Here is a 72,089-nt window from a genome sequence, read left to right as displayed (position 1 = left end):
ATAATATTTTAATTTTCTGTTTATATATATATATATATACATATATATATAACAAAAAGGTTGGAAATCCAGAAACTTGTTATAGGTTACCCCAGCGAAAAAAGCACTCTAAACACAGATTTTGTTGAACACCAATTGCAACACTTCCAAATACAGATGATGCAAGAGGTTAATCCCTTTACTATCAGAGGATCCAGATATCATTCCCTTTTGTAACCAAAGGGATTTCTGGGGTTTAAGATAAAGGAATGAGCAGGTTCAAAAATGTACATAAGCCCTGACAGGACAGACAGTCTTTTGCAGCATTTCACTTTATCCTCTATTATTAAATTAACATCACTTTAGAGTTTAAAAAGAAAAGGCCAGAAAAAATAAACAATGAGCATGTTAGTGTTAATATCTGACCTGGAAAATATCTCCATGTTCTGCAGAGGTCTGTCATTTTTAATTTTAAAGCATACGGAAATATAATTAGGCTGGATTTCTCATTAATAATAGAATATTTGAAATGAGAAAAAAATTAGGCCACTTTCAAGACTCTATAATACAGCATGCTTAATTTGAAAATTGAAATATTTCTTTCCACAAAAATGTAGTAGAAATATACAGGAAGAGACAGAATGAGATCTAAAAGTGCGGAAAGACCTTAATTTGAGTTAAACTGATTCCAACTGTTCAGGAAATTGGTTGGGGTCTGAGAAAGCCCCATTTGTATTCATACTTCTAAACTAAACTTATATAATATATTTTGCACTTCTATAGTGAATTCATTCCTTTTATAACAGAGGCATCCAGAACCATCACTGAAAGTGAGATCACAATAGATACTCAAGAACTGTAACAAAAAGGCCAGTGTTCTCCAAAGAGGTTACATCAAAAGAGAGGAGTGCACACTTGAGAAAAAAAAGATTAAGAGCAGGTGATTTCCACCAGTGACCCATCTCAGTCTAGTTCCTGCTTGGGTGTTGTTTCTCACTGGACTGACTGCTGCTCAATAAGATGAGTGTGTGAAATTCCTCTGCAAACAAAAAAGTTTTCCCAAAGTGCTCTGCAAGGCTGGAGTCACTGCTACTGGCAAACAATGATGCAGAGGGTTTTTGTTAGACCCTCTGTGCCTGGTCAATGTTATTAATTAATGAATTGAACTGGAGAGATCCCACTGTGCTGAGCAAAAAAATAAGTGTAATTCATGAAATTTTGTAATAGCAAGAATTCCGGACAGAAAGGAATAATCACCCACAGCTCTAAAGTTCTGAACAGTATAGCTGATTTGCTGTTGTTTCTTAGGAGGCATAATTGGAGGTCTGCAACTTCCCAAAGAAATTAAATGCAGGATTAAGTCTCATATTTAGTTTTTCTTTTATGAATGAGCAGTTCCCTGTTCTATTATTGTTAAGTATTGAAAACATTTTTCTGCTATATAATATTTTCTTGTCAGCCTCATCATTCAATGTTGACGAGTATGAGTCAATCACAATGCACTCTTAAAACTGAATTTTTTGTTCAAGATTTCTACTTAATAGCAGTGGCACTCATGTCTTCTCTGAACCATATTCTTTTCTGACATTCTCCATCCATGGCATTTAAAATCTTTGCTGGAATCACAGTTTTTTTAATGTGAGGTTTGTGTTTTATTTTTAACAATTATAATTTAAAAGCAACTCGTATGCACACACATCGGTTTTGATTATCTAACAAGGACATCTATCATCTGTAAGAGGACATCTATCATCTGTAAGAGGAAAGTATTTTCCTCCTCTGAAACAGAATTCCAAAATGTATTTACAAATTTCATTTCAGCCTCCTTACTTGTCCCTATTGAAGGAGGACCAGTTCTAAAAATAAAAATTCAGAGCTAGTTCTGCTGTAATTTGTGTGAAATGTTAGAGCTGGAACTGAAGTCTGAAATCCCTTCTCCAACTGCTGTAATTTATTCACCAGTCCAGGTTCAATTTCCTCTTTAACTGGCTGATGTAAAAGGATAATATTTAAGAAAAAGTTTTTAAAGTTCCACCAAAATGTTCCTGTTATTAATTCATGAAGAAAATTGAGATAATGGGAAGATTGTTGAGGGATTTTTTTTTCTTCATTTAAGACATTCTGCAATCTCTAGTCCAAGCAATTTACAAGGAATAATCCATCCATAATAATTTCCTAAGGAAATAAGTCTTACTGAATAACCCTCTGTGTATGTGTTTGTATATATTTGAACCCCCTTATTAGCTATTGGACCCTTTGTCCAATCTTAATTTTATTAAATGGAAGAGTTGAAGACCTTGTTTCTATCTCAAAATCAGATTCTTGGATTTGGCAGATAAACTGTATTAGAGAAAGGTTAGAGAGTGAGACCCTTATATTTCAGAGAGAACCTAACCCAGGAGCTCACACTCCATATATAAATCAGTAGGAAACTGAGCTTAGTTGTTTCTTCTGCTCACATCTAGTATATTTCATTGTGCAGTACTTATTTTGAGAAAGAGAACTTTTGACTTTTGTGTTCATTAGTGATGAGTCCACAAATCACTCCATACCCTTGGCTTTGTTCATTAAAAGATGAGGGGGGCTTATACATCCATCTTCTACCATGATCTAAGTTCCAGCATTCTTTTCTTTTCATTTTTCTCTCATTGTCAAAATTACAATTTCTCCACATAAGTCAAATCCAAAAAGGGAAAAAAAAGAGCACTGTATCATATGAAACAAAACCCATGGAAAGACACTGAACATGAGGCAGTACTGTTGGTTTTAAGCTACAAAGGAAAAGCAGCTAAAACCATGTGGTTCATAAGATTCAGGACTGACCAGTCTTTTATAATTATATATAATTATTATAACTGGAATGCAGGGTCCTGTTTGATTAAAGCATCTCTTTCCGTCCTTTTATGCAAAGATAGGATTATTTTTTCTATAAGCTTCCCAGTGTTTTCTAGATTTTACATTAATCTTTCACTTTTTAATGCGAGTTCTTTTCTCTCTCTCTCCACCAGCTGTCTAGAAACTTAGTTCAAATGCTCTATAATCATTTTCCATTGCTGTTTTGTAGATAAGAGACTAAACCCAGCATATAGCCTGAATTCATTAACATCTCTCCTCATACTGTAACCAGTGATTACCACTAATGCTGTCAGAATGGTTTCTCAAGAGAGGTTTCCCAAGAGAGGATAGTTTAAGGATTATAGCACGCAATTTTCTAGATCTGATTTCAACTCACTGCTGTACCACAAATATATTATGTGATATTGAGACCATACCTGCAGCAGGATTTAGGCTGACAAGGTAAGGTTTACATAACATTTAGAAGCCTAAACATTAATTAGAGCAATCTGCATAATCCAATAGTTCTGTTTGCTCCAATAAATTTTCTACAGTGCTTGAAATGCTGTATTGGAAAATTCTGCACAGAATAGAAACTTTATGAACAGAAAATCTATCAAAGAGAAAAAAAAAAACACTAAAACTTTATTCTCTAAGGTATTGAGTAGAATAAAGTTTTTTAATTGATGTCCTTTAAGGGTGAGCTCTTTTAAAAAAGATTTACTGTATCTGACATTTTGACACTTTCAGAACCGTAAGCATTCTGATAACTTAACAAACATCTTTATCTCTTTTGCAGCAAGATACACATGCAGTGTCAAGTAATTTTCCAACAAAGATTTCCAATATAAGCAACTTAATTGTACTATTTATCTTGAACTAGTCATACTTTTGAATAATAGTTTGTGTAGCTGGCAAATGATTATATACCAGGTCTGAGAAACAGGGACTGGAAACTGCAGGAGATAAAATCAGTAGTAAAAACCAAACATTAAAACTTCAACAGATAAGAAAACTAAACCCTATAACATAATTCCCTTTGCAACCATTTTAGAGATTGTTGCTTGTGGTTCCTTTGAATGTTTTGTCATCTCTTTGGTCTATGTTGGAGAATGCACTGTATACTTTTCGGAGGAAAAAATAAAAAAAAAAGATTTAAAGAGTACCTTTTAACCATAGTTCAGACTAATTCCAAGTTTAAACCTCTTTTTTTTATATTTTTTTACCTTACCTGAAGAAAATGCAGATCCAACAGGATTTGTAACTTATTTATGAATGGTCAAATATTTCAGGTCTGCTTCAGTGTTAAAAATTAATTTCTGGTGATTCTCATGCATAAATAATTGTAGCCTTAATATTTCAAAATTCGTGAAACTTCTTCCTTCTCATGGAGGCTCTATATAAATTGAACTGAACTAGTAAAGTTGCTCATAAAATACAGGGATTAGTATATGAAAAAACACTCCCATTTTAAATGAATGACTTGGAAATCAGGGCTAAGTTGTGTACTAATAAGGTGACACTTTATTTACTTACAGAAATGGAGTACATTGAAAAATTGATGTATATTAGCCTACAGCAGAGTTAGACACATGGAACAAAAGGTCTTTTGGAGAATATCTGCCATGGGAACTGCATACAAAGATTGTCCAGTTCATTTTGTTCTGGATATCCCCCAAGCTTTGTAAGAAGAGGAGGAAAAACAAACAAACAAACAAACAAAACTGTAAGTGGCTTCAAAAAAATGTTAGCTATCATACTGAGCAAAAGCTCTTCTAGACACATAATCTGGAGGGTGCATCAGTATCAGTACTTAGATTACAGAAAAAAATCTAAAACAAGTGTTGCTATTATCTAGACTCTCTGGGGCATCGGACAGGAGGACAATTATATCTTTAAGGTTGCTAAATATATTTTTAAACATTAAATCTTGGTGATTTTCTGCACCATACTGTAGTGCAGGCCAAGAATCTTCTAACTGAAGAATTCTTTTTTAAATAACATGAATAATAGCTTTGTTGTCCAACATTTTTTAATTTGTTCAGGACTATTTCTCTTAAAAAGTATATTTATTTACTACTCCCCTAGAAATTTTTGTTTAGACAGCTTGCTCTTTAACAGAGGTTCTTGGATGATTTATGAGGGAAAAAAAAAGTTAAAAGTGGCTTAATAAAATTATTTATATATCTCATAACAATACATATCAATGTGTTGTTGTGATATTGCTGTGGGAATCACTTATTCAATGGAGACAAAAGTATATTAGGATGAAATAAAAGTTAAATATTACGAGAGCAGAAACACAAAGCCAGATTGACTTTTAACATCAGAATGAAGTAATGACCTTCACTGGATTTTCTTGTAATTTATGTCAGTGTAAAAGGAGAAAACTAAACCAAGTCAGAAGCATTTAAGGCTTTAGAACTTTGAGTTTGTGTAACATAAATGTGTAGAGTTTGGAAGTTTCAACCCCTTTTTATTTTCAAACTTTCACAATTAAAAAAGCTGAAAAGTTGCACTAAAAACAGAGTTGCTATATTTTCTAGTTTTAACTGGTCAAGTTCCACATGCTCACTCTTTCTTGACTCAGGAACAGCTTCTGGTATGTGGAGGGGGTTACTCCGACGTTCAAAGGCCGAACCTGTTTTCCACTATACAGATTGTCTCAGAAAGACGTACTTATCCACTGCATAGCTAGATTGAATATACAGCACATACCTTGTATTCCAAGGTCTCTATTAAAAATGTATCTTGAAATAATGTTCTGCTCTATATTCTGTTTGTTAAAGATACAGTTAACTAAAAACAATCTTTGCAAATCACAATTTGTGACCGGAGTGCTAGGGAATTAATATACATCTCTTTTTACTGTGCTCCTATCTTCCTTGTGCTGTTCCAAAACATAGCACTGCTTTCATTCACATAAAACTTACTACACTGACAGTCAGTCCTTTACACTCCAGGCTGCCGCATAGAGATCTTTAATCCCTTTAGATAGCTGCAATAATTTATTTTATTGTAGCCCAAAATGTTTGAAAAACAGAGCTTTTAATCAGGTTAGTCTGTATATATAAAAATCACTTCTGTGCAGAACCACATTTATATTGAGGTATTAATCCAGTTTAGCTGAGGCTTGCTTTTGTCTCTCACTTATTGAGTATAAGAAAAAAAAACACAACAAACCCACAACAAAACCCCCCAGTACTTAACAAGCCCTAGATGTCTAGTCTTGTGAGTGCTAGCATAAATCAGATGTAAATAATAATAGCTTTGCCTCCAGGCTGCACAGGTTGAGACTGAGGAGAAGAGGCTTCTACTGAATGCATAGGTTTTATGAAACTGAAACTTCTAAGAATCTCTGACAGTTGCTGGACCACTCATCTCATGCAGAATCAGCAGTTCTGGAAAAAATACTTCTACTCAATACTTAACAGATGGTGCTGCTTAAGGTAGGCTGACTCAGCACTGGAGCTACAAATATTTCAAAAGAGGTTGGAAGATTTTGTTAGTTTTGACTTTCTCAGCTCAGAATGCATTTTGACAAAAGTCATGGAAGAGAATGATTTCTGTTTCCTGAATTGGACTTAAAACCATTTATGTGGCATCCTTGAAAGAGATTTGTTCCTCTCATTGTCAATGATTGCCATTTCCTTTCTTATACAATGACGTCTGCATCATTCCCCAACAATATTCTACAAATAAGAATGACCATGCCCCATGAAAGAGTCAATTTATGTTCAGCACATAATTAATCCTGACAGCAATTAATGACAACCAGGTGTAGCAGAGCCACAAAACTGGGACTGGCACATTATCATGACCTACACCCATGAAGGAAATAGTCTCCACCTGAATAGTGGGGACTAGAAAAGGGTTAAAGGGTTATACTTTCAAAACAGCGCAATAAGCATCATATGACACTGGACATTATCATAAATTCCAGTCCTGCCCTCTTCCTCGATGCTAACTTGCAGGCAAGCCAAATTATCTCTGTTTCATTCTCTACACTGTGTGTTTTTAAAGAGAAAATTCTGTGGGTTTGAGATTGTACCTCAATGCATACACAGTGGAGACCTAATTGTGTCAGAATTTCTTATATGTTTCTGCAATAAAAAATAATATCGATGAATGATGAAATTGATAACTGACAAATATTAAGCTATCTTTTATTATGATTTTTTGTTTTAACAGCTAGCTTGATAAAGTGAAAGATGTACATTCATTATAGTGCTGGCTCAACCTCAAGATCATTTTTCCTCATTTCTACTCTTGCAATGTGGAACATGTCTTACAGAAATCCCATGTTCCAGATCTCTTCTGTGCCTGCAAACTCCTTCACTTGAAGGCAGATAATACAAGTGTGCCTTCTGTCACATTAACACATTGGATAAGTTTTCAGTTTATTAGAGTGGAACACAAATAATTCTGGCCTTGGGGACAATGTTAGGAAACTTGTTGATGAGACTTATTTTCCTGTTATCTCCCTTGACTGTGTTCATCTGCTGTCTTTTGCTCATAAATTCTGGGTTACATGATCCCAGCATCTTATCGCATATTTATAGGCCATAACAAGCACCTTATTCAAATTCCTATTCACCTAATTTCATTCAAACAGGCATTTATTTTATGATGAATCTTAAATAAATGAAAGGATAAGAAAATGATATATTATCTTTCTGGGTTTGAGAATAAACTTACAATGTAGAAACAAAATACATCTAAAGCATATTACAGAAGTCAAACAGTTCCAAACAAAAACTGAAAGCTGTGGTCATGGTTAAGAATGCCCCAGGTGCATATATAAGGTGCATATATAAGGGAGCATAAATATATGTATATATATATTTCAAACTACTAGTGATATGTCCAACTAGGTACTACTCATCTCACTTCACTAGTCCCCATCTACCCTATCAAAAAATTAATTTCTTATGATTGATGTCAGATGAGGAAGATAATGTTAGAATCTCTTATGTTTGCTGTCAGATAAAATTATTTAACCTTTATGGCTGTAAAGTTATCGTTATTTCTCAAGCCCTTGCTATATAATAGAATGTATTTGTTTAGTTTTCTATGCAGCCAGTAAAATTTCTGAAAATGTCCATTCCTAGCAAAATTAATTTAGCATCTACTGAATGTCAATTATGTGAACCTAAATGCTTGTTTGAAGCAAGTAGAGTTGGTCACTACTAGGCTGTGGATTACTCATTGACCTTTTCTTCTACTGTTTTAAAAATTTTCAAATTTATAAAATGCAATCATATCTCAACATATAGCAATCTCTCTATCAGAATTTAGAGAGAGTGAAAGAAGCTCAGTGATGACATTTTAATTTTAGACATTCTTTAAAATCCATCCTTAGAGATGATAAAAAATAAAAGTCAAAATAGAATTTTAGTTTTCAATAATAATCTTTTAGAGACCTGCTAATTGCAAAAAATATCTTTCTTCAGGGAATGACGGAATTTAGTAATTTTATTTAGTTTAATCAATCCCAATTATCTATCACAGTATACAATAACATTAAATTCTGTATCTTCCGCAACTGTTACATACATGGAAAAATTGTACATGGAAAGCTGTTCATATGATTAATCTCTTGTTTCAGTATCTAAGTACAATTTCTAAAACAGGGGCAAACTCTGGAGCATGTGAATCTACCTTAAAGGCAATAAGTGTCTGTGACCAGTCACAGGGACTCAGTTGTTCATTCTCCTACATGTGTTTCTTCTGGAAGAATCTACATACAACAGTATGTCCAGCACTGTTTGGACCATGAAGTCCTAAGCATATGGTTGCCACTGCTATTACTGCAACTTAAGAAAGACATTACTATCTATTATTAATATACTATTATTATTTAATTTAGTTTAGCTTGTAGTGACTGGAGTAGTCTCAGAAATTAGTAAAAGTATCTAGGAACATTTTATACTCCATGTTTAGATCTGTCATTTATATTAGACATATACCAGAACATGTCCCTGTTTTGTCAATAAAACTGCAAAGATCTGTTTCCAAGTTTCACCTATCTATGAATTCACATGCTTTCAGACACTTCAGATATCATTTCCAGATAAAATATTATGAACTGAAATAGTTAAAGTAGTTTAATTTCAGAGGTATGCAGATTCTTAAGTTTCTTCGTTTGAACGCATGTGTCCGAGGTTTAGCAGTAGCAGTCAATTTTTCTCTTTCTTAGTAGCTGGTGCAGTGCTGTGTTTTGACTTTCGGCCTGGGACCAGAGCTGATAACAAGGATGTTTTAGTCTGACCAAGGACTTTGTGAGCCTCATGCTCTGCCAGGGAGGAGGGGAAGCCAGGAGGAAGCAGAGAGAGGACACCTGACCCAAACTAGCCAAAGAGGTATTCCATACCACAGCACGTCATGGCCGGGGAGGTAACTGGTTGCTGCCCAGAAGGGCACTCTCTCTTCTTGGTTGGGCTCATTTTGGCAGGTGGTATTGTATTCTATTCCTTTGTTATTTCTTTTATCATTATTATCATTGGTGGTAGCAGTAGTGATTTGTGTTATACCTTAGTTACTGGACTGTTCTTATTTCAGCCCGTGGGAGTTACATTCTTTCAATTCTCCTCCCCATCCTTCTGGGAGAGGGGGGCGGGGAGGGGGGGTGGGGGGGGGGTAGGAAAGAAAGGGGAGGGGGGAGTAGAGACTGTGTGGCTGACTGGGTTTAAACCTCAACAGTTCTTTTTGGCCCCCAACGTGGGGCACAAGGGGTTGAGATAACGACAGATCTGACTGGAGTGTGCCTAATCGTATTTGTGATAAGTATTCATTGTTTTAGATTAATAGTCACTCTTCACAATGTTGATTTATTGGCTCTCAAAGTTGTTTCTCTTGATCTTACTGTTTCAGTATATCGCACCTTACTTAGAGCTGGTAATTGCCGTGTTAGAGTTTTTCAAGTGTGGTGCTTGGGCTAAGGTTCTTGTCTCATTGTGCTTTATGGTAATGACTTGTAATACAATGGAATCATTGATCATGAAACTGATCTGGCTTATGTTCCCAGTGTGGTCACCACCTTTATACTTTTTTCTCTTTCTTTTCTTGCCTTCCCTGTCTGGCCCGTCCCCTCTGTCCCCCCCCCACCCAAGAGGGATGGGGAGGAGAATTGACAGGGTTGAAATAAGAACAGTCCAGTAACTAAGGTCTAACACAAATCACTACTGCTACCACCAATTATAATAATGATAAAAGAAATAACAAAGGAAGAGAATACAATACCACCTGCCAAAATGAGCCCAACCTAGAAGAGAGTGCCCTTCTGCGCAACAACCAGTTACCTCCCCGGCCATGACGTGCTGTGGTATGGAATACCTCTTTGGCTAGTTTGGGTCAGGTGTCCTGTCTCTGCTTCCTCCTGGACTCCCCTCCTCCCTGGCAGAACATGAGACTCACAAAGTCCTTGGTCAGACTAAAACATCCTTGTTATCAGCTCTGGTCCTAGGCCGAAAGTCAAAACACAGCGTTGCACCAGCTACCAAGAAGGAGAAAAATTGACTGCTACTGCTGAACCCAGGACAAAATGGGTACAACTTTCCAATTCTTAAGTAAAAAGGCAGTGCATCTAGACTAGAAAAGTACAGCATCTTTCTCCTGTAAATCAATTCCTGACCTTTCTGCTTGAGACAGACTATATCTTACTTATCTCCTGTAACTGAACTCTCTTAAATGATGTTAAGTTTTCAAGGGCGTGACTTCAAGCTTTGGGTCACACCTCTCAGTTCCTCACAGGACAGCCTTCTATTCATTATAACTCCAAATATATCATTAAAGAGCTACAACAAATGGGAAGGGAACACACTTTTTGTTAAGGCTAAGTGAAGATCAGCTGCTCCCTGAGGGACAGGCAGCCAGGAGCTGGTGGTGAACCACTGACAGGGCACTTTACCCTAAGGTCTAAGCAGGGGAACAGAAATAAAGGCTGGTAACAGCATCAGCCCATAGACAGGGCAAGGGACAACAGGCTTAACATGGACCAGAAGCTAGCTGGGGCACCCATCAGGGTCACAAGAAGACAGGGCTGAAGAAGGCTGGAGACAAGCTACAAGATACATAGGGGACTCATCCAGAAGATCAGTCTGATGTCTGTTTGGGGGACAGGGCTGCAGACAGATAATCCTACATCTAAACTCAGAGGGGGAGTGATGGCAACAGCCCTACACAGAGCCCTGAGTCAGAGAGTGTTGGTAGATGTCGCAGAGGAGGCTGATCAAAGCTGCTAGGGTATACCATTGCCTTTAGTGTCCTGACACTAGGAAGGGAGAAAAGGAAAGATGTGTACACAGGTGTGCCATAGGAAATTTTATCATGGATGATGATGAAGACAGTCCAAATAGCCAATGTGAACAGCTACTTTTAATACAGTCATCAGCATTTCCCCCCACCTCATCTGAAGGAACTGAAGTTTTCCACTGACACGCAATGCTTCTTGTCCACTGACCACAGCAAAAATGGTAAGCATCTTTCAGGACCATGTTGTGTGAAATAATGCTGACAATATTTTGGTTATGTATAAAATACACGGTTGCATAAGCTAAAATGCTAACTTATTTAGGAGTTTATTTTCTTTATCAGCTCTTTCCTGAAAGCAGCACTGATACCAGCCATCTCAGCTGCAGTCTCCAAATGCCTAGTCCTAATTATTCTGCTATTTGATTTAACCTACATATGAAAAAAACAGATGTTTCTTCTACCCACCATTTCACAATTGCCCCCTTATTATTTCAGTCTCAAACAATCAAATTATGCTAGCATTATTTATGCAATGCCAGACCACATTTCTCCCAAAATGGCTTAATTTAGTCCACAGCTGATAAAGAGGTGCAAAGTCACTACAAACTATGCTGAATTTTCTGCTATCAGAAAACACATCTACCTATCAAAGCTTTCACTGCTAACAGCAAATCCAAACAGGTTGTGGCCTTCAAGCATGTGAAAAAAAAGGACTGATAAACCCCTTGTCCCCCAAACTGGCACTGTTGTGCACCCTTAAGACAAGGAGACAGAAGATACAGGCTGCCACTGCTCAGCCACAGCTGCTGAGCATCCTTCCATCACCATGTGTGCCTACCAAGGTCATGGATCTGGAGCCAAGGAAACTGGGAAATAGCAGGAATGTTGGGTAGAGAGATAAGGTGGAAGAGGAGGCTGATAACAACCTGTCTGTAATTCGTCTTACACAATCACCCTTGTAAAGTTAGGAATGCAAGTGGTCATGTTATTAATACACTCTAAAATGGAATGAAGGTTTACTTATCTGTGATGCCTGAAATGTTCACAAGGGTAACAAACATTTATTTTTTGCTCTTTTCTTAATGTACACATAATTTAAGATATTGATACTGACCAATTTCTTATTTCTGTGTTATTGCCATTTATAGAAAAAATTGTAGACCTTATAGATTTTCTCCTGTTCAGCTATATTAGATGTTTTAATAAAATATATAAAATCTCCCAACTAACTGCCTCCATTTTGTCCTTTGACAATCAGAGCTACAATACTGTTTCATGTATTGTGAATACTGCTACTTATTTATTCATTTATTTAGTTTTTAAGAAATTCAGCAGGTGTTATCAAGAGAGCTTTCCAGAGAGAGAATATGCATTGGTTCTTCTCCAAGCAAGTTAAAAACTAGGGTTTGTGGTAGGATGTGTCTTTCAGTTTAATATCCTGCTTATATGATATCAGATCACTGGCAAGATTAACATGGGAAAAGATAAATTTCTCAAGCCAGTCCTCACAAGCAAACTATGATTGCATTCCATGTAACACATACCAAGTTCAGGACAGCTAAGAAAGCCAATATTTGTGTTCCAACTATATGAGAAAGTTGGTTTTGGATATGGTAGCTAAGTGAGTGAAATCCCTCATTATTTAACTGGATTAAGCACCAAGCAAAATAACATTTACTATCTCAGTGAAATAGCAAGTTCCAGAAAACTTGTGAAGGTTTTCAGCTTCAGTAGACTCAGGGGCCTTGGCATGCATAAAGACATGCTACATAAATTTGATTTATATGGCTTTTTGGTAAGCAATCCTAAACTTTTTAAAAAAGAATCATATTCTTTTCCACAGATTCATTCCTGTTTCTTAAAGCAAAGACCTCCTGACAATTTTATCACTGTTCTTCCCACTGGTATGCAGAACGAACAACTTTCTTTAAAAATGTTTGTTTTCAGAGTGTTTTCTAATATCTTTATTTCACTAGATCTTCAGACATGAAAAAGTGCCCAAGTAAGTTCAGAATAACTGAAACAAAGAAAATTTCCTCCCAGTTTTTTCATCTTTGACAAATTGATGGTCTTTTAAAACAAATCTCATGAAGTCCCAAAGTAAATGAAAAAAAACATTTCTTGAAATTTTAAGGCCAACATATTTTTTTTCTTAATTATTTTTTCTTGTTCAAGTTCTGATATTAGACAAATAATGTTGCTGGGCAACATTTAACTTATCACAGCATGCAATCTCTTTTAAACTTTCTTTGAAAAGTTCAGCTCATGACTGCAAAATAATTATGTTTTGCAACTGTGTTCTGATTAGATGTATCCTACAGCATTTGTTATAGTTTCAGATGAAAGAGAAATAGAATTTCCTTTAACTAAATACTGTGGATTATAAGAAATGGGATAGAAAATCTGTAGGCTGGTTTATGATGTTTTTATTCATTTTGAACACTGCTTGACTTTAATGAGAATAGCTAAACAACAGGACTGGGAGGTAATAGGACTCCTCCTGTGCTGGAACAGGGCCAGGGGCAATAACATTCAGTAGTATCTAACTCCAAGCTATTCTTCGTGGTATCCTTACAACTGCTCATTTCAAATAAAGTATTCAGTTAATGGATCTCCACCTATGGTTGTGGTGAGCACTAGTTACATATCTGTCTAGGAAATAGAACGTCTGTATGTGTTTCAACTGACAAACACACTTAGAAAAAGTAATTTTTATTCCAAACAACAGAATGCTAAATGCTTAGCAAAGTAAATGATCAAGTGAAATATCCTTGTCATCCTTTCCTCCGAATAAGGCCTTAAAATGGTGGCCTCTATCCCAGTTCGAAATGATAGTAAATAATCTAAAGGCCTACAGTGAATCACTGCAAAGTCTATATATGCTAAAGCAAAGATGAGTATGCAACTCTTCCACGTCCAAGTACAGTCTTTAACTGCGCATTAAGACACTAGCTAAAATACGAATACATAGAAATACTAATACTCTAATACATAAACTAATTAGATGAAAGTTTTTGTTAAAGATTAATTAAATTATATTTAGAAGGACAAATGAAAATATAGACTTGTCCTGTGTTCATCTGTAACAGCTATTTTTCTCCTTCTTAATAGCTGGTGCAATGCTGTGTTTTAGACTTTAGTCTGAGAACAACGCTGATAACACACCAATGTTTTTAGTTGTTGGTAAGTAAAGTTTACTCCAATCAAGGACTTTTCAGTCTCATGCTCTGCCAGGGAGGAGAGGAAGCCAGGAGGAAGAAGAGACAGGGCACATGACCTAGACTAACCAAAGGAGTATTCCATACCACAGCGCGTCATGCCCAGTATATAAACTGGGGGGAGTTCCCGAAAGGCCCAGATCGCTGCTGGGGTTGGGCTGGGTATTGGTCGGTGTGTGATGAGTGACTGTATTCTCTCCCCTTATTTTCCTTGTCATTATTATTATTGGTGATAGCAGTAGTGGTTCTGTGTTATACCTTAGTTACTGGACTGTTCTTACCTCAATTGTTGGGATTTACATTCTTTCAATTCTCCTCCCCATCCCTCACTGAACAGAAGGGGGAGAAGGCAGGGAATGAAAGAGCAACTGCGTTGTTCTGAGTTACTGACTGGGCTTAAACCATAACAAGACTGCAATAGTAGTAAGATAGTGAAAAATGACGCAATGTGGTGGCAATGTTAAATACTTTTCTTTAAAAAAAGTGCCTTTCTTCAGTGAGTGGAACATATTAACAAGAGAGAAAGAACTGAGTCTGATGAATTTACTGGCCACCTAAATGATTTAGAGGAAGATAAAGGTCCATTGCTTTCATTTCCATGTCTCTAAGACTAAGCAATGTGGACCAAAAAAAGCCGGTGTAGAATAAAATGACCAAAGTTGGAGAGATTTAAATGAAACCAATATATAGCAAGTTTATACTTATGCGAGTTCTAAAATAAAGAGAATACATTTAATAATGGTATTTTATAGAAGACAAAATAGAATATGAGCCAAAAAATTACCAGCACAAAGCATGTGTTTTATGGAAAAGCAAAATATTGGGGTATGCCAAGATGACAAAAAAGACATTTTTACTTTCAGTAAAGGAGCCAAAAGTTTAAGTTAATTTTTCACAGAGCCTGAAAGTGACTATGAAAATACTTCATAAATACCTTAAATGGAATATTAGAACTTCAGATCAGAAAAGCTATCCAAAACCTCCCTCTCACCCCGCTTCTAATATGCTTAAAAGCCCTAGCTGCTGATGTTTCCTGGCAAGAATTCTTTCAAATGCTTATGATTGTATTTCTGTACATAACCAGGAGTGCTGCAGTTGGATTGGCTGGCACCCCATCTCTGTCTCTCACCTGTGGCTGCTTTTGATACTGAAGCTTGGCAGTTCTGTGCCTCTGTTCACAAAACACCCTCTTGAGACTCTGTATCTAAAATTACACTGTGTCCAATTCAAAGCCCAGAGGCCATGTAGTACCAGCCTGATTCAGCAGGTACTTATGAAGAGAATGGAAAACTTCTTCCCTACCATAAGTCAAAAGAAAGTGCTATGAACTAATAATCTTCACATTTGAAGAGAATGCCTATAAGTATCAGATTGAGAGATTATCTAAGTGCTGGAAAAGTGTCACCCTTCCCCACTTCTGAAGAAGGCAGACCTGAGCATCCCGTAGGATACAAGATGCTTGAAGTTAAAATAGTGAAGAAAATCTCTCTCCTTAGTTAACAGTGAGCTAAAGCATTCATTGTCTGTCTATCTTGGATAGTGTTAAGTGCCCTATGCCTTAGCTGCTATAGAATTCAACTTACACCATCTTATATCACAGGAAACTGTATGCTACAATGGGTGAATGAACATGATTTTCTGTTAAGATGGGAGTTCAAGAGTCCCATGGGGACAGAAAAACAACAAACAAACAAAAAATGAATTGGAAAGGAACAGATCCATTTCTTTGTCTCCTATACTTGGTACTCTGAAGCTTCCCTTGGCTGCTCTTCAATCTCAGTAACTCATGCATTCCTGGTATATGCTAGCTTCATTTGCAGAACCAAAACAGTTCCCCATTCTCTTCTTTTATCTGATTCCCAGGTTAGGCTGCTTAGTTAGGCTAAGATGGTTGAGGAGAGGTAGAAGAGGAAATCAGGTTTTCGACTAGAGAGAAGTCCCTGGATTTTGTTTTTACCTTCTTTACCTGTCTGTAACTGTCTGATGTTCATACTTAAATACAGTCCAGAGAACAGCACTGAAGAACTTTTACCACTTAATCAAATGCCACGACAGCTAACGTATGCAGACATGTTTGGACAGACCTACTATTGTTCAGCTCAGACACTGAGCTGGTCAGAAGTAGAAACTGTTTAGCCACACTGGACTGGTACTGTGCCAAAACTAACAAGCCATGGGTTTACCAGGTCAGGCATAGTGCCACAGCAAATCTTCTATGTGGCTTATGGGTCAGAATAGATTTATATAGCCAGTCTCAGAGCTAACACAGATAAGCTTGAGTCTGTTTCTTCATATGTGCTTGGAGATACATTCAGGAATACAGCTCCTTGCTGTACCCTTTCTTTTTGTCTGGGCCCAAGAATTTTCTGCGGCTCAACTCCAAAAGCAGGAACAGTGGATACTTCTTTCCAAGATATTATGCATACATGTTACACTGTGATATCCCACAGCTGATAAAGGTCTGGACTTCATTCAGTTCTCCCAGTCCCTGGTGGGGCCCCATTGCTACCTCTTACATAGGCAACTGGCATCTTTAGCCAGGAAAAACAGCTGCCTAAGTCAGCATTGTGAATCTGTTCAGGAAACCAGGTTCATTTTGGATTTATACTGCATCTTTGAGCTTGACTACATCACATTCTTCTTCTAGATTTTGATTTCATGGTGCTTTTTCAAAACAACTTATAAACCAATCTAAATCACTTCTGATTTAGTCTGGAGTCCCACATTCTTACCCATTAAATCTTTGTCTCTGTATTGACAACTGCTCCACAACTGAAGTGAGACAGCCAATGGAGCTAAAACAACATATAGTTTTTTTAAAAAGATAATTTTATGTGATACTAGCACCCTGAAATGGCTTACCAATTTCAGCTATGCTCCAGTGTCAGGGAAGACCAGGAAAAGGAGTACCAGCGACCAAGTTCGGGATCAAGGTGGTGTCACAACAGCAATTTAGATTTACCTTTAATAGTTTTGGAACACTGAAAAAGATGTATTCCCATAGTTAATTTTAGACACGTAGATTAAATGATTAAATTACAAAATTAATCTCCTCAGACTGCAACATAAATGATAGAAACAGGTACTTCCACACAGCTATCCAGAGCAGCAACCAGATATATAGGCCTTGAATTGTCTTTTGGAAAATTCTATCTCCTCATGAAGTCTAGGAAATCAAGACCCTAAGATAACTGCCTAGCTGGAGAACTTAGAATTTGAGACCATGAGCATTTGCGTGGTCTCCCTGAATGTCAGCTGTCAGTTTCTAAAAGCAGGTTATACTTAAGGCCATGGAGAAGACATGAACAACAGATGAGTAAGAAGAAAGAGGAAATGAGAAAAAAGATATTTAAAGTAATTATTCACTCCAGTAGCCCAGACTCCCCCTGATGTTTGTCCATCTTCCTTATGTTCTTTCAAAAACGTTGCTCTTGAAGAAAAAGGAAAAGTAATAGTCTAAAAACAAAATACATCCTGTGGTGAGAAGAAAATCTGAATAGTGATTCACGCTACTGAGCATACCTATCAACTGTTTGAAGAATGTAATGATGACTGTGCAGCCATCAAAGAGCACTTATGCACCTGCATTTTGAATTTGACACTGATGGGCAATGCAAGGGGGAATATGTATGCATGAGATTGCTGCATGGCCAATCTTCCCTATTTTCTTGATTGACTGATTGGCTGACTCACTACTGAGATTTGTCTCTTATCACTTAAAAGATTCTCTGCAGTAAGATTGTCAGTGAGAGGGGAATTATTTTTTAGCAAAAGCAGTCATTTGCAGCAAGCAGAGAAAAGAAAGCAGCCATAGTAAATACAGCTAGGATATGTGACCTTGTTAGCACTCACAAAGTCCTTGAAGAGAATATCTGTAGCACAGTGCAGAGGGCAGGGCAAGGTCTTCCGGATTTTTAATGGCAGCTGAAAGGAAACTTTTTTGCCTTTATTTTATGTGTTCATCTTAGGTTTAGCTGAACAAATAAATTACAAAAGTCTTTCCATGGGTAGGTAATTGCAATAGGTTATCTAGCCACACACAAAACATTTTAACTAGAGCTCTTCTTTAATATGAGAAGTTTTCATAACCCTGTAACCACTATGATTGCTATGGTTACCTCTGTAGGACAGTAAATAATACAAGGCAGGGACTCATCTCTGTCTCAGCACAGTTCACATCCCCACAGTTAAACTCTTCTACTGCCCAAACCAGAAAGTCTTCATTCAAACAGCCCATCAAGATTGATTTCTAGCCCATACTAACCTCCAAACTGTACTTGGGTACTGCCTATGAAAGTTAACCCGAGTCAAAATTATGCAAAGGACCATGCTAACAATTTAAAAGTTGTATGGCAATGCCTGTTTCTGTGCCTTTACCATTTGTTATTAATAAGTGTATCCATAGCCTATGACATAAGGAACATGCTTGAGAGAATAAAATAGGCCCAAATCAACACATCTACATATTCCATCTACTTTTTGGCTATAGATCAGTGTCAGTTTCTCATTTTATTTTGTCAAAGGAGAATATCTGCTGGCAAACAGATTCAGCCTTTTCATATTCTTTAAACCACAGCAGTCTGGATTTACACTGAGACATTCATCAGCTTAACTTCTGCCTGACTGTACTTGGAGAGTATGAGAATAAGCCTAAATTTGAGGTTGAAGTGAATTCACACCTGCATTTGTTGCTGTTAGAGTAATGCTGAGATTATTCAGCTTGAGAAAACTAGAGGCTCCTATGGGCACCAATTTCTTCTATTTTTTAACTGTGTTGGGAAGGAAGAGAAAAAATGTCTTTTTTAGCTTTTTGCAGCAGGTTTCATAGTAACAGAAGACAGGTGCCCTGTGGGAACTTTTAATGTGCTATGAGCAGTCAGGAGCTGAGTCTGTCCTCCTTAAGGATAATTTTTCTATGTGAACCAACATCTTTCATTACCTGCAGGAAGTTGTTGACACATGTCTTTGTAGCTAGGAAATTTTCTGAGCAAAACTTCAAGAAATGCTTATAGAATCCATTCTAAATTGCAGAATGCCAAATATCAAATGCATCCCAGTCTTTGAAAGGAGAGTACAGGTTTGGATACCACTGAAACCTCTAGAGACAGAGGACATTCTCCCTTAGCTAGAAGTAAATAGCCTTTCCAACTGGGTAACACAAGCAACTTACCAAACCAAACTGTTGAAACCTATATGGTTATGCTCCTACAAGCCACACATTGTTAAAATGTCTCTGATTATATTCTAGAAGCCATATAATGTCACTATGCAGGCTCCTTAGACCCTTGTTAGCATCAGTTTAAAAATTGTTTGTTCTTGCAGGTAGCTGCTACATTTGCTTCCCCCCATTTTGTGCCTTCTGTTCTTATATTTCCAAGCCGTTTTGTTGCTTTCAGGTGTCCTTTAATCTTCTTGGCTTAATTTCTTTAATCTTGGTTTTATTCATTTGACAATGGATTTTTCTGGTTTCCCTTTCTTATGCTGGTATTTTAACAGGTCTATTTCTTTTCTCCTTGTTCTTTTCTTTGGTCTTGTTAGATGCCTTCCGTTTCTTTTGTGTTTGTTACTTTGCCTACCCTTCTTCTCCAGATGAGCCCATAGATAAATAAAACATAATCAGGACTCTTGTCCCGTATTCCCCTGCCAACGTGAGATATTTATCTGGACTGGGAATGTCTGTCTGAGGACTTTTGAAAACTGTCATCTGTAAAGGGATGAGAAAGCACTTTCTATTATTCTGGTGTTTTATGTTTAACCATTTCTAGTAGCCAGTGGAGCTTTTCAAACAATAAGAGTTGATAACATTCTGTCTCAAACTCTCCCTACAATATTCATAAAGAATTTTCTGTGTTTGCAAGACCGTGGCAGACTAGGGCCCTATGGCGCTAGGCATTTTCCCAGACATGTATTTTTGGAAGGTTGCAAGTGGAATTTCAGTGTAAGATTAATTTATTTAGTTAAGTCATTGCATTGAATTTTATTTATATACATGAAGTATGTAGTTTTTAAAGTCTATACGGTGTGAATACTTAACCACTAGTGCAAAGGACCAAACATTGCCTATATTTCTTTTCAGGAAATATTTAATCTCTCTATACTCAGATATAGAAAGAATAAAGCTACATGGGTTGGTGACAAAATGGATACATACATGATTTACAAGGACTTTTGGTGGATTACCAAATCACAGAGAATGGTTAAAAATAATCTTTCAGGAAGGATTTAATTCAGCCAACATGTTTCTTTGTGAAAGTGATTCAGAACTGTTTTACACTGTGACTTAAGATTGGAGTATGACAAGATGCCTTCATGCAGCTGGAGACTAAGTGTAGCAAATCTGAGTCTTTCAATTAGGAGCTGGCTGCTGTTGTTACTGTTTCAGTAAAACCACAGTTTTACTGTATGTACTTACACTTCCCCCCCCACACACCCCGGATCTCCTAGTCCTGCATGTGGCAAATTACTGGTAAATGTAAGTTTGTTTCTGAAAATCGTGTCCCCCTAGTAAGTTGGTGCCAAATAGGCTTTCATCAGGGCTCATTATCTCTGAGTCAGCCTTTTGATATTACTTAAAATATGGGCAGCATCAACTCAAAATTTAGGCAAGGTAAACTCATACTGCTTCTGAGTCTGTATAGAACAGGCATCTACCTACAACAGACACACTGTAGGCCTAGGTTCAGAGTTGACTGTGTTACAAGTGAGTGTACGGGGAATGCAAAAGTTAAAATACAGAAATGAAACATACCTGCATGACAAGTTAGAGGAAAAGACACCCAGCTTGTTTTTCAAGGAATGTGGAGATAGATAGCATTGCTCATTCTTTAACATAAATACTACTTGTATATTCAGAGAAGGGTTTTGAGACATCTTGCATATATAATAATATCTAAGTTCTCACACTGAACTGAAAAAGCTCAAAAAGAATTATCCTGTCCTATTTTGATGTAACTATGATGAGAAATTTAAATCTAATCTAATAAAGGTTGGACCTTTAAACTAATAAAGGTTAGAGCCATGATATTTCCAGGAGCACCTAAAGGAGTCTCCTTAGTAGAGAAAATGGAGTATTCTGAGTCAAATGATGGAAATGGCAAGTTAATTCCTAAGTGTGCTGAGACAGGACTGGTCTGACAAGGAGGAGATCTTAAAAATACTTTGTAAATATTTAATAGATAAAGCAACACTAAGAGAACAATGACAATTAGAACATACAGAAATAATAGCAAAACTTCACTCAGATCAAGGCAAGTCCTTGAAGTTAAAAGGACTGAACTAAAAAAAGAGAAAACTAGGAATTTCAAAAAAAAAAAAAACCAGAGGAATATTTTTGTACTAATAAATTCAGGGCAAGATGCAGTTTAGGAACAAGTGATCCAATTTCAATTTCAACACTAATATTTCCCATGTGATTTGCTCAGCTTTTACCTAGAAACAGGTGTAAATAAAGAATGAGAAGCAGAAGCCAAACCTTGCAATCCTGTTGGTTTAAGGTACCTAGAGCTATTGACTCAAGTGAAGGTTTTCCTAGGATTAGAGGGACAGAGGAGGTGGTTAAACAATAGCAAAAAACAAAGGTTTGATCTATTCTGCTTTGACATTGCTTGAACTAAAGGGACAGACACCTGCCCTCCAGTACCTCTGCTTTCTCTCATTTCCATGCTTGTAATTTTACTAACCTGACAAGTCATATGTAAACAGCTTGTTTTAACCCATTTGTCAATAGAGGGTTCTTATCGCTCTTGCCTTGAAATCTGTAAGTCCCTTCTGCAGTCAGGCGTTCTTTGATGCAGGAAATGAGTCCCATTCAGATCTGGGTTAAATGTTAGAAGAGCTAGGACTGACCCCTGCAGTACTTCTCATGCGATATTGGGCTCAGGCAAGGCCCCAGTCTCTTCATATGGCCTAAGTTGTCTGTGGGTGACATTTACCAGGGCTAGTTTTCAAGATGTTAAAAGCCATACCTTCTCACTTAAGGGTTCCTACCCTCAGTGACACAACTGTGTCCAGATTGTCTGCAGAGGGCTTGCAAAACCTGATTTTGTTTATCCATTTGGGTTGAAGTTTTGTGCCTAAACACAGCAGAGCACAGCAGAAGTGAGCTGAAGTAGCAGTACTCTTCCTGTTCTGCTCTGCTCCAGAGGCCACCGTAGCCTTTGACTGCAACTTCAAGGAACTAGGAAAGATTGTAGGCTCTTATCCCAACTTCTTTGGAGCTGCTGAACTGCTTCAGTTTTAAATCCCCTGTAGAAAGAGAGGAACGAAGATTCTCTTCATAATCTGAAAGTTTCTCCTGCAAACCACTGTAGCCCCTTTGAGGACCTACTAACCAGATTCTGCAGGACTTCTTACCCTGGTTCTTGTGCAGGCTGCATGAAAGGCTCTGGTCATCAGCTCCTGCATCCTTTGCACAGCACTGCACTCTCCTGCCCACTCCAGAAGTTCAGTCCCCAAATGCAGACATGTGGCTTGATCTCTGATGTCCTGACCAGTAACTTAGCACTTAGGGAGCTATTTGGAAAGAACAGAAGGCACTTTTGAAAAGATGCCTGTTAAAAAACGAACAAACAAAAAAACAACACTTTCCTCTAGAAGCAAGTTCTGAAACCTGCTTCTTCCTCATGTTGTTCAATGCACACATCCCACATCACTATGTTAGAAGTCCCAGGCTGAGGCAGAATAGAGTTGTGAAGTGTGTTAGTATGGTCTTCAGCAGTGTGCTCTGGCCATGGTAAGAGGATACTTTCATAGGTTTTTAATTTTAAATCGGAGTTATTGCCTCAAAACTTGAACAAAATTTCTTGTCATACAATTCTCCAGTCATATCAACTTCTTTCTAAGAAAATGTGAACATAGCACTGGCCACCTTGCAGCCCTTCCAGTTGCTTTATTTATAGTTTTCTGTAGTTGTTTTGCTATTTGATTGCTTTAGTGCTCTGAGTGGATGAATGCTACAAGGCCCTAGTTATTTATTATGATTTTGCTTTCTGTGCTCAGCTAACAGCTCTTGCAAAGATACTTCTGTCTTTGTTCATGTTTCCCCTTGACTGAGGATGAAAAATCACTTCCAAAAGTTACTTGCCCTGAAGAGTGAAGACTGATAAAAAGAATTCATTCAGTTCTCCTACAGTTTATGTTCTTTAATTTCCCTTTTAGCTAATTGGTGATAAAACAGACTCTCATACTAATATCTGACTTGAGTCTGCAACATCTACCGAGCACTGGGATATCTTAGTATCTTTAGGTGTTTCTTTTTCACAATTTCCTTTTACTCCCACCTTCATCACTAGCTGAAAATTGTGCCATCATGCCAGTTAATATGTGCAATGTTAAAAGAGTTTTCTGAAAAGGAAAATGAAACCTTTGTTACACTGAAATCAATAAAAGTAGTTTAATCTCAAGTGAAAAGTATGTTTTTCAGGCAGCAAAACCTTAACTTTCCAAATTTATCTACTATTTATGTCTAGAGAGGGAAAGGAAAGAAAGACTGAAAGCTAGAAGGTCCAAGAGTAAAAAAAGCTGTGACTTCATAGAGGTAAAGTCATGAGTTTCCTAAAATCTGTAGACGCTGCATATTCAACTCCTAGAAACAACGATTCAGCAATATTTTGTAGTTACTTTGCTTTAAGAATTATACTCTCCTTACAGATGAGGTAGGCAAAATCTATCCAGCACATACCCAGCACAAAAAAATAAAATATTACTCAGGATTTAATACCACCAGTTTTAAGCACAAGCCTATTTTTACATGTCACCTTTAGCAGGGTTGTGATCTGGATGCTGAGATTTTACAGAAAGACAGCTGCTGCTGCAAAAAAAAATCACATGGCATACAGCACATACCAGACACAAATATTCATGCAGCTACATCTGCCTAACTCACTTCCTTTCTTATCTTACTCCTTCCCTTGCTTTTGTCCAGGAAAAAAAGGTCTGTTTTCAATTCAGTTTATCAAATGTGAGCTTTGATGTGTTTGATAAGTCCAAGCCTTAGTTGCCATGGTAAAAGTAATCCTGCTTGATTCTGAGAGTTCTTATTAACCTTAGTCAGCAAAAAGCATTTCACTTGATAATATTTTTCTTTCTGAAGAACGAGTTCATTAAAATATGGAGAATTTTTATTAATAAATGGAAAGGCTGAATTATTTTTGCCTGCTGATGTATAAAACACTAAAGGAAGACTTCAGTGGGCACAAACCAAAATCAGACTGGATCCTTCCTTTCTTAAAAGCATCTGTAGGATTCTGCAGTTCTCTGATCACTTGGTGTGCCTGCTGGATGCAATTGTTGCAACTGCAAGGCAATTTCAGGAATTATTTTCTCTTAGGATAGCTTATAAGGAGAAATTCAGAAATTATTTTTTCTTGGACTGTTTGTAAGGCAATGAAATATGAAGGAAGTTAAAACAAACCTTTTGGACATGGTTACGAAAATAGATACTTAGTTGGATTTTATTGTCGCATAATTGTCTGCATGCAAAAGGAATATTGTAGTTGCTTTGTGTGATGCCGTAAGAGGAAATTTTTGAATGATAATGAATAAAGAAGACAGGTTCAGTCATGAGCACAAAACTTTTGATGTCCTTTTATAGTTTCTAATTTGCTTTTATAACTGAAAATACAGATGATCTTTTTCAACCAAATAAAATTTACACCTATAAATTTTCTTCACCTATAAATTGCAAATTATTTTTTCAATGAGAGCTGACATTTTTTCAAGACTGAAACTTATAAAACTGTTGCCTGCTCCTTCAGTCCAATAGATTTTTAATGTTTGAAGGAATCTATATTGTAAAAATAATTTTTCAATTGCAGAAATTAATCCTGAAAACCAGCTCTTGATTATGTGGAACAGTAACACCTTCTCTCAGTCATCTTTTCAGAGTAGTTGATCTACTGAAAAAAAAATTGTGTAATCAAACTATTAACAGCTAGCAAAATTAGTAAGTAGTGAATGAAATTAGGCAAACCTGTTATGTGAAGAACAGCCTATAAGATCATGTGACTTCAAGACAGAAAACATTCATTCCTGGAAGGTAATATTCTCTCATGTGACATATATGTGGACAGAGCTCGGAGTCCCTCCACACAGTAGTTCCCTCTTCTATGTATTTTCAGAATGTGACTTTAATTCTTTCTCCCTCTGTGCTCTTAGCAGCTGCCTCCTTTGGGAGACTTGGGAAATGCTTACCTTTGACACAGGAAGTTCTGCATTCAGAGCTGTGTCCAGTTTAGCATGTAAACCAGACTACTAATGACCAAGTTTGTCTAAGTCAACAATATATGGACAAAGCCTTCTTCGTAAGAAATATCTACAGCTCTGGAAGAGCAAGACTGCTGATTTGGTAAAAGAAAGGACTGACAAATTTATCAGGGAATTGTCCCTGTGAAAAGATCCAGGGATCATGTCTGAACAGTTCTGCTTCAGTACTTTAGCAGCTATCTAGCTTCTGCTAAAGGCTGTGTAAGTCTAGAAATTAATCCTGGCAACTTGAATAGTACTGCTTATAAAAGGTATTGAAACCAAACCTTGACTCTAAATTTTGCATAAATAACAAATCCCTCCATTGCTTGAAATTTGGAACTTTCTTTGCTGCCCTGTTCAATAACTAATGATGAAGTCTGTAAGGTCAAGATTGATTCTGTAAGGCACATTATCTGAAGCACATTTAGAAAAGGTTTTCTTTATTTTCATTCCCAAAAAACAAATGCCTTTTGTTGTTCTGATGTTTTGCCTTTTTTTTTATTTGCCTTTTTCAGCCATTCTCAGATCATCAATGCACAGTACTTTACTTTGTTTGAAAAAGTTGATAATAAAAATATTGATATTTAGTTGAAGTGTATTGATTTTGCTGCTGAGGCAGACAGTGTTGTTTGGTAATTAGAACAGTTGGGTTTAAAGCTGCAGTCAGCTTCCTGGGGTTTTGGGTTTTGCTTTGTGTTTCATCTTATAGAAAATTTTATTACAGCCTGGAAAATAAAACACGATCACAAGCTCTACTCAAGTTAATACAGGAGTATTAAACAGATGAATGTATTATCCTGTATTTATTGAATAGTGACAGTTAATTTGCTTCTGTTAATTCGTCTATCTCTTTTTCTATCACTGGGAAACCCTACAAAAAAGTGATCCTGAAATTGAGAAGCTGCTCTACCACAGTAATCCAATGTGTTCTTTGAAGGAAAGATGTGTTGTGTCTACAACACTAGGGAATGATGGCTTAAGTAAACCTTATTATAACGAGCAGTTCACAGGCAGCCTTAAACCAGAGAGACTGCATTTAAGTATGAAGCCAAAGCATTCCAGCATGGCACTATCATTGCAGGAGGTATGTGAACCATTCAAATTCATGAAGTCAGAGGTGAGAAAACGTTTAGTCAGTAGTGCAGATGTGAGATGTAATGGACAGAGTCTGGCATGTAGGAAAACAAGTATTGCTCCTGTCCAGCCTCATGTGTACGCTAAAAGGAAACAATGCTCATCCTCAGCACATGGATGTTTTCAGTGCCTTGGAGGACTAATTTAAAAAAAAACAAACAGCACAGTTAAATGGTCACACTGAGTAGATATTTTGATCAATACCCTTCAAATAGTATCATGGTTTTTTACCCTTAGCTAGTCATATAGCTGATGTTTAGCATCAAAAAATTCCCAAACAATTCCTAAGAGAATATGAAATTGATGCCACATAGAACTATGGTTTTTGCTTAGTTTATGTTGATAAAGAATGTACAACAGTTCTGTTTAATTGAGCACATCAGGAAAAAAACAGCAGGCTTTACCTTAAAATATCCTTATATGCCTTTCAAATCAGACTAGTTTTCCAAGAGCTTTTTTCATGTAGTTATTTCCCTGGTTTCCTCATGTTCTTCTCATCTTTCTTCATCTTCATCATGATTGCTGGAAGGCATTATTTTGCTTCTGACACGTTCACATCTTATACTAGTCAGTGTAGTGATATACTGGACAGGGAGGACACACAGTTTAACTGCTTTGAGCTGTCTTTAGATGCAGTACAGACTGCAATTTTTGTGGCTTGCAAGCCAATATAATTACTGGTTCTTTAGCACCATTTCATCTTGCTGTTCCTGACTATGTATTTCAGTCTCTTCCTTGTCCTAGCTCCAGTGCCTGCCAAGTGCTGCATTCAGCACATTAAGCCAGCACAAAACAAACACTACAGTAAAGGCAAGTGTTTTCTGCTGATTGAGCATTCTTCACTAGCTCAGCTGGAGCAGGGCCAAAAAGGACTGACGGAAGAAGGGGTAGACCCTGGTAGGCAATGCTGGGAACAGTTTAGGCTGCTACTGGGCAGACTCCTTCATGTCTCCCACAGCTGCTTCCCCACAGTATCTGCACCTACCTCATAAAATAGGCTTTTCCATTTAACTTAAATAGCAAGTGGCTAGTGCATCAGTCAGCATTTGCAGCATCTATCTTTATAAAAAAATGAAGGCACACCAGAAGACTGTCACTAATGCTAGCATTGTAGCACATTTCTGCAACTTTAACAGTACTGTCCATAACTGGAAATATAATGCATTAGCTTTGCTAGAAGTTGTCCTTTTCCAATTAAGATTATTCAAGAAGAATATGAGGATAACAGAGTTCCAATCACAGTGTAACAGCAGAACTTGTATACTCACCTAAAGAAAGATGATTATATGATAGATGATTATAAATATATATATATGATTATATCCACCCTGATAGCTGTTGGAACGACAATAAGGCCCTGCACACGCAATCCAGGAGGTTCCTCGATTGTGTGGAAGACAATTTCCTTCTGCAAGTAATAGAGGAGCCGACAAGGAGAGGAGAGGTGCCATGCTTGACCTTGTGCTCACCAACAGGGAAGGGCTGGTTGGAAATGGGACGCTCCAGGGCAGCCTTGGTTCTAGGGATCATGAGATGGTTGAATTCAAGATCCTCAGGACACTGCAGCAAGCTCACTGCCCTGGACTTCAGGAGAGGAGAATTTGGCCTCTTCAGGGACCTGCTTAATAAGATTCCATAGGATATACCCCTAGAGGGCGGGGGGGGGCCAGACTGTTAGTTGATATTCAAGGATCACCTACTACAAGCTCAGGAGTGTTGCATCCCGACTAGAAGGAAGTGCAGCAGGAGGGCCAGGAGACCTCCTTGGATGGATAAAGAGCTGCTGAGGAAACTTTGAAGGAAAAAAGAGGCTTTTAACATGTGGAAGCAAGGACAGGTGGCCTGGGAAGAGTACAGGGATGTTGTCTGGGAAGCTAGGGATCAGGTTAGGAAAGCTAGGGCCCAGTTAGAATTAAACTTGGCTAGGGATGTCAAAGATAACAGGAAGGGATTATATAGGTACATAGTGAATAAAAGACAGACTAGGGACAACGTGGGCCCCCTCCGGAAGCTATCAGGAGAACTGACTGCCCTGGATTTGGAGAAGGCTGAGGTTCTTCATGACTTCTTTGTCTCAGTCTTCACTGGCAAATGCTCTGACCATACCACAAGTCGTGGAAGGCAGATGCAAGGACTGTGAGAATGAAGACCTCGGGCCCACTGTAGGAGAGGATCTGGTTCAAGACCATATTAAGAACCTGAATGTACACAAGTCCATGGGACCTGATGAAATCCATCCACAGGTCCTGAAGGAGCTGGCAAATGAAGTTGCGAAGCACCTGGCCATCATATTTGAAAAATCATGGCAGTCTGGTGAAGTTCCCAATGACTGGAAAAAGGGAAATACAACCCCTGTTTTCAAGAAGGGGAAAATGGATGACCCGGGGAATTACACAGCAGTCAGTCTCACCTCTGTGCCTGGCAAAATCTTGGAGCAGAGTCTCCTGGAAGGCATGCTAAGGCACATGAAAAACAACAAGGTGCTTGGTGACAGCCAGCATGGCTTCACTAAGGGGAAATCTGCCTGACCAATTTGGTGGCCTTCTATGATGGGGCTACAGAACTGATAGACAGGGACAGAGTAGTTGATGTCATCTACCTGGACTTGTGCAAAGCGTTTGACACTGTCCCACATGACATCCTTGTCCCTAAATTGGAGAGACATCAATTTGATAGGCGGACCACCTGGTGGATAAAGAACTGGCTGGATGGCCACATGCAAGGAGTTGTGGTCAATGGCTCAATGTCCAGCTGCAGACCAGTAACGAGTGGTGTCTGGGACCGGTCTTGTTCAACATCTTTGTCGGTGACATGGACAGTGGGTTTGAGTGCGCCCTCAGCAAGTTTGCCGATGACACCAAGCTGTGTGGTTCGGTTGATACGCTGGAGGGAAGGAATGCCATCCAGAGGGACCTTGACATGCTTGTGCGGTGGGCTGATGCCAACCTCGTGAAGTTTAACCATGACAAGTGCAGAGCAGCCCTGCGGAGAAGGACTTGGGGGTGTTGGTCAATGAGAAAACGAACATGAGCAGGCAGTGTGTGCTCGCAGCCCAGAAAGCCATCCGTATCCTGGGCTGCATCAAAAGGAGCATGACCAGCAGGTGGAAGGAGGTGATCCTGCCCCTCTACTCTTCTCTCATGAGACCTCACCTGGAGTATAGTGTACAGTTCTGGTGTCCTCAACATAACAAGGACATGGAACTGTTGGAACAAGTCCAGAGGAGGGCCATGAGGATGATCAGGGGACTGGAGCACCTTCCATATGAAGACAGGCTGAGAAATTTGTGGCTGTTCAGCCTGGAGAAGAGAAGGCTGCGTGGAGACCTCACAGTAGCCTTCCAGTATCTGAAAGGGGTTATAGGGATGCCGGGGAGGGACTCTTTATTAGGGACTGTAGTGATAGGACAAGGGGTAACGGGTTAAAACTTAAACAGGGGAAATTTAGATTGGCTATAAGGAGGAATTTCTTTACTGTAAGGGTGGTGAGGCACTGGAATGGGTTGCCCAGGGAAGTTGTGTATGCTCCATCCCTGGCAGTGTTGAAGGCCAAGTTGAACAGAGCCTTGGGTGAGATGGTTTAGTGTGAGGTGTCCCTGCCCATGGCAGGGGGGTTGGAACTAGATGATCTTAAGGCCCTTTTCCAACCCTAACTATTCTATGATTCTATGTTCCTATGAATGATAAACACAACAGCTAGTTTGTAGCATTACAAGCTTTTATAATAATTGATACAGGCTATCTTATATTGCTACCAAAGCCTTCAATAATTCACTTAGCAGCATCCTCTGTTTTTGTCAGGTGATGGTGAAATGCATTTGCTATTCACAGGAGGAGAGAGTGACCCCAAATATGGGATAGCAAAAGTCCCAGGCTAATAGTGTTAGGTGGTATTGTTGCAAGGCACAGCAATATGTAGTCAGGGAGGTGTAGGGTCACCTTATTAAGTGGTAAAAAACAGCAGGGAAACATCTGTAGGAGCAAGGTCTGATGGAAAGATGTGATATGATAAAAAAGAGTACTTGTTCATTTACAGATGGATAAGACACAACACAGGAAATAGGCAATTTAGTACATCTCCCATCTGTTGGCTTTGGATGATTCTGTATTCTCCCCCTGTCCCTTTGCTGGGGATAAATAGACTTTACTTTTGTAAAGAAACCTGTTCTGCTCCTACTGCTGTCTGTTGTAAGGGAAGTATAAAAATCCTTTAAAGAAAGCAATTAGAACACTAGTGATTTTCCTGTCTCTTTTTCAACTCTCTATCAAACAGAAATTTATGTTTACTTCTTGTAGATTTCCTTCACTTGAAATAAAAGTCACAAAGGGAAAAAATATGGTTTGCTTTTGCAGCATAGAAAACATTACAGCTAAAAATTAATAATTTACCTCAATAACTTTAAATTTACTTTGAAGGAATGATTGAAAGAAGTTTTTTAGTATGTATGCTTAAGTCCATCCAGATCCCAAACCTTTCACTGTTTGGTGTTTCTAATGAATGGCTCATCTGGCCACAGTCAGATTCTAAACAACTTAGGTTTTGGAAAAATCAACATCTTTAAGCGCTTGGCCCAGCCATCATGATCTTCTCTGGATTGTGTTTAGTTGCATCAAGTTTCTCCCAAAAATTGCATCATTCTTTCATTATTTCCTGAAATTTAGTAATTATGGTTGCACTGATGGTATTTTAAGGCACACAACAATAACCAGTTTGAAGATGTGTACTGAGTCAAGCAATTCTCAAAGCTTGCTCTTCAGCATTGATCTGAAAATAGCTTTTTGTTTTAGAAATAAATATGTAAGGTTTTTTTTTTTCTCTGTCTGTTGAACAGTAATTGTGAATTAAAGCATTTTCTAGCTACTCTGTTCTGGAAGAGTCTGTAAAGTACCTCTGGGTTCCTGGGTTTAGTTTTTTTTCTAATTTACTTTGTTTTGATGTTTTCTTTCCTCCTGTGATTTGAATACAATATTATATAGCTTTTCAGTATAGGTTTCATAGCTTCTCATAACAATGAGAGAGACATTTCCTCCGTTGTGTTTGTTTCCAAATACATTTGAGTTGTTTCTTTTGTATAATGTTCTTGTGAAATAAGGTTAGTAAGACTCCATTGGGAGGTATATAGAGGATGAGTTTCTAGTCCTTGTTCATGAATTTAGACGTGTGTTCTTTCAAGACTGTTTTAGGTACACTTCAGTAAAGTGTATTATTTAAAAGATATTTGGGGGCAAAACCTTTTCTTCCTTCCCCCAAACAAGTTAAATCAAAATGATAAAAAAAAAAAAATAAATAAAATCTGGATTATTTTCTTCTCATTTATACCTGGTTTTATCTATATTACTCCCAGTTTACATCAAAGTAAGTGTGGAATGCATTTAATACTTGCTGATGACTGCCAGGCTCATATTTTAGCTCTAAGAAAAATTACATGAAGACTTCAGTTTATCACACAACAGAATGGCTAAATGTGGCAATGGAGGCACGGACTCCAGTTGTGGTGCAACCGAAATCGTTTATTGAGCAAGCTTACAGGCTTTTTATAGACCCTGCCTAGAGGTTAGTAACAGTTAGTAGTGGTTACTTTCTTTCCGGTACTTTTCGCAACATCATACACTTTTCCCAACCAATCACATTATTGCTCACACGCTTTTGCTTGAACAATTCATTTGTTCTCAGATGTATAAGCACATTTTTCTGCTGCCACTTTCTGCTACATTATTATTTTCCATTTTCCTTGAACACACATTCTTTTGTCCCCTCTGTCCACATTGGATACTTTCATTAGCTCCTGGGAAAGTCCCGGGTACAACATTATATCTTTGCCTTCAGTAACTTCTTTGTTTCAATATCTGCAGTTCTCGGAGATTATCTTGGTGCTTTAACTTCGATTCCTCTTGACTCCCGTGGTTTGCAGCTGATGAGGGTCAAGATGTTCGTGCTCTCATTCAGGTCTGCTGGCACAGCTTCTTGTGCAGCATTCCTCACAGCTAAAGAATTCCTTCAGCTGCCCAGAGCTGGATTATAATATAAAACAGCGATTTCTTAGCTGTACTCTATAGGTTCCTTGTTCACCTCCCAAGTTAGAGAGTTCTAGCATACAATGAAACACTTCTGTTGGTAATACAGTTAAACAGTCCAAGATTAAGCAGGGCATAACCCCAAGAAATAGTACTGCCAAAGCATTATAAAGACTTATCATAGAAGCATAAAGTATATGGAGAATGACTGTTGATCATTTTTTAGATTATTTTCCAAGACAACATAGAAAAGCTAGTAGAACCAAATAAAACAATGTTCCACTTTTCCTTAGCACCTCTTTTCCAGCATAATTGGAATGAACTGCTGTTACTAATGCATAAAGTCAGTTTGGACTAGTCAAATGCAGTGAAATGATATTTTAAGAGATACATTTTATTAACCATTTGATGACATTTATTGAATCAGGTTCATCAGAGAGGCTATGTTTTCTGATGCTTTCTGCTGGAAGCAGAATATAAAAGAAGGAAAAGAAATCAGAACACTAAACAGCAATGAGTTCCTACGATAAAAAAAAACAAAACCAACAAAAACACAACAACAAAACAAACCCAAACAAAAAAAAAACAACCCAAACAAACAAACAAAAACCCAAACAAACAAACAAAAAAAAAACCACAAACCAATATCTAGAAAATATCCTTTCTCCATCCCTAACACATGGTAGGGTGATGAAAACAACAGACGAAGGGGATTGGTACTAATGAGGTACCAGAGGAGCAAAAATGGATAAGTAAGCAGGACTGCTATACAGCTGAGCTCTGAATGTGGGTTTCTCTATAGAGCTTCAGATGCTGCACTGAGAATAACCCTGAAATTACTCTGAAAACCCAGAAGGTGCTTCACATTTCTAGGAAATGTTGACTATGCCAATGAAGTTAATAGCAGGCAAGCACGTATTTTTCAGAACAGTTGTTCAGTTCAACAGCTGTTGTGGAGGAAATGGACATGCTACTGAAATTGAGTGAGTGCCTGGAGATGAACAAATGCAGGCTTTACAAATGGAGAAACATCTAATAAGCCTATGAAAAGCATGCTGTGTCATGTAGCAAGCTGAGAACTGGTTCCCCTGCTTCTTCCCCCAGCAAATATCATCTCTGCCTATAGCCCCTCTTAGCTGGGAAATGTAGTGAAAAAGCTAATTTATTGCCCCTGTATCACTACAAATCTTGTAAGATGAGAAGAGGAGGCTATTGAAGAAAAGAGGTGACGTACTATTGTTGTTCTGCTGACAACAGTTGTATTAGAAGACAAACTAGTGTAGTACTCTTCCTTCTTTTGCTCACTGCTGAAAATGAATTGAGCGTTTGTGTCCTCGTGTTGGCTGTAAGGGTCTGTAGGTCGGCCTATGTGAGGGGAGGCTGGGGCTATCTCGTGCTGGACATAGCTGTTGCCTGAGACTCTAAACAGTCCCATTGCAGCACACATCTGAGCCTATCAGTCAAGTGGGTGGCACCTCTGAGAAAAATATTTAAGAGAGGGGAAAACACTACACAAGAGTAAAAAAGCGATAAATAGTCCTGAGATCACCAGTGTCAGAGAACAAGGAGGGGAAGGAGGTTCTCCAAGCAGTGGAGCAATCACTGCAGCCTGTGGAGAGTCCATAAGGGACCAGGTGGATATTTCCTGATATAGCAGGAGGATAGTTCCTATAAAGTTTCCTATAAAGGAAAAGGAGTGGGAATGACCCACTTTGAAAGGTTTGTGAAGGACTGCAGTCCACTGGATTACACCCCATGGGACTGTGACACATAGAGAGATACCACCTTGGAGCAGGGGAGAAGTGTAAGGAGGAAGGAATACCAGAGAGAATCTGCTATGGGGTTAACACAAACCCCACTCTCCATCCACTTGCGCTACTGGAGGGAGGAAGTAAATGAGTTTGGAGTGAAGGAATGAAACTGAGACAGGGAAAAAAGAGGGAGGAGGGAAGGTGTTGGGTTTATTTTTATTTTTGTTTCTCACTTTCCAAACATCTTCTATGGCAATAAATTAAATTAAACTAATTTTTCTCAAGCTGAGCCTGTTTTGCTCATGATAGTAGTTGATAAGCTGGTAGGAAGTTGTTCTCCATGTCCGTATGTCCATCTGTGGGCTGTTTCATCCTCTGTTCTCAGCCTGCCCCGCACAAGAGGCAGAGTGAGTGAACTGTTGGGTAGGTGTCTGGTTGCTGGCCAAGGCCAACCCACAACCACCTCAATATTTAATAGTCCTCTTGAAGCAACAAAGTGCTATTCAAAATGTTAGTTTTTTTTGTAGTAAGTTTATAGAGGAATATGTCAAGGCTTGCAAAGTCAATGCCTTTCATTGACCTTCACAGGATTATGGGGCCTAGATCCTGCATTGTGATACTGAAAACACTATGATTTATTCTTACAGATACATTATGCAAATTTAATGAGAATTGCATGTAAGCCCCAAGTTTGGCTTAAGGGCTTCACATTTAGTAGGCCAATGAGCTGGAAAATACAAGCTAAAAGAAATGAGAATGAATGTTCTTTTTTAATTCCTTCTCCAGAAATTTCAGAAAAATTCAGATTGCGAATTGACTTGCCTTTGTTATTTGTACACATTTATTTTATATGGAACAGAACAGGGTTTTTTTCCTGATAAAAAGTGTATTTCTTTGTGTATTTCAAAGAAGAAAAAAAAAAAAAAAGCACTCTTGCTTTCTCTCACATTAGCACCTCCTCGTTGAATGTTTAAGGAGAAATATATGAGGAATGGTGTTTTTAATGTCCTTTCTATGCAGCGCTACATAATGAAATAGCAGAGAATGGAAGGCCTTTCTCTGTATGGAACAAAAATAGTAGACTAGAGAGAGAAACAGATGGAAGAGTAAATGCTTGGATTGCTGACAGCAGAAGTGTTGTAGTTGGCTCTTTTCCTGTCCTTGAGGAAGTCTTAATGCTGGGATAGGTTTCTGCTGTCCAGTAGATGACATCAGTGTGATATGTTCCTGTGATGAACTGTGACTTCTGACTGTCATGCCGATTCTCTCACTGGACAGCAGTACTTTACATGGACATTGGTGAACTTCAGACTCAAAAAGCTGCTTCAGCCAAATTCTGCTATAACTTTTGGGCACAATCATAACTCTTAATTGAAAAAGATAGAAATAATTATTGTCCTAATTATCTCAAAAATACCATGCAGAAGTAACTGTTGCTATTAATGAGAATCATAACCTGCCTTCTGTTTCTACAGAAAGTGCTTTCAGGTACTATAAGCAAGAGTTCAGCTTTTCTCAGGATCTGTCTATCTGAGACAACTGTGATGAATTGCACTCAATTCTTTTCTAAACTTCTAAGTTGACAGCAAAGAGAAAACAATAATCTTGTTTTCTTCAAAAAGTTTCAGATGGCATATGCTTATGGTAACCTGGACCCCTCAATCTCAACATTAAGATCAAATCACATATTGCAAAGACAATTACCAGACTATAAAGGTCACCCAAACTTTTGAATTTTGGTGGATGAGCTGGGGAGGTAAAACATCTTATGCATGTATTTTAATTTACTCATTGTGGCTGAGAGGAAGGTTCAAAAATTGTTTCTTTTGGGGGTCATTGCTTGATTTTTTTTTTGGTTTTGTACTTTATTTCACTAGTCCAGTCAACATTTTAATTGGAAAAATAAATCAAAAAATGCATTTTTAGATGGAAAACCTTCAAACTTTAGAAAATGTCTGATGTCAAATCTTGAATGCTTTATATGCCACAATAATGCAAATTGTCCAGTATTCATCTAAAAAAAATTCATGTAATAAATGAATACATTTCATTTATTGAATACACATACATACATGTATGAGTCTTGAGAACAGGTGATAATTTCAAGAGTTTTTCTCCCCTCATAAGAAATCAGGTTTCTAGAAATAAAGATGAAGAGATAAATGGGCTGAGGAAAGAAAAAATGAAAGCAAGAAGAAGACAAATGAGGGGGAAAAAATGCAGTAAACAGAAAGAGAAATAATTTACACATAAAAAAAAAAAACAACTCCTTCTTCTAAATGTCATCAGGAAAAAGAACTCTTTATTTGGTTAGTGTTCCTTGCTGTTATTCAAAAGCTGGACAGATGGATATTTTTACGAGAATATGATAAAGGGAGGAAATCCTGGGAAGTTCTTCAGACCATCTCCATACCTGCAGAATAAAAAATGGCCCTAATTACACCATTACTGTTTGTAACTTCCCCTCAGCAGACTCTTTCAGTGCTTTACCACACTTGCCATGAAGCTTTGTGCAATGTCTAAACTGAATCTTTATTGATATAGATCTGTCCTCATCATATTCCCTTGTCATATACCATGGACAGAGAGAATAGATTACCTTTTCTTTGCAGCAACATGTTTGCATCCTTGAGAAAAGAATTCATGCTCCTCCCCATTGTTTCTCTAGGCTAAACATTTACATTTTTCAAAAAGTTTTCCTCATGTTTTCTAGAGAGAACATTCTAACTACTTCCTGATATACTCTCTTATTTGCAATGCTGTGCCTGAAATGAAGAAGTCTATCTGAGGACTTAAAAATGCTGAGCAGAGAGAAAAGTATTACTTCATGTGTTTGGCAGCATGAACTCATCCTTATGTTTCCCAAGGACACATAATGTGTATTATATAACACTATGTATTTTACTGTATTTGCATTTCCCACATCAAGTCATTGTTGGCTCAAATTCAGACTATGAGAAGATATAAAAGCTCAGACTGCGTTCACCTGTTATCCCTGTTTTGCTCCTTGTATTGTATTGTCCTCATGATTCCTGCCTAAGTGCTGTTACTTTTATTGAACAGTATCTTCTTTTTTCCAGATCATACTTCTGCTTGTCAAAATAATTTTGAACTCATTCTTATCTTCCAATATACTTGCAGTTCTTATGTGTCATCTGCAAATTCAATAAGAATATACTCTGTTCCATCAATCAGATTACTAACAGAAATTTTAACAGCACCAGACCTTGGCTAGATCTCTGCAGAATCCGAATCAATACATTTCTCAATTTGCCAGTAAACCATTACTAGTTACAATGAGAATGGCTTTTCAGCCAGCAACAGCAGTTTAATGTACACTCTGTTTATTTGACTTCATAAAAATCATATACGAAGCTTTCCTTAAATCAAGCTGCATGGCATCTAGTACTTCTTTTCAGTTCCTGATGTCTCTGACCTGCAGAGAAGGATATTTAATTGTTTTGAAACAATTTAGGATTTTAGGATTTAGAATTTAGAACAATTTCGATTTTTAGGAGTGTGACCAACAGGTCGAAGGAGGTGATCCTGCCCCTCTACTCTGCTCTCATGAGACCTCACTTGGAGTACTGCGTGCAGTTCTGGTGTCCTCAACATAACAAGGACATGGGACTGTTGGAACAAGTCCAGAGGAGGGCCACGAGGATGGTCAGGGGACTGGAGCACCTCCCGTATGAAGATAGGCTGAGGAAGTTGGGGCTGTTCAGCCTGGAGAAGAGAAGGCTGCATGGAGACTTCATAGCAGCCTTCCAGTATGTGAAGGGGGCCTATACAGATGCTGGGGAGGGACTCTTTATTTGGGACTGTAGTGATAAGACAATGGCTAACAGGTTTAAACTTAAAGGGGGGAAGTTTAGGTTGGCTATAATGAGGAATTTCTTTACTGTTAGGGTGGTGAGGCACTGGAATGGGTTGCCCAGGGATGTTGTGAATGCTCCATCCCTGGCAGTGTTCAAGGCCAAGTTGAACAGAGCCTCGGGTGAGATGGTTTAGTGTGAGGTGTCCCTGCCCATGGCAGGGGGGTTGGAATAGATGATCTTAAGGTCCTTTCCAACCCTAACTATTCTATGACTCTATGATTCTAATTTTTTCCTGACATGTCCATATTGTTTGATTGCCCAGATGCAGGTGGGTAGCTCCTGTTAATCTGGTCAGCATGCAATTTTGCCCTTAAGACAAGATGTTAATGAAATACTCTTTCATGCTGGAAAACAGTTCATCAAGCCAAAAGCTTCACTAGTAATATTTCAAAATACTTTTTTTTTTTAATTCCCTAAATGTCCTCTTGAACTTTTACTTCTATCTCAAGTAGTGCAAATGGAATTCATTTCCACTGCAAATGGAATTAATTCAAACACATCCTTCTTGTCCTAGTCCTTTTGGAAAACACAAAATTTTTTCCTTAGTAAATTGGCAAAACAAACAAATGCAATACCTGAGTGTCCTGTAATAAATTAAGAATTTTGGACTCATGTAATGTACTTACAATGCAGACCAAATGGAAAGATAATATACAGGATGTACATTTCCATGCAACATTAATATTGGAGGTGTCAATCCAGCTAAGCTGCTTTCTGTAGATATGATTGTGATGATACTATGTACATTTTGTGTACTTTCACCTTAACTGGTTCTATGTCCCTCTACTGTGTGTGTCATTGTAATCTTAACCCCCCAAAAAAGCTGAAATACTCAAGTTGAGTTCATTGGAATTGCAAGTGTTCATATCCGTGTGAAAAATGATGAGACATTGGGAACTACTGATGTTAATTCAGATGAGATTATGCTGTGCTTTTCACTTTAGAAACAAAAGCCAAATAAAACAGATTATGCATTCTGAATGAAGAGGATATGATCTGACACAGAGAAGATAAACACAATGTTTGTACTCTAGAGGTATAAATAATAAACTAAAATTATTCTATCTATTATATTTGAGGAAAACCAGCATTAACTCCTGAGAACGTTAAAGGATTTTGTTTCAGAATGCTTCTCGGAGACTTAAGAGCCTATATTTTACAGTAGATTTTTGCAAAATTAAGATCTATTAAGAAAGATAGAAATCACTTAGGAAGTTCATCATAAATATACTAAATCATCAAGACATGTTCAGATGAGATTGTCTACTGTTTGACAGTCATAACTTTTATTTTTCTCTCTACAGGTTTTGAAAACCAATGTGTACTTAAAAATACAGCATGCAAACAAAAGTTTATTTCAAATTACCACAGCAGAAGCTATGCATAACATGAGACCGCTGAACTAAAATAATCAAATAATCTTGTTTTGTTGGGCTGAGGGTTTTATTTTGGCTTTTGAAAATAAAATTGGGGTGACCTTACGATAACAGTCTGGTCCCTACATGTATTTCAAAGGGCAACTTCAACGATTCTTCGTTAAGTGGTAGAGAAAAAGGGAAATAGTTAAGTGAAATACACAGAATACACAAGGATACTGGAAGATGAAGATGAGTTATAGGACTAGTTAAATTTGGTTTAGGATAACAACTATTATGGAGAAAAAGCCCAAAACATTATCTTCTACTAATATGAAGTCCATTCTTTTGTGTTTCACTCAGCCTGACATCTGGCTATTTATTTAATAGGCCCTTTGAAAGATAGATCTGTCCTGTTTTATGGTTCTAAACTTCTGGAAAAATCCATGGAATTAGCACCAGAAGCATAGGTTTAGGAAGAGAGAAGGCATATTAGAGTATTATATCAGGAGTATCATAGAAGGAATCCTTCTGATAATGGTATAGTGGATTAGCTGTATGTCTATTGGGAAAAAATGGTGTTTCTTCTATGCAAAACAGAGAAGTCAGAGTTATGTAAGTAGGAAACAAATGAATGGCTGAGGGTCACTGACTGCACATTTTTCTGTCCCCTGAATGGCTGCAACCATTCCTGTGCATCAGTAATGCCTCGGGAGTACTGGAGTTGCCTCAGGCATTCAAACCCAGTTGTTACAAGAGCCATCTCTTTCTCCAGTTTGTGTTTGCTCATAAATATCCCCTTTAGTGTTCAAATACCCCCTGAAGGGCATAAAGCAGATCTGGGGCATTATACCAGCAGTGTGAAATGGAAAATGGAGATAATTTTAGAAGAAATCATAGTGACTTTTTCAGCATTTGATAATGACCTTTTGATGAAGCTTTTTCTAGAATTAGATTACTTAGAGGGCTCATCTAGGAAATGCCAAGTAAACATTCTAAAAAGGCATATTCAGAACAAAATGATGTCATATTTAGATTGAACTTTATATAAGCAGTTTAGCCTAATAAGTTTAGCACTAATGAAACAAGGAAACAAGGAAAGTTTAGCACTAATGAAACAAGGAAAAAGAGGCCTAACACCATAACTAATTCCATGTACAATGTATTTAAAACTGACTAAATTCAGCTTATTTAAAAGATTTATTTAAAATTCAAAAATGTGATCAGAAGCATTTTAATAAGATGGAAAGATATTTTAAGTCTATACTTGGGGTACAGAAGAGAGACTAAAGCTTTACCTAACCTTTCACAGAAAGTATGTCACACACCAAAGGACACTTACTCAGCACACTTGACTCTACCTGCATGAGAAACTCTCCACCTCCATGCATTCTCTTGCCATACAAATAGGAGAGAAAATATCACTTACTTCAGAAAGTGGATTTTTATCCAGAAACAAAGGATGTTCCCATCATCAGGAAGGTATAAAACACACAAAATTGATAAGTATTTGCAACTGACATCCACTAGAAAAACACTTTATTCATTCAAGACCTGGAACTCAAATGGATATGCCAGATTTCCATTGTGGCTGTCTAGGGTAAAAGATCTGAACTAACTGCAGAATATGGGTTTCCCATCAACAAATGGTTGTGGTTTTCATTCAAGAAGTCTGGCCAGTTTCAGATTTCATGGGTCCTTTTTCCTCAATTTTTAATTCCTTCTCATTTTACCATTTCCTGTCTCTTTTCCTTTACCATTTCCTTACTATTTCCCCTTGGTGCTTGCTTTCTCTATTGGTCATGAGCATTTTCTTCATTTTAACTTCCACACTTACTGAAGTGAATGCTGTAGAGGAAAAGTTAAATTAATTATTTGGGTTAGTAATCACTGCAGAGGAGCTGAAGGGATGTCTTTGATTTATGGTAAAGAAAGCAAAGGATCTGTCTCAAACGAAAATGAAAGACGAAGTTCACTGTCTATAAATGTAAATGATCCACAAGTGGAAAAAGAAACCTCTGTAGAGTGACAAAATGATGTCTGTCAGATGAGCTATTATCACTCAAGAGGTATTCTAAGGTATCTTTTATTTTTTTGTGGATAAATTTATTAGTCCACAGACTGCAAAACCATGAGCTGAACTCACAGCTGTCAAACAGGCATAATGAATGTTAGAAGTAAACAGAGAATCAAATAGGAAACATCTCTATAGGGACTAGTTAAACCCATGGTCCCCCTGTGTCTTGAATCGTATGCACAGCTGCCAATTCCAGCTGAAGAAGAACTACATGAGATAGAGAGGAACAGAGTTATAGAATGTAAGCTTCCTTAAAATTAGAGATTAAAAGTTGGTGAACTGACGTCCTGGCAAAACAATAACTGAGCAGAGGCATGGTGCATGGGCATAAATCATGAATTACAGGGAGAAGGCCATCAGTGAAAATCTGTTAACTGCTTATTCAATATACAATGTGGAAACATGAATGAAGCGATCAAGTTCTGGAAGAAGTACTGTTACAAGCAATATCCCTACCCAGAACCACTTTGCTGTTCTGCAAGGGCTAATGAGGAAACACACTCACAGCATGAACAACCAACTGATGCACCAGTAAAGAAGACCACTACTGGTGCTGCCAGGAAAAAGCGGCAGGTCATAGGAGTAGGGGACTCTACATCGAAAGGCACAGAGGCACCCATCTGTCAGCCTAACCCAGTCTCAAGCGAGGTGTGTTGCCTACCAGGGTCTCAGATCAGCGACGTTGTAGACAGCCTGCCTGGTTTAGTAAGTCCCACTGACTATTACCCATTTCTAGTGATCCATGTGGGTGCTACTGATACAGATAGCAGTAGCCCGGAGAATATAAAGAAGGACTACAGAGCCCTGGGGGAGGTGGTTAGGGGCTCTGGAGCTCAGATAATCTTTTAGCCAATTCTTCAGGGTAAAGGGGAGGACCTTAAAAAGGCTAGGAAGATTGTTCAGGTTATTAAATGGTTAGAATGGCGGTGCCATAGTCACGGGTTTGGGTATCTAGAACATGGGACTCAATTTAGTAGGCCAGGTCTACTGAGGGCTGGTGGAGCTGCTTTGGTAGGAAGCTTGCCAGGCTGGTCAAGGAAGCTTTAAACTAGTTGTGTTGGGGGAGGGGGAGTGTCATTCCATCCCAACATGCCCAGTCAGTTGCCAGCACCTATAATAAATGCTCAGAGCAATGTAGATATATTCGAGCTGCTCCAGCCAATGAGCCGGCTTCATTTGGAGCTCATCTCAGATGCCTCTATACAAACACACGTAGTATGGGGAACAAACAAGAGGAATTAGAGATCTCTGCATGTCTATGGGGTATGATATAATAGGCATCACAGCAAACATGGTTGGATGGCTCCTGTGACTGGAGTGTTGGAATGGAAGGTTACAGGGTCTTTAGGAAAGACAGGCCTAGCAGGCATGGAGGGGGAGTTGCTATTTATGTTAGGGATAGCCTGGAGAGTATGGAATTCTGTCTGGGGACAGGTGAGCAGTCAACAGAGAGTTTGTGGGTCAGGGTTAAAGGGAGAACAGCGATAGGAGACATTACTGTGGGGATCTGTTACAGATGGCCTGAGCAAGAGGACTCTGTGGATGAAGCGCTCTATAGCCAGACAGGAACAGCCGCATGCTCACAGGCTCTTGTTCTCATGGGGGATTTCAATCACCCTGATATCCGCTTGAGGTGTGGTACGGCCCGGCACAAGCAATCCAGGAGGTTCCTCGATTGTGTGGAAGACAATTTCCTTCTGCAAGTAATAGAGGAGCCGACAAGGAGAGGAGAGGTGCCATGCTTGACCTTGTGCTCACCAACAGGGAAGGGCTGGTTGGAAATGGGACGCTCCAGGGCAGCCTTGGTTCTAGGGATCATGAGATGGTTGAATTCAAGATCCTCAGGACACTGCAGCAAGCTCACTGCCCTGGACTTCAGGAGAGGAGAATCTGGCCTCTTCAGGAACCTGCTTAGCAAGGTTCCATGGGATATATCCCTAGAGGGCAGGGGGGGCCAAGACTCTTGGTTGATATTCAAGGATCACCTACTACAAGCTCAGGAGTGTTGTGTCCCAGCTAGAAAGAAGTGCAGCAGGAGGGCCAGGAGACCTCCTTGGATGACTAAGGAGCTGCTGAGGAAACTACAAAGGAAAAAAAATTGTCCTGGGTTTAGCAGTAGCAGTCAATTTTTCTCCTTCTTGGTAGCTGCTGCAGTGCTGTGTTTTGACTTTCAGCCTGGGAACAGTGCTGATAACACCGATGTTTTCAGTTTTTGCTAAGTAATGTTTACCCTGACCAAGGACTTTGTGAGGCTCATGCTCTGCCAGGGAGGAGGGGAAGCTGGGAGGAAGCAGAGACAGGACACTTGATCCAAGCTAGCCAAAGAGGTATTCCATACCACAGCACGTCATGCCTGGGGGAGTAACTGGGAGTTACCCGGAAGGACACGGGCTTCTGGGTCAGACTCGTTTCTTGGTGGCTGGTATTATATTCTCTTCCCTTGTTATTTTCTCTTATTATTGTTGTCGTTGGTGGTAGCGGTGGTGATTTGTGTTGTACATTGGTTGCTGGACTGTTCTTGTCTCAACCCGTGGCGTTGAACAACTCATTCGATTCTCCTCCCCATCCCTCTGGGAGCGGGGAAGGGGAGAGCCCCCAGGTGGGGGGGGGGGGGCCTTGATTGCTTCCAGCCCAGCACCACTCACTGGGAGTGAGTGAACAAGCTGTCTGGCTAGGTTTTAATTCGTGACAGGTTTATAAAAGGTGGAAGCAAGGACAGGTGGCCTGGGAAGAATACAGGGATGTTGTCTGGGAAGCTAGGGATCAGGTTAGGAAAGCTAAGGCCCAGTTAGAATTAAACTTGGCTAGGGATGTCAAAGATAAACAGAAGAGATTCTATGGGTACATTGCAAATAAAAGCCTAGGGACAACCTAGGCCCCCTCCAGAAGCTATCGGGAGAACTGGCTACCCTGGATTTGTAGAAGGCTGAGGTTCTTCATGACTCCTTTGTCTCAGTCTTCATTGGCAAAGGCTCTGACCATACCACCCAAGTCATGGAAGGCAGACACAGGGACTGTGAGAATGAAGACCTTGGGCCCACTATAGGAGAGGATATGGTTCAAGACCATATTAAGAACCTGAATGTGCACAAGTCCATGGGACCTGATGAAATCCATCCACGGGTCCTGAGGGAGCTGGCAAATGAAGTTGCCAACAAGGTGCTTGATGACAGCCAGCATGGCTTCACCAAGGGGAAATCCTGCCTGACCAATTTGGTGGCCTTCTATGATGGGACTACAGAACTGATGGGCAGGGGTACAGCAGTTGATGTCATCTACCTGGACTTGTGCAAAGTGTTCGACACTGTCCCACATGACATCCTTGTCTCTAAATTGGAGAGACATCAATTTGATAGGCGGACCACTCGGTGGATGAAGAACTGGCTGGATGGCCACATGCAAAGAGTTGTGGTCAATGGCTCAATGTACAGCTGCAGACCAGTAACAAGCGGTGTACCTCAGGGATTGGTGTTAGGACCAGTCTTGTTCAACATCTTTGTCGGTGTCATAGAGAGTGGGATTGAGTGCACCCTCAGCAAGTTTGCCGATGACACCAAGCTGTGTGGTTTGGTTGATATGCTGGAGGGAATGGATGCCATCCAGGGGAACCTTGACATGCTTGTAAGGTGGGCTGATGCCAAATTTATGAAATTTAACCATGACAAGTGCAATGTCCTACACCTGGGTCGGAGCAATCCCCAGCACAGCTACAGGTTGGCCAGAGAAGAGATTCAGAGCAGCCCTGCGGAGAAGGACTTGGGGGTGTTGGTCAATGAGAAACTTAACATGAGCCGGCTTCAGTGTGCGCTCGCAGCCCAGAAAGCCAACCATATCCTGGGCTACATCAAGAGGAGCATGACCAGCAGGTCGAAGGAGGTGATCCTGCTCTGCTCTCTTGAGACCTCACTTGGAGTATTGTGTGTGGTTCTGGTGTCCTCAACATAACAAGGACATGGGACTGTTGGAACAAGTCCAGAGGAGGGCCACGAGGATGATCAGGGAGCTGGAGCACCTCCCACATGAAGACAGGCTGAGGAATTTGGAGCTGTTCAGCCTGGAGAAGAAAAGGCTGTGTGGAGACCTCATAGCAGCCTTCCAGTATGTGAAGGGGGCCTATACAGATGCTGGGGAGAGACTCTTCACTAGGGATTGTAGTGAGAGGACAAGGGGTAACAGGTTTAACCTTAAAGAGGGGAAGTTTAGACTGGATATAAGGAGGAAATTCTTTGCTGTTAGGGTGGTGAGGCACTGGAATGGGTTGCCCAGGGAGGTTGTGAATGCTCCATCCCTGGCAGTGTTCAAGGCCAGGTTGAACAGAGCCTTGGGTGAGATGGTTTAGTGTGAGGTGTCCCTGCCCACGGCGGGGGGGTGGGGTGGAACTAGATGATCTTCCTAACTATTCTATGATTCTATGATCCAGTACCTGCTCTTGCACAATACGAAGTTAATTTACTGTGAAATTTAATGCTGCAGAAGTTTGTTAAATTCATAAGAGTAATGTGTGTCAATCTCTCATATGTGAACTCGCTTAACCACCTGTTACCTCAAACATGGATCCAGGGAGGGACCAGGTAGAGATATATGTGGTGTATATAATTGATCTTTTTTCCTCTTTTTGGTTACTGTCAGAAGCAGATATTAGTATAAATACGCTTTTTTTTTCATAGCTCAAAATGTACTTACTCACTTTTGTACACTGTTTCTTTCTCCCTGTCGTGGTTTAAACCCAGTCAGGTAATTCGTTCGCTCACTTCCCCCCCTTTTCTTGCCCTCCCCCTGCTCTCGGAGGGACGGAGAGGAGAATCAAAAAGAATGCAACTCCCACGGGTTGAGATAAGAACAGTTTAGTAACTAAGGTATAACACAAATCACTACTGCTACCACCAATGATAATAATGATAAAGGAAATAACAAGGGAAGAGAATACATCATCTCACCACCAGCCGACTGATAACTCGCCCCCCCAGCCCGACCAAGCTCTGACCGATACCTCCTCCAACCCTGCAGTCTCCCAGCCCTTCCGGCTAACTCCCAGTTACATCCTGGGCATGACGTGCTGTGGTATGGAATACCTCTTTGGTCAGTTTGGGTCAGGTGTCCTGTCTCTGCTTCCTCCCGGCTTCCCCTCCTCCCTGGCAGAGCATGAGGCTCACAAAGTCCTTGGCCAAACCAAAACATCGCTTGTTATCAGCTCTGTTCCCGAGCTGAAAGTCAAAACATTGCACTGCACCAGCTACCAAGAAGGGGAAAAATGACTGCTACTGCTGAACCCAGGACATTATCCACCCCTTATTCCATACCATTCACGTCATGCTCAGATCCCACATTTTCAATATACCATCACTCTTATCTCAGTGCACTCTTATCTTAGTGCATGGACCAGTCCCTATAAAGCTGCTGAGTCCATCTGGTCCATGATGTCAGGCTCCATCTCTTGTAACAGTCTTCCAGAGCAGGAGAGACTGTGTGCAGTGTTCACACTCGTGAATAACCTGGGCAATAGTGTCCATTGCTAAGTCCACCCCTCGATCATGAGTCCATATCTATGTTGCATCTTTGCTCTGATGGCCTGAAGTGCCATGGGCCCACCAGGCTTAAAATAATTCACTGTCCCCTTCAGCAGTTTCTGCAGCTTGTTGCTGGGGACTCCACACAGCTGCCTTCCATCTCCGACGCTTCCAAAGCACTGGAGGGGCCCAGTGGACTACATAGTTGCCCATACTGTCCCACACACCCTGCCACTCATGACTGTCCAGCCTTGGGGAAAATCTCTTGGTCCCCCCATATCGTCGTCTAACCCCAGACAAGACCCAAACCTGACTCTGCTTAACTTTTGAGATCAGACAAAATGGTTGTGGGTAGAACACAGTCTGTGCGTGTGCCAACATGCTGATCCCCATCACAATCAGCAGGCAGGTCCCAAGGATACCCAAAGGCCATTCAAAACCTCCAGAACCCTCAAACGATGCTGCTGTACGTGTCACTGGGGCTGGTGTAGCTGCTGTGCTTGCCGGCTCTCCCACCGCCAGCTTCTCTTTTTCTGAGTCCAGCTCTTCCTTCTCTGCCTTGCTGGGAAATGCTGCGTGGTCTCCTGCATCCTCCTGGGCCTCGGCGGGAGGCTTCCGGGGAATGCTCTCGGCCGTCGCGGGGCTGGGCTCGGCCGCGGGGCTCGGCTCCTCCGGGGGGCTCGGCTCCTCCGCGGGGCTCGGCTCCTCCGCGGGGCTCGGCTCTTCCGCGGGGCTCGGCTCCTCCGCGGGGCTCGGCTCCTCCGCGGGGCTCGGCTCCTCCGCCGCCTTCTCCCGCTGCTCGGCAGCCGCCTCCTTCTGCTCCTCGACCGCCCCGACCTCCTCCACCGGTAGCCGTCCCCTCGCGGCCTCCGGCCCCGCTCCCGCCGCCGCTTGGTCCCCGGGGCCGCTCTCCCGGGCCGGTTCGGCTGCCGCCGGCTCCCGGGGCCGCTCCCCCTCGGCTCCCCGCAGCCTCACGAAGATGGAGAGTAGGGTGAGGGCCAGGACGGTGAAGAGCAGCCGGACGGCCAGGTACAAGTCCACGGCCACGTCCGTCCCGCCCTGCTGCTGGAGCCCGCCCGTATTACAAGCCATTGCCATAAAGCACAGTGAGACAAGAACCTTAGCCCAGGCCCCATACTTGATAAACACTATCACAGCAAATACCGGCTCTACGTAAGTTACAACATTCTGAAGCTGTGAGATCAAGCGAAACAACTCTGAGAGCCAATAAATCAGCATTGTGACGAGTGACTATTAATCCAGTCAAATCTGTCGTTATCTCAACCCTTCGTGCCCCACGTTGGGCGCCAAAAAGAACTGTCGTGGTTTAAACCCAGTCAGGTAATTCGTTCGCTCACTTCCCCCCCTTTTCTTGCCCTCCCCCTGCTCTCGGAGGGACGGAGAGGAGAATCGAAAAGAATGCAACTCCCACGGGTTGAGATAAGAACAGTTTAGTAACTAAGGTATAACACAAATCACTACTGCTACCACCAATGATAATAATGATAAAGGAAATAACAAGGGAAGAGAATACATCATCTCACCACCAGCCGACCGATAACTCGCCCCCCCAGCCCGACCAAGCTCTGACCGATACCTCCTCCAACCCTGCAGTCTCCCAGCCCTTCCGGCTAACTCCCAGTTACATCCTGGGCATGACGTGCTGTGGTATGGAATACCTCTTTGGTCAGTTTGGGTCAGGTGTCCTGTCTCTGCTTCCTCCCGGCTTCCCCTCCTCCCTGGCAGAGCATGAGGCTCACAAAGTCCTTGGCCAAACCAAAACATCGCTTGTTATCAGCTCTGTTCCCGAGCTGAAAGTCAAAACATTGCACTGCACCAGCTACCAAGAAGGGGAAAAATGACTGCTACTGCTGAACCCAGGACACTCCCTCTTTTTTCTTTCTCATTTTATTTTTTATGTCTGCCAGTGAGCCATCCTCACAACATTCTGAAGGCAAGCACAACTAGTCTTGCTATGCAGCTGTTTTGCTATATGAAGAAGCATTTTACATCCATCAAGGAAGTAGGTAATATTTTACTCTGATAACTTGATTGTTTTTTAGAGTAGGATTACGAAATCACTAGATGAAATAAAGCACTACATGTGAAACACTTTAGTAAAGCACTTGATGAAGTGAATAATGAAATCCTACCTGGAAAATTAATTAAAATCACTCTTGATACACAGAAACATTGTTATATTGATTACAAGCTATGTAGAAAATCATAAAGTGCACTGTTAAAGATGAAATTACTGAGTTAGGAAGCAGTGCCTCACCTTAGATTAAGTCTTTCTTAGCGTCTTTGATAATGATCAGGAAAAAAGGAATAAACAGCATGTTGATGACTTTCAAGTCCTGGAACAGAATTAGAAGTACAGTAAGGACAGAGGAAGCAAACAGAAGTACAACCAGAAAACAATTTTAGATATTTTAGATGCAGGCAACTTAGAATATCTGTAAAGATCATAGAATTAGATTGCAAATCAATATTAGAGAGGCAAGTTCTAACCTGCCCCCCTCCTCTTGAACACTAAAAATAGTGCATAGAGTGATAGGGGAATTGAATTTTTTTTCAATATTCTGGAATTTTGAAGAAGATTGCATTTTGCTCTGATCAATTATTCCAGTGGCTTGAAAACGCACCTGTGTTAATTTGAGTATCAACAAAGAGAGTAAAATATGTCAGGCAGAAATGAAAACAGGTTCATCTACACCTGCAATACATGTGCTTATGACAAATAAGGCACGCTGGTGATAATTTTTTGTGCACCAATGGAGATACATAGTTGTCTTCTTCACAGAACAGCTGTTTCTCTATTAACCTTGACTTCAAGGTAGAACAGGTGCTTTGAAATACATACAATTCAAACTCCTCAAGGGTCAACAATAATGGAAATGAACATTCCCACTGAAGCCAAGCCTTCTAGATACTCATAGAGACTTGTGTCATTCATGAAACTTGATGAGATTTGTACTTTTTTGACCTTACCATGAATGGAATTATAGAATCATAGAATCACAGAATGATTTGGGTTGGAACAGATCTTAAAGACCATCTAGCTTCAAATCTTCACTTATACCAAGTTGCTCAAAGCCCCATTCAACCTGGCCTTGAACACTTCCAGGGATGGAGCAGCAGTAGCTTGTCTGGGCAACCTCATAGTGAAGATTTTTTCCTAAAGTCTAATCTTAATCTCCCCTCTGTCAGTTTAAAGCCATTCCCCCTTTTCCTGTCACTACATGCCCTTGTAAAATGTCCCTCTCTGGATTTCTTGTACTCCCTTTAGGTATTGAAAGACTGCTTATAGCAGGTCTGCCCTGAGCCTTCTCCAGGCTGACCAAGCCCAACTGTCTCATCCTGTCTCCATAGGAAAGGTTCTTCATCCCTCTGATTACCTTCATGGCCCTCCTCTGGACTTGCATGAACAGGTTGACATCCCTCTTGTGTTGGGGGCCCCAGAGCTGGACACAGTGTTTCAGGTGGGATTTCACAAGAGCAGAGTAGAGGGGGAGAATCCCCTCCCTTGACCTGCTGGCCACACTCCTCTTGATGCAGCCCAGCATATGATTGTCTTTCTGGGTTGCAAGCACACACTGCCTGCTCATGTTGAGCTTCTTGTCAACGAACACCTCAAAATCCTTATTCTCAGGGCTGCTTTCAATCCCTTCTCTACCCAGCCTGTAGTTGTGCTCGGGATTGCGTTGACCCAGAGGCAAGATGTCATACTTGACCTTGATGAATTTAGAATCATTGAATCATATAATAGTTAGGGCTGAAAGGACCTTAAGATCATCTAGTTCCAACCCCCCTGCCGTGGGCAGGGACACCTCACACTAAACCATCTCACCCAAGGCTCTGTTCAACCTGGCCTTGAACACTGCCAGGGATGGAGCATTCACAACCTCCCTGGGCAACCCATTCCAGTGCCTCACCACCCTAACAGCAAAGAATTTCCTCCTTATATCCAGTCTAAACTTCCCCTCTTTAAGGTTAAACCTGTTACCCCTTGTCCTCTCACTACAATCCCTAGTGAAGAGTCTCTCCCCAGCATCTGTATAGGCCCCCTTCACATACTGGAAGGCTGCTATGAGGTCTCCACGCAGCCTTTTCTTCTCCAGGCTGAACAGCTCCAAATTTCTCAGCCTGTCTTCATGTGGGAGGTGCTCCAGCCCCTGATCATCCTCGTGGCCCTCCTCTGGACTTGTTCCAACAGTCCCATGTCCTCTTTATGTTGAGGACACCAGAACTGCACACAATACTCCAGGTGAGGTCTCACGAGAACAGAGCAGAGGGGCAGGATCACCTCCAACCTGCTGGTCATGCTCCTTTTGATGCAGCCCAGGATATGGTTGGCTTTCTGGGCTGCAAGCGCACACTGCAGACGGCTCATGTTCATTTTCTCAACAACCAACACCCCCAAGTCCTTCTCTGCAGGGCTGCTCTGAATCTCTTCTCTGGCCAACCTGCGGCTGTGCCTGGGATTGCTCTAACCCAGGTGTACGACCTTGCACTTCATACAGTTTGCAGGGAGCCACCTCTCAAGACTGTAAAGATCCCTCTGGATGGCATCCCTTCCCTCCAGCATGTTGACTGCACCACACAGCTTGGTGTTTTCAGCCAGTTTTCTGAAGGCACTCTCAATCCCACTGTCCATGTCACCTACAAAGATGTTAAACAGTTCTGGTTCCAGCACTGACCCTTAAGGAATACTGCTCATCACTGAAAAAATCCTATTCCTTCATACATGGTCTAGCCTAGTAGTGACTTTATGTCATGTCCACATAATGAAGTCTGCTGTCAGATGGTTAGGACAAACACTGAAATAGAACACCATCTCCTATTAGAGTAGAGCTGGTACAGACTTGACAGGTCAGTTATCCTGGATTGCATGTGCTCCAGAGCATCCTATTGCTTCAATCGGAAAGCTTCTACTTTAGAGGTCCTTGTAGGAAAGCACGCAAGAAAACTCTCTTTAATAGAATAATGGATTGCATTATCATTCAAATGAGTTATAACATCATGCCATATTTCAGTTTCCTCATCTTAATTTTTGCTTCCTGTCCTTCTGTCTATGCTCCCCCCCCCCCTTTTTGTTTTGGTTTGATTTGTTTGTTTATTTGGTTTGCTGTTCCTTTGCTCTTCCACTTTTGGTCCTGATTCACATACATGTTTATACTTTCCCCCATACTTATTAAAGTAGATAAAGGGGAAAATAAAAAAAAAAAAAAAGGAAGAAAAAACTCCCTAGTATCTGACAGCCAGTAGTTCGTCCTTTTAACTTGATAAACTTACAAAACCCTGCCTACATCATTTGTCACTTGGCTTTAAATTCTTGCCTTCCAGGAGATAACTTCTATGTCTTCTGCTGAGAATGCCATATAGTTACAGATTATTTCCCTTAATGATTTCAACGTATACCTTAAACATTATTTCATCTCTTTGGAACAGTCTGCGTAAGATTCCCTGAGAGATCCAATGATTTAAGTAGTCTAATTAAAACTAGCATTTATTAATAGATTTAATTAGATTCAAATAAGATAAAATTTGCATAATATGGCATGTACAGTACTTAGAGAAATCTAAGGCAGAAAAAACAGACGTTGCAGCATCATGTGATTTTATATTCCTTTTCATCTCTTTGACCTTTTTGTCTAGCCAGTCAGTCAGAGAAATATTCTTCTTGCTTTCAAATAGCTAACGTACTATTTTCCGATCCTCTGTCCCAAATCTTGTAAAAACTTTGGGTTAGCTAGCTCATTTTTGAACACCAGAAACCTTTCCTGTTCAAACAAGGCCTAAGTATTACCCAGTATTACCTATTATGCTTCTCCCATCGCTTATTCTTAGCCTGGCAGTCTCTGCTCCAGAAAAAAAAAAAAAAAAAATGAAAAAAATGCCCCTTTTCTTGCTTCACCTTCATATTTAAACATTCCAAGCAAGAATCCCTCTCTTCAACAGCATCTGCCCTCGTTGCTGGCCTTAATCACCATGATTTTTGCATGTTAACTGTCTTGGCAGGAGGTTACCATGTTTTGCATGTTAATTTTCTTGGCTTTTAAGGATGCAGAGTTTATGTAATTATTATAATTTATTCTTGGCTTTAATTCTCAACTGTCACATATGACTCATGAATGCATTAACTCTTCTGTCGCATTTCTTCTTTTTCTGTGAGAGACACAGAGAAGGAAAAGCATTAAGAGACATGAGCTGGGAACCAGAGAATGTTTGATAAATCCTGACCTCCTTGGAAGAAGGAAAGATACATGAAAATACTTAACTGGCCAGTTTTTATCTTGCAGCATTACTAATATTAGACTACCAAATACATTTTGTAATTGTAAAATTTTGTGCTGGTTTGTTGATGGTAATGATGTTTGATCATGCAAGGGTATTTTCCTTTAAAATTCTTAAGCCAAATAGAGAACTTTATTGAAATATAACTGCATTCAGTATTTCGTATCCAGTACAGAAAATAATGTCTGAATGTAGTACTTTTCAGTGACCTTGCTGATTCAAATAATGTGAGCATTTTTTTCTGTACTTTTTCCCAAATAACATTAATACCCTATTTCAAAAGTAACATTTTATATGTTAGAAATGTTATATTTCTACAGTTAATGAAAACTGAGGTTTCACAAGTATCTGAGATTGTTGTGGTGTTAACAATGGTGAGATCTGCAGTAATGAATTATACGTTATACAAAATACAGAAAAGAGGGTAGAAGATGAGCAGTAGAAAGAAAAATTAGCTTATTTTTTTCTAGAATGTTGTTGACTGTAGAGAAATTCACATTCAGAAGACATTATGTTTTCTCTCATTGCCACCTGGAAGAACAGAAACCCAAATATTCAATGACCACCTCCTTGCCCAATACCACCACACGTCAATTTTTATGAAATCTTCAAGAATTCCCACATTCTTATTGAATATGGAAACATCCAGGCTTATGTAAAGTCTTACATGCAAAAAAACTCAAGATTTTGTAATTTAGAGAACACATTTGAAGTGGGTATCATCCAGAATGTTAGGAAGATATATGAATTACTTTAAAAAATCAATAGCCTTAAATGAACATATATTATAAATTGTACAGTAAATATTGTACTCTGCTAGTAGAGTTATTATCTTGGTGGTGTATTACTTTATGAGTGGAATATTTATCACAGCTTTAGTTCCCATAAATAAAAAGCATAGTATCTGTCAAATGTATGATAGAAATATGGGTAGAGTTATGTGTGTATATATATATGTGAAAAAAAATATAGCAGTTTCAGCACACTTCAAAACTAACATTTCTTTTATTCTTTTTAAATACATGTATGTGGCAATCATTTTATAATGCACGTTCCAAACTGACTATCACAGCAGTCAAGTGGGGCACGTGCTTCCCTGTGTTTTAAGAAGCCTTTGAAAAACAGCCCAAATGAAGAATATGGCAAGGAAACACTATCAAGGTTAAAACCAGATCAAGAGGTGCAGTTTTATTTTAAATAAATAAATACATTTAAAAAAGTACATTTCCTAGCATAAAATGCATAGATTTAATAAATACTGTTATCCCAGTTGTATATAAAAAAAGAGAGAAAGCAGATTAACCTGCTTTCTTAAGTGTGTCATCTGTTACAAAACAGGTTGTGAAAGGTAGTATATGTTCATCTACTGAATTCATACTGCTCTTGTGTGCTGGAATTTTTAAATTTATCTAGGAGAGATCCCAAAGGAGATTTGATTTCCAGCTTTTTTGTCACAGATAATTGCAGCTACACAGCTGAACTCCTACGCTCATACATAGAAATAGAAATGGACTCATTGTAAACCTGAGACAAAAATTGCTCAGATACTGCCTTTGGTCTGATTTTACTCCCACTGATGTTGCAAACAAAACTTTCATTGATTTTAACGAAAGTCGGGTTTGCTCCCCAGTGCATAGGTCCCTGGAAAAAAAGTTATTCACTAAAATTCATCAAAAGGAATGCTGCTTGGGTGAAATTTACCAATGTGAACTGATCTTGTACAATGTATAGGTATTATTTAAGCCAAGCTATCAAAGATTTAGCTTGGCTTTGTATAGAAACACATTTCTTTCCTTCTATTTATTTTAAAGCCTCAGTGACTTGAATCTAGTTCCTCATTTATATACGTACACAGGAACTGCGCTTACTTCACTTACTTTCTCCAGAGTTTAATGTGTAAATATGATCACAGACTAGACCTGTCAGTAGTTACCAGCTGGTCCATGGCAGGTAGGAGATTAATTCTTTTATGACAGATTAGATAAGAAAGTTTTAACATTTTGAACATAGGTAAAAAAAAATAATAATAAGCACATAGAGATTTGATAAGATATTACTGAACTCAGATGAAGAGGGTGCCAGGGGTTCTAAAACAAATAAGAGCATTATCTGGCCAGGAGACTGAACTATTTGCCTCTTAATGTATCTGATGTAACATAGTAATTAATTATAAAAAATCATAGAATAGTTAGGGTTGGAAAGAGCCTTAAGATCATCTAGTTCCAGCCCCCCTGCCATGGGCAGGGACACCTCACACCACACCATGTCACCCAAGGCTCTGTCCAACCTGGCCTTGAACACAGTCATTTAAACTGGACTACTTATATAAATGTATTGTCCAGTATTGTGTTGCATTGTCAATATGCAACAATTCCGTGTCAAAAATAGGTCAAATATTTATGTAAAGAGATTTTTTCCTTGGTATGAATCTTACAACTGCCTTTTCTACAAAAGACATCATTCAATGTTCTAGTATTCCAAAGAAATAACTGAATTTATCAATGTTTTTTTTTCTTTCTCTTTCTATTTCAAGATAAAAATCTCTTTCTCACTGCCCCTCTATTTAATGTTTTAATAAACCTTTTCCACTTTGTTTACCTATTCTTTTCCTTCCATTTTTTGTTTTTGATTCTACATCTATGCCTTTCCCTTTATTACAGTTTTTCCTCATCTACATATTTTTCCCTACAGCTTTATCACTTCTTTGCTTTCATTCTTCCCCACTTGTCCTGTTTTACGGTTTTGAAATTGGTCATTAATGAATATTAACTAGTACAGCAGAGCAGAACAGCCACATCAATTATTAATTTCTTGATGATATCCTTGGTTCTGCAAAATTTTCTGTAGCACAGATAATTAAGAGCCCATAACCACTAGAAATTTTCTTCCATTCATTTGACTGCTGCCTAAAAACAATCCAAAATGCTCAGAGATTAATGGTATCTACAGGAGCAATAGAGACAGTAGGTTTTCAGAAGGCAATTTCATTTTTTCTTAATTGTTGAGTTGTTTAGTTTGGGGTGGGTTTTTTGTTGGTTTTGTGTTTTTTTTGTTTTTTTTTTTTTTTTTCCAGTGGCTACTGTTTTATTTTGTGTTCCTCTATATGTGGTTAAAACTAGACCATGTACCTCAACCCAGAGATCATTTCATATGTATCTAAGAGTGACAGTTTCTGAAGCTTATATAAAGAGATAAAGGAGCCGAGAAGATAAGATTTGGAATGGACAACAACACAGTTTTAAGCTGAAGATAGCTACAAAACACAAATTAAAAGAGCTAGATGGAGAGAAATGGGGAAGACAAAACTCTCAATGAAGCGCTGGAATATCTATTCATGTAATGGATTACGTCTGCCTACTGGCTTGGCTTGAGATTTTCTTCTTCAGCTTTAAACACTACACCATTAATCAGTCTTTTAATATCACTCATTCTGAGCTCCAGGTGGTGCTTCACCTTTCACTACACACATATGAGAGGACTATGCCTCAAGTTCTCTAATAGTGATTAATTTAAACCTAAAACGGTAGGAGAGAGAGCTCAAGTATGAGGCACGCTTGTAAGGCCTTTTAGAGTGACACAAGGTTTCATCCCTCAAACTACAGTCTTTGGTTCTATTTTTGGGGAGAAACAAAACACCACTTCTGCAGATGTATTTTATGGCAATAGCCAACTCAAGGCTCAGTGACAATGAAAATAAGTCTACAATGCAAAACCAGGGGTAACACTTTACAAGTTAGATGCAAGTGAGCAAACATGTTCACACTGCAGATTGGAAGCAAGATAGTTGGCCTTATTCAGTTGCATCACAACACATCTGGTATTTCTGTTAGAGTGTGTGATGCTGCATAGCACAGTCCTGACGTACCCTAAGAGCCAGGAAACCTGAGTTTGGGTTGATTGAAGGGCCATGCCTCTGCTGCAACAACAGATTTGCAAGAACACTAGGCGTTGCCTAATAAGCATTGGATAACTGCCATTCAATCCATGGGGAGAAAGAAGCACATAAGAACAGTAAGAAACAAACGTGGAAAAGGGAGGTGTTGAAGACACAGGGATGAACACACTTAAGTTTCTGCATGCTGCATATTGCCAATAGTTTACTACATGGAAATCATTGAACTTCATTAGCTTCCTACTATGCTCAAGCTATATGTTCTATCCCTTGTGTGAGTCTGTGCGAGACTACTGTCATCAGACTAAGGACTAAAGATAAGTGCAGTCCTGACAATATTGTACACCACTGGGGTTGACATCCTGTCAAATAACCAGTGGGACTGGCAGTGTTAAGCCTTAACTGCAGAGTGACTGATAGGATGCTCAGGCTGAGAACTGATCTCAGATTAATGGAAGGCACTCACTTCCAGGACTGTTGACCTAGCAGATTTAATCAGCCCTAGATTTGTTATTAAGATAATAACAGATTTTCTTTGTATTGAGAAATTTAAAACTCTATTTCTAGACTGACAAGTAGCTATCTTTTTAATCAAACACCTTGAAAGTCTTGTTTCTGAGCTTTATGGCTCTCACTGAAAAAAAAAAAAATCAAAACCAACAAACAACTCCAACTTTCTTTGGAATTGACAAGAAGTAGTTCCTAGGTATCTTGTTACTTTCCTTAGTTCTAAAACCTTAGTAAGAGTTCTTCAAGAAGTTTTATATCTGTCCTCGGTTCAGCTGTAACAGTTATTTTTGTCCTTCTTAGGAGCTGGTACAGTGCTCTGGTTTTGACTTTAGTCTGAGAACAACGCTGATAACACACCACCGTTTTAGTTGATAAGTAATGCTTACCCTGATCAAGGACTTTTCAGTCTTATGCTCTGTCAATGAGGAGGGGCATGGGAAGCTGGGAGGACACCTGACCCAAACCAGCCAAAGTGGTATTCCATCCCACAGCCCTCCATGCCCAGTGTATAAACTGGAGGGATATACCGGGAAGACCCAGATCACTGCTCAGGTCAAGCTATTGGTTGTTGGGTGGTGAGGAATTGTATTGTGCATCACTTGTGTTTATGGTTTCCCTTATCCCTTTTAGTTTTATATTCTCTCCCCTTGTTATTTCCCTTATCATTATTATTATTGGTGGTAGTAGTAGTAGGTTTGTATCATACCTTAAGACAATACCTTATTTGTATTACAATTGCAAAGAATCTACATTACTTGGAGCAACTAAAAATCATACCCATTGTTCACATTACTGCAAAATTTTGAAGCAATTACCAGCACACTAGTAATAGACATAAAGAGTGAAAATAACACAGAAACAAAAAACCTAGAGGAAATGAAAAAATACTAAGGATATTTACTTTAAGACTATTAACTATCATTACAGTAAACTGCAGCAAGAGACATAATTCCAGTGAATTTTAATAGATCTTAACTACACATGAAGTACCAGTTTTTAGGTAGCCATATTTGAATTACTTCATTTACTCTATGTAAAAATGTCAGAAGAGAGATCATGATAAAACTAATCAGAATTTTACAGATGCTGGGTACTTCAAGGTTCAACTTCTTTTGTCTGATATTTCTATTATGATATCCAATGAATAAGAAAATTCCTGAAGTCCGACAAGCTCTGTCATTTGAAAGTGGAGCGATGGAAGCACCTGAAAGTACATCTTGACAGTCACATAGATCTTTAACAGTAACTTAGCTGGGTTCTCAGAAATTATTTTCAAATGCTGTAAGAGGCTTAAATGTACTTCTAGCTACTCAAACATCTTTAGTAGTCTGTCAATTATTTTTTTTTCTCCTGAATGATTAAATGACTAAGAAAATAGGAATAAATTTGAAAGAGATTACAATATTGTTTTGATTTTTTAATGTTAAATTAATGATTTTTTTTTCAAGAATTATAAACATTTTTTACCAACATCTCTTCCATTAATTTCTCCATTATGGCACTGTCAATGGGGTACACAACTGAATATAGTACTTTTAGTGATAAAATACTATCAAAACATTTTCAGCTAGGTCTATTATTTAATGAGATTTGGTATTTACACTAATATTGAGGATACTGTAAAGAACAGCCAAAGTAGGCTGAGAAAAAGAAAAGAACATCTGTAACTGAAGGAAGTGCTAGATGATCATTAGTAAGGCGTGTTCTAATTTCTAAGCACAGAGACATAAGAAAATAGATTTTTGAAATCAGTCATGTCTTAGAGGAGAAAACTGAACCTCATAGCTACACAAAGACTCAAAAGGTTCTAAATCCAAAAGAAAGGTCTAAATAAAATTTAAATAAGCATATGCATTTTTTAACATTAAAACTAATCTCAACATAATTGGGTAAAACAGAATAGAAATACTAACAAAAAGGTGTTTTATTAACAACTGCTTATCTCCCTGCTTAATGTCTTTTTTTGTTCAGTCCTTTCATTCTAGTCACACACGCATCTGCACACATCTGTACTCCCGCTAACACAGCATCTTGATTACTGGGAAGGGACCAACACCCCTAAGGCCTGGCTGTATTTCCTTCCTGATTTCCTCCAGCAGTGTTCCAGCTTCTGCTGCTCCTCAGGCTCTTTGCACTGACCTCAATCTTCATTCTACAGTAATCTGCAGCTTCTCTGCTACCCTATTGTCCCCAGGTCAGTCCTCCATGCATAGGGATCCACCTGAATCAACCACTGACTTTTTTGCAGGAAAAGTGCATCATAATAACTTGGAAGCAGACAACAAAATCCTCTAAATGATAAGATAGTACCAAGAGCACAAAAAACTTCATTTAAAGAGCTTGCATCTATACATGAATAACTACCAAGACTGTTCCCCACTATGTCTTGTTAGGCTGTTTGCTGTCTGCCACATTTTTTTTTTATCAGACTGTGGTTTGCTTTTTTTTTGTAAGTTACAGAGAGAAATTTCTTATAATTTTTTAAAAAGGCCAATTTAAAGTCACTTATACTGTTTTCTCTTTTCAGTATTCCTCAACACTGAGAGATATGGGATCTATATAACCTATACCTTGACAACTGCCAGTCATACAGTAGCAAATTCTGGAATGGCAGCTATAATCCAAACCTGAAGCATAGGGTTAATATAAGGTTTTCAACCATTTTAATTTTTTCAGTTTCTTGTCCTATATGCATAAGTATTCATAGCAGATATAAAATCCATTAGCCCATGAAAATGTTTACGACAATTATTTTTTTCCCTCTTGTTTTAATGTTAAAATTTGCTTACATTTTTTAGTTCACCATTAAAAGAAAAAAAACCACAGAAAAACAACATATATCCCCAGGCACACTTTTTTAATTGTCCAAATCTTTTAATTGCCCAAATTCCTGACCCAATCCTGTAAACTCTACTCCAACTTTCATTTTTGCTAGAGTAAGCAGGATCTGTCCATTTTCTCAAAATCTTTTTGCATTGAAATGTCGATCTAAAAAATCTACAACTTTATTGGTTTAGTTATTTTATAGAACAGAGCAAAACCATTGAGTATTTATCACAGCTTTTAGTACAAAAATGAACTGAAATGTGAAAGAGACATCATGCTTTAAGTTATCTGTGTACAGTAAATTTGATTTCTGTGTAATCTTTGAACCTCCTATTGGTGATATATGTGGATTTCTCCTTTATGGCACCTTCTGTAATGAAAACAAACAGAACACTTGTGGCTGCAAGTGTCACAGACCTTTTTTACACCTGCTTTTGTGTGATACCTGCTGCAAATCAAAAACAACAGATAGATCACGGTACTTATTAAAAAATCTGAAATATTTATGAGATTAAGAAGGCTTTGTGCTGTCAATCCTATTCTCTTATTTGCTATCATCAGTTGTTCACTGCTGGAAGCGACTGCACTGAGCAAATGGTAACAATACAAGAAGGTTGCTTGGCTATATAAAAGTGAGTAGCTCAACCCACCTGAGCTTTGCAGCTGATTGTGTTTCCTGACTCATTCCATTCCTCCCAGTTATACAAAGTTTTAACAAGAAACCACACACCATTTAAAATCTGGTTAAATTCAGTTTTGTGGACAAGCAGCATGACCAAACGGCTCTTTAACAAAGATGGATTTTTTTCATCATGTGATATGACATTTATCTTTCACAGTGATCGTGGGCCAGTGAACTGATACCACTGAGAAAGAAAGCAATATTACCTGTAGAAAGTATGTTTTATTGTACCGGAAGCTCTTTAATTTTAATCAGTAGTATCTCCAGTGACTTTTAGACAATTATTATACATTCACAGCTATGTGAAGCAACCACGTGAAGCATACTAAGTAGGCTTTCCAGAGAAGCAAAACTGATTCAGAGGCTAAATTCCCACTGAAACTGAATGAATGAAGGAACCCAATTCATTTACACTTTTTGAAAATTCCAGATCAAATAAAGCATTTCAGACACAAACATTAACTGGCATGTCTCTGCTTTATATTATTTTTTTCAAATTAAAAATGTTTTGAAATAATTATATAAAATAGCACTGTAATTATGCATACAAATCAAAATTAAGTAGAACAGGGTTATAGATAGAATTTGTCTTATATAAGATTTATTTAATATTTTTCATTAAAACTTCACTATAACTAAAGGTTAATATAATGCAGTAATTTCTGTGGCTATTGTGACTTTTAATACACACGTTTTGTGTATCAAGTTATTCAGAAAAAAGAAGTCTGGTGAAAGACTTAATTTATCAACATGCTTATCTCTTGCCTTATAATTCACTTGAAGCACATCTACTACATTTTACAAAGTCAAGGTACAACTTCCTGGACTGGATTTGTTAGCTGACCCACTTAAAACTCCAGTATTCATTACCCAACAGAAAGTTCATTTTAACATCATCTGAGGAAAAAAAAAATGTATTAAGAAAATTTATGCAAACCTCAACTCATAAGGAAGATTTGGGGGGGCAGTAATACCAGCTATTACAGCTAATTTGAACTTGTGAATGAACACTGTGTCTGAAATACACTTGAACAAATCAATAAATACATGGAAAGTGCATAAAACTTCAAAGAAAGTAATAAAACCACTTTGATTTTAAAGATGTCTAAAGCACTCAAATATTCAGAAAAGAGTTTTCACTAATTTCAATATTTATAAACCACATTGACTGACACAGTTAGGAACTACATGAACAGTATTGCTGGTTATACACACTAATACTGACTGTACTCTCTACTAGGCCATGCTCTGGCCAAGAGAGCTACGGTAAATATCGATGGTAACTGTAAGCATAGTTACCAGCTGCCAGATCATAGGATATGAAGAACTCTATCTGTACTTTATGAAGGTTATTGCTATTAGAAAATGCCCTTCTGTAAATAACATGTTAAAAAGAAGAAAAAAAAGGTAATTTCATCTTTTTAAAGGAAAAATAATTTATGCTGAAAGTATCACATTTAATTCTTTAAAATAGGAAGATTAAGTGGAATGTCTGTTCACTGATGACATTCAGTGATGACTGAAGAAAAGACAGGAAATGATTCTGCTGCTATTATTAAAACTGTTCCAAATGTATCTTTTCCAGCCATGAAAATCTGAAGAATTTCTACAAGCTGACAAGTTCCAATACAATGCCATACGGGAAGTGAAACAGTTTGATCATGCTCAGAAAGCATGAATGTGAAGATAGTTGGAAGAGTTTTTCTGCAAAGCCTTTTGCAGACAAGAGCAAAATTGCTTAATTAAGAACTTGCAGGTTAAATTTCTCTTGGATGTTTTATTGGTGTGCACTACCAAGAATACAAAGAAAATTACACATATTCAGCTCCCTATTTTAAAACTCTATTATTCATATTGTTAAGATCCCCATTTTTTAGCATTTCCAAAATTACTTTTAGAATAATTTTCGCCTGTTATTTGACTGATTTTACCAATCCCTATATTCCTTTTTTGTTCTTTCCTCCCATCCTTTGCCAACGGTACACTGAGTGGGCTTGATTTTTGCATGTTATCTTACTAGGGAAAAAAAATAATTAGAAAAAAATTAAGAAAAAAATTAAAAAGATATGTCTCAGCAAAAATCAGTAGATTGGTCCGGAATTCTCCCCATTTTTACTTCCATCATGGTGGTTTATGTTAATGAGATTTATTTCTCAGCTGTCATAGGGAATATGTACTTGCTAGAGCTCTGCTGCTAGACAGTAGTAACTCGCAACAGCAGTAAACTGGCTGCTGTTACTCATCTGTCTGATTTTACTCAGGGAGGGAGGGAGGGAGGGAGGAAGGGAGGGAGGAAGGAAGGAAGGAAGGAAGGAAGGAAGGAAGGAAGGAAGGAAGGAAGGAAGGAAGGAAGGAAGGAAGGAAGGAAGGAAGGAGGGAAGGAAGGAAGGAAGGAAGGAAGGAAGGAAGGAAGGAAGGAAGGAAGGAAGGAAGGAAGGAAGGAAGGAAGGAAGGAAGGAAGGAAGGAAGGAAGGAAGGAAGGAAGGAAGGAAGGAAGGAAGGAAGGAAGGAAGGAAGGAAGGAAGGAAGGAAGGAAGGAAGGAAGGAAGGAAGGAAGGAAGGAAGGAAGGAAGGAAGGAAGGAAGGAAGGAAGGAAGGAAGGAAGGAAGGAAGGAAGGAAGGAAGGAAGGAAGGAAGGAAGGAAGGAAGGAAGGAAGGAAGGAAGGAAGGAAGGAAGGAAGGAAGGAAGGAAGGAAGGAAGGAAGGAAGGAAGGAAGGAAGGAAGGAAGGAAGGAAGGAAGGAAGGAAGGAAGGAAGGAAGGAAGGACCAAGAAAAATAACTGCTCACTATCACCTAAACAGTGCCCAGCCAGACCCCAAGCAGCAGCTTCTAGCTACTTCCCCCTAGCTTTATATGCTGAACATAAAGTCATATGGTGTGGAATATCTCTTTGCTCAGTTGGGCACTGTCCTGGCTGTGTCCCCTTCCTACTCCCTGTGTACCTGAGCATACTCACTGATCTGGTGGTGTGAGGAGGAGGATGGGCCTTGACTCTGTGTCAGCACTGCTCACTAAGAACAAAAAACATCTCTGAATTATCAACAGTTTTTCTAGCACAAATCCAAGACAGAGCCCCATAATAGCTACTATGAAGAAAATTAACTCTACCCCAGCCAAAACCAGCACAGGTCTGAAAACAGTCTTACTCCTATATTGAAAACCTTCTGTAAACTTCACAGTCAGGAACACAAGCATTGTGTTATCAAATGTTTTACGTAATCACAGTGAACACTGCTTCTTTGTAGAAAGTTTCTTGATATAATATGCTTTGCTGAAAGAATTATCTCTCAGGATCTCTGATCAACCTAAAGCAGTGCTATTTAATTCTAACATTTTTCTCAGACAACTGAGAAGTCTTAGCAGCAGGATCAAATTATTTGCTTTTATTCTACAAAAACTTCAGAAAATTTTTAGATGAGCTTGGAAAAGGTTAATTGTCAAAAAAATATTCTGAAAGACAGGAGCATCTTTTTTTCCTATGTTATCTTGATTTATGTCTTGTCATAAATTGTGAGTATAATCCCACTTACGCTGTGCAAACGGAGTGCAATTCTGATTTCATTGGAGTTATAGAGCAAAGAAATTGGGAAGAAATGAAATGCAAGCCCATGTACAGCTACATTTACTTCAAACTGAGAGTTAATTTTTAAAATCTCTGCTTAACAGTAGATTTGTTAACAACTGTCAAACCTAAACGAGGCATTCAGACACCCTCGGTATTTCTCCAAGCCTTCAGCTTCTAGTTTTCCATTTAATGACAAAAGTCAGATTTTTATGGACATAGACAAACCTATATATTAAAGTTCTTTCTTTCTGAAAAGCATTTCTATCCTGTTGTTAATCTTCCTTTGATTCTCATATGTCATATGAGGTAGCATTTGAATAATCACCCAGTTTGATAGAAAGCCTACGAATTATGCTGAAGAACAACAGTATTGGCGTATCTGTGAGAAACTCATGAAGATTTGTACCTCAGCAATTGTATTCTTCAACAAGAAAATGCTTTCTTAAGTTTATAGCTTTTCATAGGTAGTTCATAAACTCCGCCTTCACTTCTGAACTGTTAGATGGTGCCAACACAGTGGTTCTAGATTAAAGCCTCTGCTCAGGAGGAAGTAAAGGATTTCACAGGGATCAGGCAGAGGGAGGATCAAAGGATGTCCTGCTAGACACATTATTGCCTTCCCACCCACGGTTTCTCTTGTTCAAGGTCAGCTATCTGCATTAACAAGAGAAACCCAAGCTACTATAACACTGGGAAGCAGCTGTGGAGCCTTAAGGCTTGTTCACACGTCCCCCTGTGACTGCAGCTGTGCAGGCAAAAAAGCCCCCTGTTTTGTTCCAGCCTCCAGTCACCAACATTTTAAACTTCCCAGCTTCAGTTGAACTGAAGCTTAGCAGGGAAGTTTCAGATGAGTTGCGGATTTTCAGTGGTGGTAACTTATGTAAAGGGACAGTGACAGCGACAAAGAGCTGGCAGCGGAGTGAGGACAGAAACTTCTGCAGACTGAGTAAAATGATGTGTCAACAGGCCTTGCTAAACAGGGATTTCTCCACCTCTTTGAAGTTTGCTCCACCACCAAGGATAAGAGCTTGTCTCTATTACTCCATTTATGTCTTGTGATACACTATAGGTAAATAAATGCAGAAAAATGTAGTCTTTTCAAATGTTTTTAATTAAAGATTAGTCAAGCAAGTATTTACATCCGTGCTTTTGTATGCTAGTATGACAATATCTGGATCTGATAATATTGCTCATCCTATGGAAGTTTCCATTTGCTTTCATGGGAAATTTGTGTGGCTGTTTTTAGTGAAGTCTTAACTTGCTCCTTCCAAATGTTCTATAACATATTCAATGTTTACATACTTACCAAACGTGAACTTAGCTTTTGTCAGATTACAGATAGAAAGTAATTTTTTTTTTATCTGAAGATATAAATTCCATGGTTATATATAAAATTAGCTTTATTTAAAATGTAATGGGAAGAATGCATTTTGAAATTAAATTCCAGGAATACAATAATCCCAGTGCTTCAAAACCTGAAATAATACACTCAGCACCAGCTATTTATTGAAGTGAGATGGGTTTGAAAATAATTAGTATTCTTCAAACTCATCTGTGAATTCAGTTCCTTTATGCTCGTCTGTACTTTTCGATTCGAACTGAGTTCAACAGTGTAGAAACCCTGCCATACATGAATAGCAGTTAGTACTATACTCTTCCCTTTCCCTCAAAAAGCCAATAATCTATCACATTTCTATTTAGGAAGGTATAAAGGATTTATTATGACTATAAGACAGTTGCCTCCAACTAATTTGCACAGACACTGGATTCTCTCACAGGATCAATGCACAGACAATCAATAATTAACTTTGTCAGGTGGCCAGCAGCCATAATCAATTATGCTACAATGCAGACATCTTCAGCCTCTTATTATAAATAAAAGGAAAGTTCCTATGATAATGAAAAGCTGTTAAAGTAAACAGAAGAATTATTTACTAACATGATAAATAATCTATTCCTTATTCAACTGACTTTCACCTTCAGGAGTTTTTGTCTTGCTGATTGCAAATAATCAATACTCTGAAGTAAGATATACAGGACTGAAATGCCTATGGTCTGTCTGATCTGGTTCTCTGTAACACTGATTTTGTTGTTAAGTCCTTCCCTCCCCCTAGATTTCTTTGTCCTTCATTACCATTGCATGCATCAGCAGTGACACAGGCATTGTCTCTGATGTTAAGGTTAAAATTCCCCACAACTGGAAAAACACAATTAATTACTTTTGGCTAGGAGGTCTAACCCTACCCATGTCACTAATCACTCTGCTACAGACAAAACAACAAAGATCAACAGGGCTCATTACAGATTCTCTATTGCAATTAAAATCATTTGTGTATCAGAGGCATACTCTTGCCTGCCTGACTCATATGGCATGACTGTCATCTGAGTTGTCATGTGGGTTGCACCAAAGACATTAAAAGTCTGAGCTTTCACAGCTTAAGTAAATAAGGTATTATCCTTTAGTTACTTTAGTCGAGTGACTATTGGCTGATAAGATCTTTGCTGAAGACATTATCACATGCACTCTCACAAACAGTAAGCCATATTTCTATGGATGATGTTAGACATGAGAGATGCAATTAATATGTGGTCCCATTTAATCAGTTATATAACAAGGCTGTTACAGCTGGACCCAATGGACCGTATTAGCAGAGAGCTGTCTTCTGATGCAGCAGGGCACTTTCTCTGTATCTGTGAGTGTGTATGTGTGATTCTGCCTAGTGTAAATCCCAAGAGCCACACCATGTTACAGCTGCTGCGCACGTGTCTGTGTTTTCTCTTGAAAGGAATCAATCCCCATCCTAGCAGAGCTGTCACAATCTGGATTATGTCAGGCAGCCATGGCTGGACTGAGCTTGTTTGTTTGTATTTTCTGTTTGCTGATGTGTCCTTTGATATTTAAGCCTCAAATTATCATCACTCTTGTAAATTTTAAATGCTTAGACTGTTTCTTGCCACAGTATGTTAAGAAGTGAAGTGTTTCTGTCACTGAGAAACAAAATGCAAAACCTTAACTTGAGACAAAACCAGGCTGTGTAAATCACACTTCCTTCTTGACTGACATAGCTGGACAAGAGGTTTCTTCAAGTTCCCAGGCTTGATGCTTTTCCTTTCTAAGCAAAGCATCAAGGCTGTCTCTCCAGCATTCCCCCCTCTCCAGGATGCTGAGGGTGGGCAAGATTTTTGGAGGCAACATAGCCACAACAGCTGATCCAACCTGACCAAAGGATATTCCCTACCATATGACATAATGCTCAGGAAAAAAGCTAAGAGAAAAGAGGTTGGGGTGGGGCATTCATGGACATTGTCTGCAGATGGGAAGTAGAGAATAAATCCTTTGCTATCCTTTGGTTTCCTTTGCTTCTGCTTGTGGCCTTTGTTTTTGCCTTATTAAACTGCCTTTATCCTGAATCCCTGATGTTTTTTGATCTTATTTTCTCCCTGTCCTGCTGAGGAGGTGAGTGATAGAGCAGCTTGGGGGGCACCAGGCATTCAGCCAAGGTCAACCCACATCAGTGTACAATCAGAGAAGTCCATGGGGAATAAAGCACATGCACTTTCACCCACTCAACTGTTATCATTTTCTTCTCTCTCTGCTTCTGTCTCTGGCTTTGTCATTCCCATTTCTGAAGTGTGTCAGGACAAAAGATTGTTATATTTTATTTCTCATGATGCACATCTAATTTTGTTTTCAGATCTCTTACTATCTTTAAAGGCAACAGGCCAGATTATCAGTGATGTTAACGGACCTTTTAAGACGGAAGCACATTTGCTACCCCACCCAAGGGACTCACTAACTGAATCTCAGTTTTAGAACCATCATTCCTGGCAGCCTCTATAAATTAATTCTTCAACAGTGACTGACAGTTTTGCAGGACACACAAATGGTGTTTTGTATCCATCAATGAACAGTACTTTGAAACTTTAGAGATCTTTTTGGATCATTGGCCAGGTTCACGGATACTGTGGATGATTTTCCAGTCTTCTAAATCAAATTTCTATTGCCATCACCTTCTGAAAACATTCCATGTACTCTAGTTTTCTGATGAATCCATCACAGTCTGTGTGTTTACTCCATTTTGTTTGTCTTTCAAAGCATTTTATTTATGAGTGTAGGTTGTTCTAGTTGCAGGCTGATTAATAGTAATCTTGTCCTCTGGTGCATTATTGTATAGTTAAGTGACAGCAATATTCATTCTGTCTTTATGTTTTGGATATGTGTTTATTCACACATTTTTCTCCCTTTATCTCCTTCCATATGCTAAAATTCATACACCCATATTAACAAACATCCAAGCCATGAGCAGACAGTTTCTCCAGGAGGATGCTGTGGGAAATGGTGTACAAGGCTTTACTAAGTTCTAGATAGATATGTCCACAGCCTTGCCCTCATCCACTAGGAAGGTCACCTTGTCATAGAAGGAGATAATGTTAGTCAAGCAGGACCTGCCTTTCATTCAGGACCATGTTGACTGGGGCTGAGTGCCTGGTTGTCTTGTACATGCTGCATAGTGGCACTCAGGATGATCTGAACCATAACCAGTCAAACCTCCTTGTTCATCCAAGGCAGTCTTATTCCCCACCAGCTTCTTTCTTGGCACATGGTGTCAGCTTGTGCCTGCACCTTTTAGATTTCATTCTTGAAGAATGGCCATCCTTCCTGGACTCCTTTGCCCTTCAGGACTGGCTCCCAAGGGACTCTGCCAACCAGTCTAAACTGGCCAAAGTCTGCCCTCTGGAAGTCTAAGGCAGCATTTCTGTTGCCTTGGAATCCCTCCTTACTTCTTGAAGATTTAAAAACCCTTTCATTTTGTGATCGCTATTCCCAAGATGACCTTCAACCATCACATCACCCACAAGACCTTCTCTGATCACAAAAAAACAGGTGCAGCAGGGAACACTTCCTAGGTGGCTCACTCACCAGCTGTGTCAGGAATTCATCTTCCAAATGCTCCATGAACCTACTAGGCTCTTTCCTGCTGTACTGTATTTCCAGCAGAAACCTGGTAGGTTGAAGTCCTCCATGAGAATAAGAACTAGCAATTGTGAGACTTCTCCCAGCTGCTTATAGAATATTTCAGCTACCTCTTCACCCTGCTTGGGTGGTCTATAACAGACTCCCACTGAGATATCAGCCTTGTTGGCTTTCCCCCGACTCTTACCCTCAAACACTCAACCCTATCATTACCATTGTTAAGGTCTAGACAGTCAAAATACTCCATAATATATAGTTCTACCTCACTGCCTCTGCTTCCTTGCCTAACCCTTCTGAAGAGTTTATAGCCATTCAATGGAGCACTCCAGTCGTGCAAGTCATCCTACCATGATTCTGTGATGACAACTATTGAGCTGTTTGACTCGGTGACTGAGTTTCTATGATCCCTGGGAAGAAATGGGCAGCAGTCCATTGCAGTGTTTCATTTTCCTCATGGACTATAGCTCCTACAACACTAACCCAATAAGAGGGACAAAAATAGCAGAATAGAGGAAAAGCAGGCAAGCAATTTTATCACATCTTTCATGCAGACAAGTGACTCATCCTGAGGTAAGTCTGTTTTCCCCATCCAGATGTGAATTAAGGTTGCGAAAAACCGCAGGAATGACAAACATTCTCAGGCCAGAGATTCAAATGCTTAGGTAGCTTTGGCACTGAATGCACCCTTGTAAATGTAAAGAATTACTGCAAGATCAGGCAGAATAAATCTTGTACAGCAGCTCTCAGTGAAAATCTTATCAAACATTGTAGGTTAAGAGTACAGTGTACGACAATATGTTTTAATGGTCAAATAAATACCATAACTACTTACACATTCTTGAGAGCTATTTACTATATACTGGTACGCACTCATAATGCACTCTTATAACAAGTCTGTTCCAAAATGAGCTTCTAATAGATGTAGGCCTGTTTCATGTTATGCAAAACTATTTTTTGGTTGTGTGATGAAAAAAAATGCTCAGTGCATGATGCTGCCTTGAAAGAAGGTGAAACAGTGTTCTGTAGCTTGTTCTTTACAATACAAAACAAGCCACAGAAAACAACCAGCCAAACAAAACACACAAAAAAAACTCATACATAGAAAATAAGGAATCTGAAGTCATGGAACTAATCTATAGAAAATATACATTCACAGTATCTCTGTAAAGTTTCTCTGATATGCACCTTCTTATCTGTTTCATTGACACAGTAAAGATTTAAGTCCCACCCCACACAAACTGTAATGAAATAATGTTCTTAAGTAGCATAGTTTAATGACGTGAAGCTTTTGTAATTCGTCAAAGGATATGATAAGGCAAAACCTTTTCTGGCATAGTAACATGGCTAGTAATGTGACAGGAAAGTTAAAGGAATTTCCCTGTGTAGTTTACAGCCAACTTGATTTCAACAGTACAGGGCCAGGCTCCTCAAATTTTGTGTATGTATTTCAGATATGAGATATGCAATTCACAGACAGATTGTTCAGAGGTTCTTTAGTGCCTACTATTGAAATTTGCTATTGATCATGTCAAAAAAGAAAGATGTTAGTCCCCACTTTTATGAATCACAGTCACAACAGTGTTTTTCCAGTTCATAGGTACATTAGTTGTAAGAAAATTAGGTTTTCTATTTCAAGCTAATGGAATGGTTTGACTATACAATGTGCTCCACTTTAAGTAGGTCTGGTTCCAGTCTATCAATTCCTCCCATCTTATTAATATTTAATATTAAATATTTAAATTCAGTGTTTTCATACTATTGATTTGTCAACTTTTCCATATTTAAATTGACTCTCTTGTAAAGTTTTAAATTACAACCTTTCTCTTTTTTTCATTCCAGCCTGATACTTCCATGGGAACCTCCAAGAGAGAGGAAGAAGAAGCATTTGATAAAGCACAGAGGTGTCTGTTGATGGAAGTCCTCCTGAGTACATGAATGAAATACAAAATAATTTTCCCTCATTATTTTTATGCATTATTATCACCATAAAATATCTATTTTTGCAGGTACCCAGATAGATGAAATTTGTTACAGCTGTTTATGCATTTGAAGGCAAACTGAGTAAAATACATAAACAAAACTGTGAAAAACTTAGT

This window comes from Pezoporus occidentalis, unplaced genomic scaffold (genome assembly GCF_034315485.1).
Source record: "Pezoporus occidentalis ecotype Australia unplaced genomic scaffold, CSIRO_AGI_Poc_V1 ctg69, whole genome shotgun sequence".
NCBI classification, from domain to species: domain Eukaryota; kingdom Metazoa; phylum Chordata; class Aves; order Psittaciformes; family Psittacidae; genus Pezoporus; species Pezoporus occidentalis.
Note: the sequence above shows the minus strand (reverse complement) of the source record.